This window comes from Candoia aspera, chromosome 3 (genome assembly GCF_035149785.1).
Source record: "Candoia aspera isolate rCanAsp1 chromosome 3, rCanAsp1.hap2, whole genome shotgun sequence".
Lineage (NCBI taxonomy): Eukaryota > Metazoa > Chordata > Lepidosauria > Squamata > Boidae > Candoia > Candoia aspera.
The window spans coordinates 172,282,137-172,341,121 of NC_086155.1; the positions used below are offsets into that span (position 1 = coordinate 172,282,137).

The window sequence follows — 58,985 nt, forward strand, 5'->3', positions numbered from 1 at the left end:
ATTAGTGTTTTGAGCAGGAAAAACAAATCATCCCCAATTTATATATTCTTTAACATGTAAGAGTGGGTAATAACTGCTAACCTTTGTCTCAGGCATTAAGTATTTTTGCTTTTCATAAAGATAGATAGATGATAGATGGATGGATGCTGAATTTCAGCTATTTAACTGACTTACATTACCATGCGATGTTTTTGAGTAAAAAGATATATTGGCAAATGTTTTTTTACTCTAAGTATATGTACTGTATGTGTAAAACTGTTTCCAAAGAGATGCGTATGCCTAACCCAGTTCATCAAAGATCTAAAATGTCATAACAAACAGGCCAAGTTCTGGAATGACCACCCTAGGGATCTGAAATACAATGATACATTGGAACAACAGTCCTGGGTTTTAAAGTGCAAGGCCAGAATAGGAAGTAGAATAATGGAAAGGCATGGAATGGGAAAGACAGATCAGGGACAGCAGTGCTGACCTGTGTAAGTAAGATAATCATAGGACTGGAATGACAGTCCCAGAAAGGCTAAATCGGAATTAAAATTCCTGTGAATAGGAAGTTCCATGCCTGCCCATTTTCAAGAGTTATCCCTCTGATCACATGCCAGGCCCATCTGGCCTTACGAAGCAGGTTTTTCTAGTGCTTGGTTGTTCTTCTATGATCTTCACTGTAATTCCAGTCCCAGGGATGATAATACCAGTTCCTCCTACTTCTGGGAACTGTCATTCCAGTGCCTGATCTTTCCTGCTCTTAGGAGCCATCTTTCTAGTCCTTGGCCTGATCTTCTATTCCCAGGATCCATCATTCCTGCCATTAACGTGTCCTACTTACAAGAGCTGTCATTCCAGTCTTGTACCTATCACTCTTTTTCTAGAGGAGTAGATTCCTGTTCCTACCCCAGTCGCCCTTGTAGTTCCTAGCATTTGTTTCTCATGTGAAGGCTTTTATTTCAGCCCTTTAACTGAAAATGTCTCTCATTTATCATTTTACTTGGTACAGTATACAAAGCAAAACAATCTGTCCCAAGTCAATTATTTCTATTGGCCCATCCCACTTCTTTTCATAATGCATTCCACGGGTCAGTTACAGCTCACTTGCAGTTTGTGCTGATTTCAACAGAGCGTAGTCACGTCAAGAGCCTTTCTCAGCTCCCATCATTTCCTATAGGCTCTCAGGAAGTTCCAATTATTTCTTATGGCCATTTGTGTCCTTCCTTTTCATGTGACCCAGATACAAGCCCTTTTCTTTTGACCCACCTAATAAGACCACCGAGATACTTTCCAACCCCGCCCCAAGCTATTAAGCCTCCGCCTGGCTGTCACTCCCAAGGCTCCTCCCCCTGTTAAAACGCGGAGGAGAGGCACCGGAGGCTTGAACACTTCCGGGTCGGCGAAGAGTGCTTCGTGACGTTGCTGAACCGTCTAGGAGCCTCGCGCCTGTTATTGTTCTTGCCCCCCTCCCCCTCGGTCGCTTCCATCTCGCGCCTCAGGACGTTTACGAGCCCCTTTGAAGACGTGGCAAAAAGAAGGGGAAAAGAAAGGAAGGGCGCGCTCGCCGGTATACACCCGAGGGGCCGACGTGCGAGATTGCTGGCGATCGCTTCAGGAGGGAAAGGGCGGTTGGAAGGCGAGCGGGGTCGCTAACGGCTTCGAATCTTCCGTAGCGCAAGCCCTGACACCGAGGGGCGGAGGGGGTGCCGCGTCACGTCACGCCACACCACAGAGAAGCGACAGTCTACGGAGAAGCCAGGAGGGGAAAAAGGCGGCGGGGATCGGAAGGACATGGCCTACGCGTATCTCTTCAAGTATATCATAATCGGAGACACAGGTGAGGAAGCAAAGGGGAAAGCCCCGCTGCGGAAATTGGGAAGCCTGTCCTGAGTGCCAAAGCCGCCTGCGCAACGCCCGCCTCAGCTGCTCCATTTCCGCAGTGTTGGCTGCGCCGACGTGGTAGTGACTGCTCAGGAGGGGGAGGTGCTCGACTTAGGGAACGCCCGCAGCCTGACGCCGGCCTGGTAAGGCCTACACGGATGGCAGCGTCTTTGCCGTGGCTTCCGTCAAACCGCTGGATGGAACCATCCTAATACTGTAATTTCGTTGGGAGTGGCAGTGGCATTACCGACCTGGTAGATAGTGAGGCATGAGGAGAGCGGATGGGGTGGTTATTGGTCTTTTTTGTAGGCCTGAAAGTGCTCTGTTGGCAAGGCTAATGCTTCAGTGAAGTAAAAAAAAAAAATGGTGACGGAGCCCGACAACGCCCTGGTAGTTTCCTATTCTAGGCCTCAAAACTGCCACACCTGAAAAAAGACGTTCTCAAAAGTTCCTATCTAGTCTCCCATTAAATATAGCGATGCTAAACACTTCTCTTGCTGAATAGACTTTAGTTGAAGGTGTTCCATCTAAAGTATCTTCATTGTTTCCTTGGAGGTTGATTAGTTAATGGACAAATACAAAGGTTTAGAATAGAGTTGCTTGGAAATTGAATTGTGAATGGACAGCCTTTTTTAAAATGTAGTTTCTGCCCTTTACTGATGATGATTTTAGGCAATCCACTTTCTTTTGGCTTCAGCATCTTAGCTGCAGCATGGAGAATATGCTGTCTCTGTTTTAGCATTTCACAGCTTGAATTGTTTCTTACTATTGTACCTACTTGCTCTGTTAGTTATTGTGCTCAAGATGAGATTAGTCTCAATTTGGTATAATTTCCTTTTGGAGTAATTAAATCTTTTAGATTCCATGTTTGTTCTTCCTAGGTAGCAGTGGTTGCCTATTAAAGTGGCTGTATTTGAAGGTGTATCTATCCACAAACAAGACATTATTCATTTTGTTAATATCACAAAGAGGTGTATGTAAGTCTTGCACTGTATTATCAAGTACATACAAAGGTAATTAAAATTAGCTAAAGCCAATGAGTACCTGCAAACTAAAAAAAAAATTCATATATAATGTGAATTGGGAGGCCTAAAATGATCTTGCCAGCTCTGTGTTCTAGATTCTTGTATTTTCCTGTGAAACTTAAGTTTTCATAGTGATTTATGAAATTAGCCAACTTTCCCCAAGCAGACCAGATCAGGAATTATAAGAGGTCCAACGTATTTAGGACATTGTAGCTGATAGAAGGCTGATATAACCCTGGTTCGTACATAATGAAGTATACTGTAGTATGTCTTTAAGTAAACATGATGCCCAAATATAACCATGTCACTTATATTCAGCAGCTATAGTTATTCATAAAAAATGAATTAAATCAAATTTGGCAACTTAAATAATTGCTGCAATTATGTAATCCTGCCTTCATTGGTCATTGAGAAACAATGTTCATTTTGATGCTTAGTTTTCATTCTTAGATTACTAAAAATGAATAATACTTCGTTTATACAAAGCATTTTTCCTTACTGTTCAGTTTAGAAAAGCTCTTAGAATGTTTATAAAAGTTCATAAACCCAAGGGCTCCCTTGTCACTAATATAAATTGTAACAAAAGACATTAAGATCGGAAGAAAGAAAAGAAAAAGCAAATAGGCACATATTTACATAGGTACAAACTTTGATTTAGAAGAAATCCTTTGGACTACATGTGAACACAACACATTTCTGCTGTTCATTAAACCAGCTATTTCATTACATGTTGCATTAACTTTAATGAGTCAACTCTTTCAAGGAGATACACACACACACTTACTCACTTCTGAGGCTCAAACAACAGCCATGCTCCCTTAATACTAGAGCAGTGCTATACACTTCTTCTGTATAATTTTTGAAGTGTGCACAGAATATTTTTATTTATGAATTTGAAATAATGAGCTGGAATAGAAAAAGATCAATATAAGTTAAAAACTGTTAGCCTTTCAACAGAACTAGTCAAGTTTTTTCTGTTTCTCTTCTTTCTTTTTCAGCTTAATGAAATTAATCCTAGTGACAGCTGATGGAGACATAAGCCTGAAGGAACCTTCTTTTTTAACCATTCCTCTTTTGCTTCATATAACAAATAAATTGGGCATAGATATAATCTCTCTACTAGATTGAGACTTAAAAGCTTTGTTCAGGTTCTTATTCTTGTTAGGAATCAAGTTAGACTTATTTAAATCAAGTCAATTAAATTACCAAGAGGGTTAAAAACTTCAGACAGTAATTCGGGTCAGATCTGCAGTTAACAGTTTTGGAGGAGAGTTTGCAGTGAGCAAGGAGATTATACAGTAGAAATGAAGTCACATTTATGTGTTTGGAGCTGGGATTTTCTGTTGGGTCTTTTTCAAAGCCTATTTTAGTGTTACAGTATATGACAATTTTTATGTGATTTCTGATTCAGAATAGTAGGAAATTGAAATTTGGGAGTGTGGTTGGATCAAATTTGTTGGTGGTAATTCATGTATTTTTTAAAGAATGGTGCAAAACTGACACAAAATATTAATTTACAGGTAGTCCTTACTCACCAACTGCATGTTCAGCGACCGTTTGAAGTTATGACGGTGCTGAAAAGAGATTTATGTGATTGAGATTTGGACACTTGGCAACTGGTGCACATTTACAATGGTTGCAGCATCCCACGATCACATGATTGTCATTTGCAACCTTCACAGCCAGCTTCCAGCAAGCAAAGTCAATGGGGAAGCCGGCAGAAAGTTGCAAGTCGCAGTCATGTGCCGTTGCTCTTAATGACTGCCGCTGGAACTGACGTCGCAAGTCAGGTGCGGTCACATGATTTTTCACTTTACAGCCATGTCACTTAGCAACAGAGTTGCCTGTCTTAATTGTGGTTGGTAAGTGAGGACTACCTGTACTTTCACTGTTACATTTTACAATAAAGTGTGTACCTGTTTTAGAAAATGAAATTAAAATAGGAAATAGAACCAGTATGGTGTAGTTGTTAAGATGCTGGACAAGGACTGAAGAAATCCAGGTTCAATCCCATAGTAGATGATCTTGGGAAACTCTTACTCAAATCCATCTGCCCCAGAGTGCTGGGAAAAAAATGAAGGAAAGGCAGGATATTTTTCACAGTTCTTTGAACCTGCCTCAGCAGGTACTGTATAACAGAGTAAAAAATACCAAATAAAAGCAAAAAGATATACAATCAATAGAAATCCTCCAAAACAGCTACCTAAAATATTCCACCATGCCCAAAAGCATGGTGGAATATTGTTTTTCTACCAGCTTTATGAAATGCCAGGAGGCAAGGGGCTGCTCGAATCTTTGGAGGTGAGTTCTAGAATGCATTATGCTGCCCTCACCGTTTGTAGACTGGTGACTCTAGGCAGGCCATGTGAAGTTTTACTAGATAGGCTGATTCAACATAAACAAGGTGGTACTTGATGTAACCTATTACTACACCGTATTGTGCTTTGTACGTCATCACCAGCATTTTGAATTTGGTCCAGAAGCTTACTGGTAACCAATGCCCTGACTTCAGTAGGGGTGTTACTCTAATATGAGGGGATTGGCCCATCAATAATTAGCTTCTGCATTTTGGACCAGCTGCAACTTCTGAGTCCTGTCCAAAAGCTGTTCCATATAGAGTGTGTTATAGTAATCCAGCGATAAGAGCATGAGTTAATGTCACAAGACATCATGGTTCAGGTAGGACAGTAACTGGCGTACCAGCCAAAACTGGGCAAAGGCCCTACTTGCCATGGCTTCACTTGCCTCTTAAGAGGTATCCCCAAGACAGGAAGTTGCCCAGATCAGAAAACAATTCCTTCAAGGGCAAGGAATTGTGCAACAACCCGCCCCCCCCTGCACAAGTTGTTATTGGGGCTAAAGTTCGTGGATGCTTATTAATAAAAAGCAACCTATCTAGGCTTATTTTACCCCATCCGGCCCCTAACAGCCTCCAGTCACCAGTTCAAGTTTTCCAGAGATTCTCAGCTTGACCTGTGGTTCTGGTGTATATTAGCTTACTGTTAAATTCTCATCCCAGACCAGTGGATGACCTCTCCCAGCTGCTTCATATAGATACTAAATAACATAAGGGAAAGTACTGAGCTGTGTGGCATCTTACATATGAGCAACCATGGATTTGAGCTCTACTCAACCTTGATTACAGACTCAAACTGCCCATTCAGGTAGGAGCAGTACCACTGAAACACAGTGGCCCCAATTCCCAGGCCATATACACAATCTTGGAAGATATTGTGGTTGATGGTATCATATGCTGCTGAAAGGTCTAATAAGACCAAGAGGGAGGCTTTCCCACCTATCAAGGTTCCGATGAAGGTCATCAGCCATGGTGACCAATGCAGCTTCTGTCTCATGATTGTGTTTGAATACTGACTGGCAAGAATCCAGATAATCTATTTCTTTTCAGAGCTTCAGTGGCTGAACTGCCACCAGTTCAATAACTTTCCCTAAAAAAGGAAGTTTAGAGAAAGGGTGAAATTTATCGTAACAGCTGGGTCAAGAAAAAAGTTTCTTGAAGAGAAGATGCACAAACAACTCCTTAAAAGTATATGGTGTTTTCCCTGATCCAGCCACTCACATTCCACCTAGCTGTCCAAAGGAGCCAGGAAGTGTATGGATCAAGCCCACAGGTGCTGGAAGTCATACCACAAAGGATGCTATCCACTTTCTTGGGCTTAATAAGTTTAGTGAACCCCAGATAGCAGTAGATCCTACTTTATTCATCACAGTGGATTTTTTCTAGCTGATGTCCAGCATAGAGTAGATATAAGCAACTTTATCTGCCAAGAATATTAGAAAATATTCCTTACCTGTAGTGCATTAGGAGTTATGAGGGCTAATTTAAACAACCAAAACAGGGCACATAAAACATGACTGTTTTTGTTTTAATGTTATTCAAATACTTGACATTTGCAGTTCAGGTAATCTTGTATGTTGTTCACGTGATTGTTGTCCTTAAAACTGTTTTCAAAATAACAGTTCACCTGTGTTTAAATAATGGTTTGTCTAAAAAGTTGTAGTTCATTCATGATGCTGTATCAGAAGTCTTGGATTATAAATACAAGGGCTAAGTTCATATACTATACAAAGCCAAAATCAAACAGACATGGTAGTATATCATAATATGTGAACTAGTTGTCTTGAGGCTACATCATAGCAAAAGGTGCGGAATGTATTTGTATTTACTAGAGGAGTTGTAGCTGCCTTAACTGATAGTTCTGTAGATACCAATCCACCAGAAGAAAGGTTTCTTGATACAGCTTTCTGTTACCAAATGTGTCCTAGAATTTGAGGGACCTTACCAAGCAGATTAGAGATGAATAGGTGGTAGAGCAGTGGGAAGATTCATTTCTTAAGCAGAAGTGTACTTGCCTAATGCTTATTGAATCTTAACATACACACTGAAAAACTCTCCAGATTTGTGAAAGTTGCATTTGTGAGATGGGCAACCATATAACTCAGTTTAAATAAATAATTTTCAATAGTATGTCATAATATATTGCTCTGTAGTAAAACATCACTATACACCTGTGTCTTTCCCTGTTCTATACATTTCTTTGTGATTTTTTTGAAGTCATGTCAACTTCAAAAACGATGACATATTCATATTATTGTGTTAGTAGGATTTATTATCTTTGTAGACTAACATTGGAAATCTGAGAGATTTCACATTAATCAAAGTTCTATTTTTTTAAATATGTGTGTATTGTTAGATTTCTTTTAAAAAGAGGAATATATTTTCTGCCTTTTACTTCCCCTTTAAAAAAAGGCATGAGATAATTGTCAAGTTGCTCCTAAAGTTGGAATTTATTCTCTGAAATGCACTTCAAAAAATGAGTTTTGATTCTGGCATTTATTTAGAATAACTGTTTTTGTTATATAAGCAAATTTAACATTTTTTATTATAAGATTACCAAAAATAGAGTGCCAGAATACAAAAGATAACCAATTTATCTTTTATAGCCTGAAATACTAAAAACAATTAATGTACAATAACAGCAACAAAATAAAAAATAAACCAAGACAAAAAGAAAAAGACTTAAAAACACAAACTTTTAAAGACCCTAACCAATGGATTGTTGGTACAGTTCTTGACACTGTCCTATAGTGTTTCGGGTTTTGTTTTTGGAATAAACTGAAAATAAAAAAACATTGGATTTATGGCAGATAACGACTTTTAACCAAAGATACCTTAATTTATAGCTCAGCTCCTTGCAAATGCTGTGTGGTAGTACATTCTCTTTTTCTTGTTAGTATGTTGATCAAAATTTGTAGAATACTCATCTTCATTTTGTCTTTATTCTACCTTATAGCAGATAGCTGTATTTAAACAAATTAACATTAATCATTGTTTCAGTAAAAGTGTATTACTTTGTTTTGAGAAGATAGGAAAGATTTCTGATGGGCTGTGGAAGAATGGAATGCCAGAGTTGAAGAGCAGCAGCTGGTGCTGCCTCTCTGTGATCTGTATGTTAACAGCATCTCATTTAAGATATTAATACGAAGAAGCAAAGCAAGTTCTCACAGGGGAAATCTGTTTTCTAGGATGCTCTTAACTTCTTCCAACTGTGAACAGATCAACAGTGGAATGATCAATACAGTCACTTGTATTGTGTGTCTCACGTGTGTCTCATGTTGATTAATTAGTTCATCAATTAAGTTTTACATTATATTAAATTAATATATACAATTATATTAATTGTAATTCTATTTCAGTTGGTTAATTCATCTGAAAATCATAATTAAAATATGCAGAATCTTTTTCTTAACAGTGAAAATGGATAAATCGCCAGGATTTTTTTGAGGTGGGGGAGATAACATCATAAAGCTTTAAGTAACTTTGAGAACTACGTATCAGGAAAGGGGGAAAACTCTTTTTTCCTTAAGCAATCCCTTAATTCCCATCCACATTGTTCAGGAGCCTCCCTCATTTTTAATGAATGGCTGTACAGGGGAAGAGCCTTCTGTTGCAGCACCTGCCATATGGAACATCATCCCCCATGAGATTCAGGTGGCCCTAACCCTGTTGCCATTTCAACAAGGATCTAAAATTTGGCTTTGGGCTGGGATGTTAGATGAGCACTACTAGATGGTGCATGCTGCATTATTTTAATATTATTGTGGCTTTTATTTGGATTTGGATTTTTATTGTGGCTTTTATTTTATTTGGCAAGTCTGGAAGGGATGCCAGGGCCAGCAAGCACAGGGTGGAAGGGCCACCATGGCCAGAAGGCTGGCAGGGCCAGTGGAGGGTGATCAAAAGTGTAGAGATGGGGGAAACAGATAGGTGGGTGGGAGGAGTTGAAGCACTTATAGTTGTAAGTGCCGGTGGGTTGCCAAGAACCTGAAATTTGATCATGTAACTGCAGGGGTGCTGCAGCGGCCATAACTTTGGGGAATAAGCGTAACTACCGTTCGTTCAGTGCCACTGTAACATCAAACGGTCACTGAACGAATGATTGTAACTTGAGGGCTATCTATATAAGCTATCAGTGAACATCTCTACTTGTGCTCACTGGCTTCTTCTAAACGGTGAACTTAGAAAACATCCCTGGTTCATTTGCAACTCACCTGCAGAGTACTTCCAAAAGGCATTAAGCAACAATCATTTCCATAACTTGTGTATTTAGTTGTGTATTTTACCTACTGCCTCAGTCCTAGTGCATCTAGCCATAGTTTACAGATATTAGAACACTGGAAGTTCTATAACATGTTTTTGTTTTAATGCATGGGTATATGTGTGTGTTATGTAGCTGTTCCATTTGATAGGAAGGAACCAGAGGGTAGAAATACAGTAGGCATGTTCACTAGAAACCATACAGTACTTACTGAGTTATTGACTATGTTTACTTAGCATTATTGAACAAGCACTAAACTTACGATATGTACAGCAGGCGATTGGTTTACTGTTCACCCACATTTTTTTCAATTAATGGCTTTTAAAAAAAATAAACGGCCTAGATTTTTCTGAGTTTTACCTGCATAGAAATTGCAGCTCTAACTTCAAGTTTCAGTACTCTGGAGGGAGAAGGGGAGATAAAGATGAAAATGTCCCATAGTTTGCACTGTTTGAAAAATAGTTCTAATAGAATAGAATTATTAAGTCCTGTTAATAGATGAGATTTTGGTTAAACAAACAACCTACAAAATACTGTAGAATCTTGGGTCTTGATTGAACACATTGAGACAACGTTCCCTGATTTTGTTGGAAAAAAATACATATGTAGCTTTAGATTTAGTAAGTGATGGAACCTCCTTTAGCAGCAGTGACTTCAACCAAACTTTTCCTATGCCTGCTGATTGTTTTTGCAAATCAGTTTAGAGGTATTTTGGCACATCCCTCTTTACACAACTGCTTCAACTCATCTTTGGAATGTTTTTGGGTTTCTGTTGAGTTAAGGTCAAGGTTTTGACTTGGCCATTTCAAATTTATTCTGCTTCAGCCATTCTGTTGTAGTTTTACTTGTGTGTTTTAAGATCATTGTAGTACTGCCTGACTCACATTTGCTTAAGCTTTATTTCACGACAGATACACTCTCTTGTAGAATTTGCTGATACAATCCAGAATCAATTGCTTTCTCAATGGTGGCAAGCTATCCAGGCCTACTCCCACTCCCATCTTATTCATGGTTTGGATGAAATTCTTTTGTTGCAATGTAGTCTTTCATTTTTTTCCAACAATGTTCCTCATTAATGCCAGAAAGTTCTACTTTTGTCTCATCTGTTCAAATAGCCTTCTAAATCATCCAAGTGAACTTTAGCAAACTTGAGACAGGGAGCAGTGTGTTTTCTGGAGGGCAGTGATTTCCTTTCTGATACCCTCCCATGTACACCATTCTTGTTCAGTGTTTTCCTAATGGGAGACACTGGCGTTAGACAGATCGGCCATCAGATCCTTCGTTGTTACCCTGGGGTTCTTTGCCACCTCCCAGAGTACAGTGTTATAAGACTTGTTCTTGGGGTGATTTTTGTTCACCATCACTCTTGGGAAGAATAACAGTAGTGTTGCATTTTCTCCATTTGTATGCAGTCTGCTTGACCATAGGTTGATAGAGACTGAAGTATTTTGTGATGGTTTTGTAGCCCTTTCCAGCCTCATAAGATTGACAACCCTTTTTCTGAAGACCACATATATTTTTTTGATCAGAGCATGATTCACTTCCAGAAACCTGTGTGTCATGAAGAGCAGTCTACAGTGATGATATTTTTATAGCAAAAGACCCCTCAGTTATGCCTGATTGTCATCTCATTTATTGGAACATCTGATACTGTATTCCAAGACAATTCCTTTTTAAGAAAGACATTACTTAATAGCTGATAATGATTGGTTGGATTCAAATATTGTGCAAAGTCATGGCTTGTTAAATATGCTATGTGATCTGGTTTACACAATACCAAGCCACAAAACAGGTTTGGGCATTTTTTTCCCCCTGTCAAGGGCAACATTCATTTGAAGGTACTTGTTTAGAGCTATATGCCAAATGAAAGCAATGTGGATGCAATAATGTTAAAGGGCCACCATTCTCTTTCTGATACCCTTTTTCTTCTCTCCAATCTTTTTTGATAGAAGGATTACCACATAATCACTGCCCATTCCTTATCTATGTGGGGACAAGAAACAAGGCTAGAAAAGAGTGAACACTTTTGATTACAAGTCCTGCATAGGAAGGTGACAAAGCTGGTTGTCCAAGTGATCTTTTGTTTTTCCTGACGATGGTCAAGGGACAGGAAGGGAACCAGTATGCTGGACATGAAAAACTGGCTAAGGAGATGTAAAAAAAAATTGTCAAGGATTGTATTAGAGACTCTCTGGCATAGATGAGCATAACGGAAAAATGTGTTTGACGAAAGCCTTGAAAATCAGGGTAGCCTTAAATTAAACCCAAAATTGAGAGGGAGACAAAGCTACATTCAGAGAACTGTTAGGTATTAGAAACATAACTGCCCATGATATTGGAGGAATCATAAAGCAGGAAAGAGTACTTTGTAGTAGGGACATCAATAAACAATGACACCCTCAAGTCTCCAGTGTTTGTACATCAGTATGCAGAGTATGGGCATGAAGCAGAAAGAACTAGAAATCCTCATGTAACAAAACAAATACGACCTCATAATATCACAGAAAACTGGTGGGATATGATTGACGGTTAAATGATATTCATGATTATTCAGGAGACAGACACAATAAAAGTGGAGGTGGAATGATTTTGTATGTAAAGAAGCCACATGTCTGAAAAATATGTCTCAGAATATGAAAGTTCTGTTGAAAGCTGCTGGGTAAGATTGAAAATCCTAAGAAGCAAAGTCATACCCATGTGGGAATTTACTACAGGCCATATAGTACTAAATTAAAAGGATTTGGACTTTAAATCAAGTCCTGAGTTTTCAAGACGACAGACTATAGTGATAATATTTGCTGAAAAACTAATAGAACTAGGAGTGGGAGGCCCAACAAATTTCTGATTTCTCTTCCTGACAATTTCATTTCTCAGAACTTGCAAGAAGAACAAAGGTTTCAGCTATCTTCGACCTAATCCTGACCAACAGAGAGGAATTAGTCAATGGACTGGAGGTGTGTGGTATCTCATGGGAAAGCAACCATGTCATATTGGAGTTCAAGATAACTAAGGAAAAGCTGAGCAAAGTCAGTCATGTACCTTGGACTTCAAGAAGGAGGATTTTAATGAACTCAGGCAAAAGGTGGGCATCATGCCATGACTTGAGATCTTAAAGGATAAACAAGTCGAAAAAGGATCGGAAATCTCCCAAAACAAGATACTGAAAGAATAGGCACAAACAATTTCTAAGACAATTTAAAATGGGAGAAACTTTTAAGAGGCCCACGTGGATGAATAGTGATTCCATTGGCAAACTGAGAAGCAAAAAGAAAATATACAGGAAATGGAAGTGGAGGGTAATAAGTAAGAAGGAGTAAAACTGGTATCTGAAGCTTGAATGGGTGGTATAGGAAAAATGAAGCTTTACACTGAGATGAGGCTGCCAAGGAATTCCAAGAATAATAGTAGTGTTGGCAGCTTGTCTAAATTTTAGAAGGGTTAGAGGCTGTTGGTCTGCTGCATAAGGAAGGTGGGGAAGTCATGATGGGAGTAAAGAGAAGGTTGAACTGCTTAACTTCCTCCTGAGATGTCTCGGAAGACAAAAAGAGCCCTTCCTAACATCAGGATAGAGAGAAAAAAATCTCAGGATTGTTCAGGTTATAGTAAGAATCCATCTTGCTATTTTAAACAAATTTAGATCTCCATGGCCAGAGAAATTACATACCAGGTTGTTAAAGGCCAAAGTAATTTCAGAACCACTGACTATAATTCCAGAATTTAAAAAGAGGAGGAAGAGATCCAGGAGATTACAAACCAGTTAGTTTAGCATCTGTACTAGAGAAGGTGCTAAAATGCATTTGTCCAGCAGCATGTCTTGAAGCACTAAGAAAAAAATGCTACCATTATCAGGAGGCAGCATGTTTTCTTAAGAACAAGTTGTGTCAGAATGGCCTTATCTATTTTTATGACTACTGTAGTTTGGTAGCCAAGAGAATGCTATGGAAATACTGTATCTTAATCTTAGTAAACTATTTTACAAGTCTTTCAAAAATAACCTTGCGAACAGTGTGAATAACTTTGGGCTAGAGCAGGGTTTCCCAAACTGTGAGGTGTACCTCCCTTGTGGAGGTGCAGACAGAGTCCAGGGAAGGCATTACAATAAATCCACCTTTCCCAAAGTTTCATTGTATTGTTTTCATTGTTCATTTGTGTTCATTTTGGTGTTTGGCTTTTTGGGGAGGTGTGTATATTAAGATTACACTAAAGGGAGGTGTGATAGCAAAACATTTAGGAACCCCTGAGTTACAGGGTTCTGTGGTTTGGTGGATTTGTAAATGGTTCTGCATTGACTTAAAGGGAAGTATTGAGTGGGATCAAATCTAACATGACAGTACTCAGCAGTAATAAAGTGCTGCATTTAGTTAGGGAAAAATCAGTTGTATAGATATACAACTGGGGAGTCTTAGCTTTGTGGCAATATTTGTAAGAATGGTCTAGTGGACCACCAGTTCAATGTGAGCAGACAGTGTGATGCTGCAATTAAAAAGGTCAGTACAGTCTTGGACTGCATTAACAAAAAAGTATTGTTTTGAGATCATGTGAAGTAATAGTTCTGTTGTACTCTGGGCTAATTAGAGTGTACTTGGAGTACTATGTCCACTTAAGGGTACTGTACTTTGAAAGGGACATGATGAAGCTAGAGTGAATTTTAGGCGGATTGTGGGATTGGAAATTAATTCTCATGAAGAATAGCTTAAAGCAGAGGTTCCCAAACTTTCTCATGGAACTGTTCTGTTTATTAAGTAGTAAAATATCTTGTGGCACCCTTGTGGGTTCACTGCAGCTCCACGGCACATTGTTTGGGAACCGTGGGCTTAAATAAGCTAGGCATGTTCAGCTTGCTAACAGAAGACTAAAAGGAGATAAAGTATTTGTTGAAATTAAAAGGAGATTCAGACTGAATAGCATGAGAAATTTCTTGGGTTAAACCGCTGAGCTGCTGAGCTTGCCGATCAGAAGGTCAGCGGTTCGAATCCGTGTGACGGGGTGAGCTCCCGTTGCTAGTCCCAGCTCCTGCCAAGCTAGCAGTTCGAAAACATGCAAATGTGAGTAGATTAATAGGTACCGCTTTGGCGGGTAGGTAACGGCGTTCCATTTAGTCATGCCGGCCACATGACCACGGAAGTGTCTACGGACAAACGCCGGCTCTTCGGCTTTGAAACGGAGATGAGCACCGCCCCCTAGAGTCGGACACAACTGGACTTAATGTCAAGGGAAACCTTTACCTTTACCTAAGAGCTGTTAACAGTCTGCCTCAAACAGTACTGTAGCGGATTCCTCCTGCTGGGGTTTTCAAACAGTGATGATATGGTCACCTGTTTGGGAATGGTTTACTGAATTCCTGTGCTAAGAAGCTAGACTATAGCACCTATAAGGTACTTCTAACTTATACTTTCTGGGTTTTTGTTGTTTCTTTGCCATACATTAATTTTAATAGATGAACTACTTCATTGCTGTTTGTTTTGTTGTATGCAACTTACCAAAATTATAAATTGAGACCTTTTTTGTAAGCACCTTTTTATCAGTCTCTTTTGGGATTATTTTAATATATTTTATAATTAATAATACATAAATATATCATGTGTCATGGGGTGGTCCAGTTGTTTGTATATAGTAGCACTTGATCATTCATTAAATAAGGTGGTGTACAGCTCTTCTAAGCTGTGTCCCACACTTGCCTTTTGAGTCATTCTGGAAGCCATGTTCTAAAAAATAATGTACAAAACCATGACAAAAACCTAAATTTCATTTCATTTCATTTAATTAAAATTATTTTTAATTATCATACTAGAACCAATGATAGGAAAGAATGTGCAGTGGATTTACTAACTCCTAAATATAATTGGACCACTTTGGAGAGTGTTATTATTTCAGGACACAGGGTTCATTCTGAAGCAACCAGGATCAAATATACCAACCTGAAATTCTGAAGTGAATCACCATTCTAGGGTGTTTGTGTATATGTGTAAAAAAATCTACTTTTTTTCCTAGTTTTTTTTTCCATTAAGGAAAACATCAGAGAGGCACAGTAGTTTAGTAACTGAAAAGTACACTTGGTAATTAGCATGACACTCCAGTGTTTTGGGCAGAGACATGAAATTTTACATTTTTCTTCAGTCTATTCTCTGCTGTTTGCTAGTTTTGAATGATTTAAGATGAATGAAGAAAAACTGCTTAAGCAGTGGGGAATAAAATTTCCTAGCCCTCAGACTTGCAGTCTCATGACAATCTGGTGAAGAATATGTTTGCTTTTAATAAATAATAAGTACGATAATAAATCTTAGCAAACAAGGAGAGAAGTATCTTTATATTAGTACATGATGCTTAGTTTGTGAACATTGGCTAACTCCTTCCAAATCTATTTCATTATGAGAGACAAATTGAGCTTGGAGAAGTATGGTCAACCTCTCCACAGTACTTGTAATCAATACCAAAATAGATCTCCAATAGTGTTGTATATCAGCTTGGCAAATATCACTCCTCCTGCCTCTGTTGTCATAGGCCCCATTTATTGTCACCCTTTTCTGTTATGCTTTCTGCAATGTTAGTGCCTGTATAGTAGAGAATATAAAAGCATTAAGTTACTTTTCAATAATCATACCTTAGAAATCCCAATAGTACATCAGGCATTGGAAGCTGCTTTTAATATAGAAGTCTGACCCAAACTCCTATCTGAGTGAGATGAATAATGTCATGGCTTCAAGTATCACTGGCTCCCTTTTTATTTTACAAGGTGCTTCAATCACCCAGCTCCTTCCCCTGTTACAAACATTATACCAGCTTGTGTAACCACTCCATGTTGAACACTTGTATCTTAGATGACCTGTCCCTTCTGCCTTCAGAGTTCAAGCCAGGATATTATTGACAAATGTGGCTCTAGAAATCTAGGAGTAATGCTTAGTGGAAACAATATCTTTACCTTCAACACACACACACACACACACACACACACACACACAAAATCAGTATTGGTGCCGACAAAAGCCACCTTTTAATATGGCAGGTTTTGTTGTTTTCATATTAAAATTAATAATAATTGTTTTAAAATTGAATCTCACTCCTATATCCATCTTTGAAATCTGGTAGAGTTTTTTTTTTTTTTTAAGTATGAATTCTCTCAAAAATATCACAGTGGATTGTTGATTTCCAATGATAGGCATCTCTGGCTCTTCAGATACTACTCAAATGCAGCTGTAAATAGAAAATACAGCTTCTGAGTTGTTAATATTTTCTGACATAGTATCTGTACTGAAACTTATAGTTGGTGCATAATGCTAGTGAAATTCACTAAATGCATGTTTGAAGCAACCTTATAATGTACAAGAAGTATTTTTAAAAGGAGAAAGAAATCTCCATTGTATAAATAATTTGTGGTTGGAACCTTGTGTAAAATAAGAAGGACCTTATCTAGAACATCATTAAACACAATCTGTTCTCTTCCTGAACAAGTGTAACAACTGTTTTTTCCTTTGCTTTGGTGAAAGTTTATTTCAGTAGATTTTGAGAACTAATTATTCTCACATGTCATAGTTTCTTGGACTAATAATTATTTGCACATCTCAGTCTAGGACTGAAGAAGCAATTACTTCATTTTTGGTAATGGCTATTTTGATCTTAGCCTATTTGAAGCTGTACCATAGTTTCAATCAAGAAATGTTCATTCATGTGCAACCCCATATATGTTTGTCCCTTGGTTCGGAAATGTCATCTAGCACATGTAGCAAAAGGGAAGCTATGCCTGAGATACGCCTTATAAATGTTAGAAGATTTTTAACTACAAAGGCTGTACAAAAACTGATAATAAAATGGGGAATTTTTCAAGCTTTTGAATGACCGAATCCTAGTAATTACACGAAATAGGTAAGGTTGGGATTTTATTTTTTAAAGTCAGAATATCACAACATGCAGTTTGGCCCAAATTTATTTATTTGGGAAATAGACTGATTTAATTTGCGGCAGATCAGCAGCTATCTGCTCCTACTTTGACCCAAATCCGAAATAAAACTAGAGAAATGAACCTATTCTGTTCTAACTGGTATAGGAAACCCAACAAACCCATCATAGACTTTTACATTTTAACAACAAGGAATAACATTTTCAGGTAAGGTAGATTCTTCTGAGAAGATGATGCCTGCTCAGAAGTTTTTTTTTAAGGAAATTATTATTTCTTTGATTTTTTGTACATAAATCAGTATCATTTATATCTATAAAACGTTGGGATAAAGTCTGCTTAATTTTAGATCAATAGGTGTAAATATAGAGTATTTTGCAAGGGGAGTATTTACAAATTGGAAACAGTGGTTTTGTTTGTTTTTGTTTTTCTTTGTTCCGTGATTACCTGGCTTTAACACTCAAAAAGTGGATAATAATCTTACCATATTATGGAAGGGTAACTGTAGGGTTCCTAAGGTTAGGTTATTCTAAAAAAAAAAATCTGCTAAACCCAAAGAAATGTGAATGGAGAACCCCTTTTGCACAATTACCAGTAAATAGAAAGTATACCCAGTAGTCCTTTTATTCCTCATCTAACCTGGAGAAGCAAGTTTGAAAGCAGTATTTTTTTTTTAAGCTTCTCTCTTTCTACAGATCTGAGAAATGTTTCATTGCTCATGAAACCTTATGACAATCCTGGTTTGAGTCTTTTGATAGGGATCTATACCATTACAAAGTGCTGTGGTTGACTCAAGATTCATCTGAATCAGGTGTATATACATGTAGATTGTAGCTATCACAGTGTCATGGGAAAAATGAGTTCTAAGTGACTTCTATATTTTTTGCTATGTGCACACATTAAAATAATTTGCTGGTATTTGGACTTAGCAATAGCCTTTTTAAACTTCAGAAACATGTTTTAATGAGTAAGTACCTTTAAATACTTCCATTTCTGCAAATATTGTACAGTTTGCAGATTCTTGAAATTCCTATTTTTCAGGTGTTGGAAAATCATGTTTATTGTTGCAGTTCACAGACAAAAGGTTTCAACCAGTTCATGACCTTACTATAGGTAAGTCCTTATTAGTAGATAAATGATGAAAGATTATGTAATTCTATGTGCCAAGATTTGAAATAGGTAAAAGTATATATACTGTACAATTTAACATTTGTACATAGATGGTTCCTAATCTGTTTGATAATACAGATATGTAACTTGGGTATACACTGAACAATTATCACTATTTCTACAATTATGATTATTTTTGTATATAATCACTGTTTTTCATAGAGATACCAGAAATCTGGAGAATCTTAGCTTCACTAACTAAGCTTCACTAATAGTGTAGAATCACTATTTCTACAATTATAATTATTTTTGTATATAATCACTATTTTTCATAGACATACCAGAAATCTGGAGAATCTTAGCTTGCTGTGGACAAACTGTTGATTCTTGTGATTCATCTGCTCTACTGTGTGGCTTTTGACCAGGCCAGGAAGCATGTGCTTAGCATATGGACTGGAAATCCTAGCTTGTCACTTTCTTTGCAATCCAGAAACAATGGTATGTGAGGAAGTAACAAACCAGGATATGCTTTCCAAATGAAGTAAATCTGGGGAACTTTTTTATTTCTTAATTAAAATGATCAGAAAAACATGGGGATGGCGACAGAATTGCTGTTCCCTTGGTGGAAACTTGTAATCACTCATTCAGAGAGTCTGTCTGTCTGTCTGTCTGTCTGTCTGTCTGTCTGTCTCTCTCTCTCTCTCTCTCTCTCTCTCTCTCTCTCTCTCACACACACACGCACGCACGCACGCACACATACACACACAGCAACAGTTAGGCTTGTAAACAACAAAAACTTTTTAAAAGCCTGATTAATGCATGGATGACTTTGGGGAGAAGGAAATAACCATTTTCCTCCTAATGACAACCCTATACTGAAAATACTACAAACGTATTCCTGTAACTCTGTCAAAGAAGTCTCCTAAACTTTCCTCAAAACCAGTCCTGCCTTCATGTCATGTGGTCCTATCATATAACTTAAGACCCTTCAAAAATGATTTTTGGTCTTGGCCATCAGATTTCCCACCTTTGGTTTTAGGAAAAGGGAAGAGACTTACAAAGAAAAGGTTAACCCCTCTTTGGCGCTTATATGCCAAATGAGGACCTATCAGGAAACACAAATTCCCTGTTCTTGTGATAAATAAATATTTGTGAGTGTGGTGGTTATGGTTTTTGTGCAGTCATGTTAATGGAAGGGGACACACAACACCAGCATGCTGCTTATTTTTTGATAAACCTAGCATTGCAGTCCTATTGTTTTCTATACAGTGATAATGCCAGTTTAAATTATGTAGGATGTAGCCAGTTTCTAAAACATTTTCCAAAAATAAACACCATTATAAGATTGTGTGAATTATATTTCTCTTAAACATCTAGATATAATACAGTGAACCTGTACCATTTCTTTTCTTGTGTACTTAATAGCAATGAGTTACTTCTAACTGAAAAGTTAAGTTAAGAAGAAAAAAAGGCACACAGTGTACCATTTCTTAAAGTCTGGATTGCTTATATATATATTTTCTATTTATTGTCTATTTTGGCAGAGAAAATCATATCTTAGGATTATTCTTATTTTTCCTACCTCGGTTCAAATGCAGGCAATCTTTTTATTTGTTTCTGGCATTTCCTCATGGCTGCATTAAAATATTTTCCTCTAGTCCTTAAACTGGCAGAAATGTATGCCAACATAAATTGTGCTATCATAGTAGGAACTATGGCCATGCATAAAATCTGACAAGAGTTTCAGAATGAGCTAGTCTGGCATTATGCAGAGAGATCCCTCTTTGGAAGCCAGGTATCTTTTCTGTCCTGTAGTCTAACCCCAAAATGTTATGGTAGGCAGTGCTCGCTCTCTGGAGGGGAGGGGGCATACGTGCTGCAGCTTCAAGCAGCAAATTGGAACTGGATAGATCCCAGCTCCTGACCATGTCATCACTAACATCATCAGTGAGACATCTTCAATCATTTGCATGGCAATCTAAAACATTTAACAATTTAAGTTTACTCTGCAGTAGGCTGCAGAGATAAAGGCAAGGTCATAAGGATATATCCTTTAGAAATGATTAGTAAGGCATCTTCATGCTACAGTAGTGGGATTGAGTATGAGCCATCTGAGTGCTAGAAACTATTATATACAATGTCTGGCATGAATGGAAACTTAATAAATCTGTAGCAAATAGTATAAGGGAGAGAAGCAACTAGAGAATATTATTGTGGTGTTTTTTGCAATTAGAAAGCCTGATGTAATTCCTAATTTCTTCTTTTATAATTTTATGTATTCTTTTTCTGCTTGTTTGTTTTTTATATATAGTTAATAAAAATTAGGAAATTACATTGATTTTATTTCATTACTCAGGTGTAGAATTTGGTGCTCGAATGATAACCATTGATGGGAAACAGATAAAACTTCAGATATGGGATACGGTAAGTAAAATAAAATTCTTCTGTGCAAGAATCAGATTGTTATAAAAAAAAATAGAAGCTACCAAAAATGATATAAAGAAAGAAAAGGGCACTGTGATCCTTCAGGTCAGCAAAACTCTATCAGTGGCTTATTATGTACCAGATACTAGCTTCATTTCATTATTTTGAGTTATTTATGAAATTATTGTTAACTTCCTACTTCTAGGCTCTGAAAAGAGTAGAGAGATAATTGTTCAGTTTTTCTCTTGTCTACTTCTACTCTGAACTTAGCATGTTTTATTTTAGGGACTCTAGTAACAAACATACTGGAATGAAGGGCTTTTAAGCAGCTACATTATAGAATTAGCTTATTCAATAGTATTACATCATTTACTTAAATGCAGTTGGCAAACAAGTGTGTCATTCACTTGAAAACAATGCTTTAAAAACTGCTTTGAATTTCTGCTCCATTCTGATTTTTTAAAAAATAAATACGTAATGGTCAACTGACAGCTCTTAGCCACAAAAAAGGAGCAGAAAAGGTGTTTGTGTGTGGTTTTCTGCTCCTAATATCAAGAAACTGGCAGTTTGCAGCAGGACATTGGGAGGAGCATGGGAGTCTTGTTGTTTCCTGTTTCCTCCAAATAACTCTGCTTAGAATTGCTGGAAGGGAAGACAGGACCAGGCTTTATGTTTCCCTTCAACTATTGAGGTTTGGAGTAGGCAAGGCAGTGATGTTGCAAAAGTGGACAAGGGACAGAATCTCCAACAATATTGGAAGACTATTTCCAATCAGAATCAAATTGTAGCTTTTGGAATACTATCTATGGATGGATGTGAGGGATGCATAAAAAAGATACAGTAACCAAGTAAAGGCTACAGGTTGTCCATTGCTATAGCAGCAATTTACTAAAACTATAATATATCACATTTATTAATGTATCATCTATATTAAGTAAATATTAGAATAGTAGTTCAGTTTTTGTTAGTTTCACAATATCAAGTAATATATAAGTAGGATTTAACTTTCTTTGTGTGTTTTCTGAATCATCTAGCATAGCTTGCTCTTGCATCAGATCCAATGGGTAGAGGGAAAGGGAAGATGACGATTTTTAACAGAACTAACATTTTGCCTTAAGTTAAATACTAAATTAATAGATTCACTATGGCCTGTTCAGGTATTATAAAGTCCTACACCTGGAGGGGAGACAAAATTATATTACTGATTTGATTTCTGGTTCCTTTAGATATTCCCTTTATCTTTCAAGTTTTCAAAATTATATATTTTTTCATATATTTAGGTTCTTCTATTTATCTAAATAAAAGGTCTTAAAATGTAGAGACTACTACTAATTAGGAATAAGGATGTGCATAGTGTTTTGTTTTGAGCCATTTTGTGTTGAGCCATTTTGTGTGCAGAACTTCATGTAACTCCATTTCAAGTCCGAAACTGGTGGTGTGGGTGCAAAATGGGCTACTATTAGTATCTTGAAAATGTTTCAAGCTTGAAACAAAGCTGTTCTGAGCTCAAAATACTCTGCTTTTGCTTGAAACATTTCCAAAGTGCTTGAAACAGGCCATTTTGTATTAACAAAAGAGTTTCATTAAAGGTTTACACTCAAAATGGTTTGAAATGAAACAATTTTCACAGCCCTAATTTGAGTACACCTCCTTTTACCTTCTGATGACAGGCATTTAGTCACAAGAGTTTATTTTCAAATGGAATTATCTTTTATCTTATTCAAATGAAAGCAGTTACTTCTATTCTGTTTTACAGTCTACAAAGTCAGCCTTATTTTTTTCCTTATTTGCTGATCGGTTAATGAGTATTTCTGTGCACTCCTCTTACCTAATCCATTTGCCTGCTTACTGATCTCGACCTTTTTTGGTTGTCCTATTCACTCCTATTTGACCCAGTTTTATATGTATCTTCAGTGGGAGTGTCTCTACTTTGCAGAATCAGTTAATTTGGGGTGATTATATGATTACAAATATATGGTGATGGTCCTATGAGGCCAGTCAAGATTACAGCATTACTCCTGTCCTAAGTCTTACAACTAGAACAGGAAGTCTTGCAACAGCAAGTCTTAAAACTAGAACAGCAAGACAGAGAAATGCAATAAACTGCAACATAGAGATGATCTAGACATTTTATTTATTTATTATTCACATTTCTATCACTGCCCATCTCCCCCTAAAATGAAATACGCTTTATATATGATCATTTGCTTCTGACTTTGCATATTTTATGTATGTAAATATCTTCATATCAGCATCTACTAGAGCTATATACAGACCTAATACAAGGTTTCCATAATATAGACCAGTTGCCTGAAATTACATAACAGAGCTTATGAAGTAACTGCCCTGCTCTTATTAGCCTGACATATCACAAGCTATGTAGACTTGGCATATTTAATACTGATTGCTAAATGGCCATATTTTATTTTCACTATAATTTGTCCAAACATGATAGCAAAGCTGTCAAATATGTTTTCTGCAGATGTTAGAAATATATTTTTTTCTGTATGTTGTTTACATCACCATATGATTTAGTATTGCTAACAGACAACAAGCAGTTTTCTGTTAGCTGCTTATTAAAACCATTGATATTTATGTGGATTCTGTTCATTTTTCATTTCTATATTTACAGTTTCTAAATTTCATATGGGGTAAACATCTACATATTTGGCATTGCTGTGTCCAAACTGTACTGATAATTAGTTTGTGTGAACTTCTGGATCATTTATTTGAAAGATCAATTTACGAGTTTGGGATTACCTCCTTAGAAAAGGGCACACCAGCCATTCTGTATGATTTCTCTGCTTGCCATTCTGTATCTTTTCTCTGCTTGCCATTCTAGCAGTAAAGACTTTTTTAATGTCTTCTCTGGATAAGCTTTGTTTCGGAAGTACAGGATATTGTTTAAATGATAACAGACTTGTGTAAAACCAAATGCAAAACTGTTGTTTTTCATAATAAAATGATGCGGGGAAAGGAACTCTATCTGAAGATCGTTGAAATCTGGCAGTTTATGACATAATGGATAAAATCTGCATCCTTGGCCTTCATACAACTTTTACTCCAGCAGATGGTGGGCGTAAAGATGTCATTCATCGTTTATTTACAATGGGCTTTATTTATTCTAGTGTCAACAGCTGCCCCAGGGAGGGAGTTGTTGAATTCAAATGTGAAGCACAGGGCTATTTGCTTCCTTTCAAATTTGTCTTCAGAGCTTAGTTGCTAGGAGTCCATCCTGTACTCTAATAATGCTTCATGTATTGTGAAGCAATTCAGTAAATTGGGTTGTCAGGGATTGCCAAAAAAGGTTTAGAGGTCTTGTTCTTGATTTTCCCCCCCAATGGTGCTGTAGATTTTTTTTAATATGTAAGTCTTCTTTATTAGAAATAGTGACTTTTCTTTTTGTTCCCAATCTTAGTGAAATAAATTCCATAGCCTAACTAAGCAATCTGTTATTTTTGCACATGAGGAATAAGAAAAAAAAACTGCTGCTCTTGTTTTACTACAGGCTGGGCAAGAGTCCTTCCGTTCCATCACAAGGTCATACTACAGAGGGGCAGCAGGTGCTTTACTAGTGTATGACATTACAAGGTGAGATTTTTGCAGATTAGTGTAATTTGACACTTGTAATAGTCTTTTATGATATATTGCAGTGTCTCAAAAATATCTAACATTAAAATACTAGTTAGAAGAGAAACTTAGGTCTATGGTTCTTTATCTATAGTTTGGTGTACAACACGTTTTTATTTGAGTATCATAAAGACTAAAGACAGAACCTGTATTTAAAAACTCCACAAGACCATTGATATAAAATGTACAGGTAGTCCTTGACTTACAACCACAATAGGGACAGGAAAATTTGTTGTTAAGCGGTGCAGTCGTTAAGCAAGGCATCAGATGACTGCATTGGATTTTACAACCTTTTTTTGCCACAGTCATTAAGCAAGTCATGAGTTTATTAAGTGAATCATGGAGTTCCCCATTGACTTTGCTTATTAGAAGCTGACTGGGAAGGTTACAAATAGCGATCATGTGACCTGGGATGCTGCAACCATTGTAAATATGTATAGGTTGCCAAGCACCCACATTTTGATTGTGTGACTATGGGGATGCTGTGATGGTTGTAAGTGTGAGGATCAGTCGTAAGTCACTTTTTTCAGCGCCATTGTAACTTTGAACAGCTGCTAAACAAAAGATCATAAGATGACTACCTGGATTGTTAGTCTCATACTAGTTCATGCTTTATTTAAATTTCATTAATATCAGTGGATCTATTTTAAGCTTTAATAAGCATGAATCCTATCTATTGTCAAAATACATTCAAGTAAGTAGGACTGAATGTGCATATTCATGTTGAGTTTTAGAGATAACATTTAATGTGGCTTCTAAGGTGAATCCTTAATTATGTAGTATATCTTTTGTGCAACTGATGAAGCTCATAATTTGAAACCAGTTTTCACAGTGTTATGCTACTGCATTCTTAAGTATTCAGACTTTTCTATAGAGGGACTACATTGTTTCCTCAACCAGATAAGCACTGTGTATTTGCTGGTTAAAGATTACATAAACTATATATGGCTTTATATGTTTAAATTACATAGTGGATTACTTTTCCATCTGGATTAGTTTAGGTTTTAACATCAAATTCTGCTGAGAGATTTTATGTTGTTCAGATTATAGAGCATCAGAACAAAAAGAATTTAAAATACTGATTCCTGTTCCTTTACCACATCAGAATATCAGTCAAAGCAAGAATGAATTCTAAATAGGTGTGTGCTGATTCCACTTCATTATTTGGTTGCATATTGCATAAATTCAAAGTGTAAGGCCTTTTAAAGAAGGGTGAATGGTGTTTGGTTTTTCCCAAGTTGTTTTATTAATTAGTTTTGGTTTGTAAGTCTATTAGAATTGATAACAGTTATGTGGAATATAAACTCTATTAAAAAGTAACTTTTTGAGGTATTTTGTTAGGTGTATTGGCTCTCATTTACATTTTGGTTTCTTTTCAGGAGGGATACTTTCAACCATTTGACAACATGGTTAGAAGATGCTCGCCAGCATTCTAATTCCAATATGGTTATTATGCTAATTGGAAATAAAAGGTATTTTTTTCCCAAAATGGCATAGATTAGGATAGCTGCAATTCCATAGCCAGATGTGTAAGTTGCAAAAAGTGCAGAACAAATGCAGTGATAAAATTAAAAACCTACTCTCATGTTGGAGGCCATTAAAAGTAGTTTAATTAAAATATTTTACACTCTATAGAAAATATTAAATGCCCTTTATTGTATAATTAGCTAGTCTCTTGCCTCAACAATTCTGCAGCTAAATATAATTATATTCCTGATCCTCTTCCTTATGCCAGTTGGTTTGCTATTTGGAATACATGATTTTCCTGTTGCTGGTGGTTCAATGGGCTGGATTTGTTAGCATAATTTTCTCTGGCTTCGTATGTCATTCTTCATTGTTTTGTTTTAAAATATTGTTTTGTAGCTTTAGCAATTGCCAAAAATCTGGCTGTTGTCCTCTAGACTAAAAAACTAAGCAAAGTTGGGCTTTAGGATGCTGCTTGGGTGGGAGATTACCAGGAAATGCCAGGGTTGTAGGCCAGACTGGGGAATCAGAAAACATCCCAGAAGAAAGTAATAGCAGACTTCTATACTATTGGCCAAATTCTATGCATGTGTTCATGAAGCTATCAGGAAGCTTCAGTTTTATTACTTCTAATGTTACTTTCCTTGGGGAACAAGATAATTAATGAGGTTTTTAGAGCAATGTAGAACAGTTTTTCTTCTGATAGAAACACGTCTACTGATGGAGTGAGCTGGTGCTGATCCTACCTCTTCCATGTAGCCTGCTAATCTGTCAAAATGTAGACTGTTAGAGAGATCACAGACCCTGGAGTGTGTCCATGATTTATAATAGTTAATGGTTAATAAGCCAGGATGAAAGTAGCATAGGATTGCCTTTGTACCATATCCTAGAAATACTGAGGAAACAATGAATGGAAGCTGTGCCACTCTGACTGCTTTAAGGAGGAGTCACAGTACTTGGGTGGGGCAATAGTAAGGAACATCTATAATTTTGTGATTAAGCATGACACTTGAAGTTTGAACCTACTAGTTTAAGGATAGCCATTAATAATGTAAGTGGCACAATATGACAGGGAGCAGAGGTTTCCATAATGGTGATTTTAATCTTATTTCAAATATTAGGTAAGCAAAGTTATTTCAACTAAAGCGGTTTCTTAAGCTTTGCTGATGTGGAAAATTCTACACAGTAAACCTAACATAAACTTGAAGAGCCAAACTGTGAAAAGTGAGTGAGGCTAAGATAAAAACTAAATTTGATTTAATTTCACTTACATTTAACTCAGCTAAATATACCTGTGCCAAATGTGTATTTAATAATTTTTCATTAAAATTAGAGTTTGGTAACCACCTCTGAAGGATATAGAAGACTCACTTAAAGCTTTGAGCCACATGTGGCTTTTAAATTGAACACCTCTGTCATTATCATGAGTCATTATATACATTAGTAGGCAATTATACACAGGATTTGTTTTTATTGTTGCTACCTGTATCTCATAGCAAAGACAACTGTTTGGAAATAGTTAGCTAGGATAATGAACAGCCATTAGTTTGTTTGAAGAGGCATGAAGAGGCATTACCGGGGAATGCCAGAGTTGTAGGTTGAACTGGGGTATCAAAAAACATTCCAGAAGAAAATAATAGCAAACTTCTTCTATACTGTTGTGAAATCCTATGCACATGTTCATGAAGTTGCTGGCAATTCCTTAGGCAGAAATGTTTTAAACTTTCCAATTTGGAGTTTTTAATCAATAGTAGTGAATGTGTTGCAATTTAGTAAGTCTGGACTTCAGAAAAAGTAATACTACCTGGGATAAAACAATCTGGCATAATTGTGATCTTACCTAAATAAATATATATAACTAAGCAATCCTGACCTTTTTTAGTAATTAATTATTTGTTTTTCTTAGTGATTTAGAGTCTAGAAGAGAAGTGAAAAAAGAAGAAGGTGAAGCATTTGCAAGAGAGCATGGCCTTATCTTTATGGAGACATCTGCCAAAACTGCTTCCAATGTAGAAGAGGTAATTTAGAGTATTTCTTGATACATATAATTACCTGATAGTGATTTTTAGGTGAGAATTCTAAGTATATATCTTTGAAATAAAGATAAAATACTTTTCCTGAAGTACTGAACATATCATGATCCCATTAAAGGCCAGAGGATGGAATGAAGCATTCTATCCAGATTGTAAGGATGTGCAGCTGTTGGCCACATGTCCCAACCCTTTCACTGGTACCTTAATGCCTAGTTAACCCAAATGTGTATTTTCCTAGGACCACATAGCTAATTTGTGAACATACAGAAAAAAAAATTGTTTCTTTAAGGAGCCATTGACAAGTATAGTGAGCATGACCATGCCAAATTCGTAGCACCTTTCCAACTTTGGACCTGAATACCTATATATCTCTAATAGAATGGTATCTGTTAGTAGAATAGATCTCTGCTACCATTTCAGCTCTTAACGCTGTCAAGTACTCCAGAGGTAGGGAAAAGGTCTGTCAGCTGAAAAGCCCTGCCCTTTCTATTGTACCTTAGAAAAATTGCCAAATGAGAGTGACTTTTTATTGCACTTAGTCTGTCATGGAACACCATCAAGTTCTCACAGAACCCTAGGGTTCCTCAGAACAGTTTGAAAAACCCTGCCTTCAGTTATTTCTTCTTTGAGTGTAGAGGTTGTTCCTTTGCCTCTCAAAGAGGCCTTGGTTCACCCCCTTCTCAAAAAGCCATCGTGAGACCCCGCTATACGGGACAATTTTTGTCTAGTATGTAACTTCCCCTTTTTGGGAAAGGTGGTTGAGAAGGTAGTTGTGCAACAGCTTCAGAGGGATGGAGCAGATTATCTGGATCCTTTTCAATCAGGATTCACACCCGGGTATGGGATGGAAATGGCATTGGTTGCACTTTTGAATGATCTCTGGCGTGGATGGGATGGGGGTTGTGCATCCATCTTTGACCTCTTAGCAGCTTTCAATACCTTCAACTATGGTATTCTTCTGGATTGGCTCAGAAGATTGGGGGTAGGCGGCACGGTGTTGTGCTGGTTCACCTCCTTTGGGGTCACTTCCAGTTGGTGGTGATTGGGGAGGAGAGGTCCCAACCTCAGCCACTATAATGTGGAGTGCCACAGAGTTCGGTGCTCTCTTCTCTCCTCTTTAACATCTATATGAGGCCGCTGGGTGAGCTCATCCCTTGCTATGGGGTGAGGTGTCATCAGTATGCTGATAATACCCAATTATACATCTCTGCCCCTGGCAAATTGTGATGCCATTAATGTCTTATCGCAGTGCCTGGAGGCTGTAAGGAACTGGATGGGGAACAACAGGCTTCAGCTGAACCCTGGCAAAACTGAGTGGCTCTGGGTTTTTGGGTCTACTTGTTCTAGGACCATGCCATCTTCGGTGCTGGATGGGATTGCACTGCCCCAGACAGACCTAGTATGCAGTCTGGGGGTCCTCCTAGACTCACGACTCCTGCTGAAAGAGCAGGTGGCAGTCATAGCTAGGAGGGCCTTTGCACAGCTTCGGGTTGTGTGCCAGTTGTGCCCATTCCTGGATCTGGAGGTTCTGCTCACAGTCACTCATGTGCTAGTCACCTCCAGATTGCACTACTGCAATATGGTCTACATGGGGATGCCCTTGAAGAGTATCTGGAAGGTTCAGCTGGTACAGAATGCTGTGGTGTGAGCAGTTTGTGTGCTCTTAGGACAGCACATATTACACCGCTGCTCCGCAGGCTGCATTGGTTGCCAGTTTGCTTCTGGGTCCAATTCAAGTTGCTGGTTTTAACCTTTAAAGCCCTTCATTACATGAGACTGGGTTATTTGAGGGACCGCATGTCCCCGATTACATCAACCTGCCCCATTAGATCTGGCAGAGAAGGCATGCTGCGGATACCATCTGCCAGGGACTTACATTTGGTGGGTCCCAGGTGGTGGGCCTTCTTGGCTGTGGTACCTGCCTTGTGGAACATTCTCCCCCTGAAATTAGATTAGCTCCATCCCTCTTGATGTTCCGGAAGTCCCTCAAGACTTCCACGGGGTCCCAGGGAACCAAAGACTTGTTTAGATGGCTCTACTATTGAGGTGGATATACTTATTCTCTCTCTGCCTAGTGTTTGTATACTTTTAATAACTTCTAATTTTTTATGTTGATTTTTTAATATTTTTAAATGCTTGTTTTAGCTGAACGGCTAATAATGCGGCCCCCCGAAATCATAAACTTTTAACATTATTTTGCTTTTTTTTTTTTTTTTTTTTTGAACCGGTGGTGCCTATTGTTGGAATTGCTGCTCCCGTCACCACTGCTTGGGAGTGAGAGCCAAGCCTGGCCCTGAAGTGGGAGAAAAAAAGAAAAGGAGGGGAAAAAGAGGGAAGGAAAAAGGGGCAGAAAGCGAAAACGAGGCACAGAGAGCAGAGCGCAGAGGAAGCTGCTTCTCAGCAGGAGCAAGGGAGGGAAAGAAAGGAGGGCAGTGGGTGGCTGAGCATCCTCCCTCCAGCAGGGACCTGCTGCTCCTCCACGCACAAGGTGCCACTGAGTGAGCAGAGGAGGGAAGAGGAAGGCGGGCACGTAGGCAGGCTGGCCCAGGCGTGGGGCAGGTGGAACATGCACCCTCCCTCCTTCCCTCCCTGGCTGCCAGGAGGGAGTACATGCAGCTGTGGCGACAGCCCCTCGAGCCTGTGCCCGCTGCGCTGCACCACCTTCCCCCCCGTGCACGTCCTGGGAGAGAGGCGGCCTTCGCCCACTGTGTGGCTTGAGGGGCACACGGGGGGCTGCATCTGGACAGTGGGAGCTGTGGTCCCACACATCAGGAGTCAGGGACTCAAGTGTTTTTTGGGGATGCTGCTGAGTTTGGCAGGGGAGGGGGGTAGGAGAGGGTGGGGGGGTCTTGGTGGATTAAAAGGCACGGTCCAGCTTATATTTCAAAACTGAAAGGCAAAAGGCAAAACTGAAGTACTCTGGCCACATAATGAGAAGACAGGATACCCTGGAGAGGATGCTGATGCTAGGGAAAGTGGAAGGCAAAAGGAAGAGGGGGCCGACCAAGGGCAAGATGGATGGATGATATTCTAGACTCGACGTTGGGGGAGCTGTGGGTGGCGACGACCGACAGGAAGCTCTGGCGTGGGCTGGTCCATGAAGTCACGAAGAGTCGGAAGCGACTAGATGAATAAACAACAAACCCAAACCCAGCTTATATATTATATGTGCGGCCCAAGACAATTCCTCTTCATTCCATGCCACCCAGGGAAGCCAAAAGGTTGGACACCCATGATCAATATGCTGTTTTTTACTTGATTATTGTATGCCGCCCAGAGTCACTTTTTGTGAGATGGGCGGCAGTATAAATTTGATAAAGAAATAAAGTAGAATAAATACTGGTGATTAAAAAAGAGGTATATTCAAATGAATGGAAAAGCCAGCAATCAAACTACAAAAGCTATTTTTTTCCTTAATTAGATGGCAGATTGAATCAAACTTTTATTGAGTCGTATTTCACCAAGGAATGGAGGAATTATTTCCCATAGAGTCTCCAATGTAATCACAAGTTGCATTAAGAGTCCATTGATTATAAAAGACTTCGGTCAAAACTGGATGACAGAGGCAGTGGACAGACATTGAGATTTGTACAGTATTCAGGTCAACTGCAAATAATCATTTGTAAATAAAGAAACCACTGTATACCACTTAATCTTATTTTAAATACCAGAGAAGGGAGAAAAATGGATGTCACTTTTTTCGGAGGTATTGGCAAATCAGCATGCCTCATTAGCATGTGGATGAGTTTGCTCTAGGATGCAAACTCTCTATGTGCTTCCAGAGGAAGCTGTTTGTTGTCCCTCCCACATTCCTTTGTCCTCACTTCCTCTTCCTTCTTCACCATTGGAAGGGAAGCAAGCAGCATGCGGCTGTGTGCTGCTCCATCTCTTGGGCCATGCGGTTGGCCTCATGAAAGAAGGATTTTTCCCCTATCTGCATGCAGCTCTCAGCAGCAATGAGGGATGAGGGTAAATTAAGTTTAGGGAGCAGAAGGAAGAAAGAAACATACCTTTTTGCAATGGAAATGTAACTGGACCAAGAATAAAATCAATAATTTTTATTTACTTTTTGTAAATAATTATTTACAAAAAGTAAATTTTTATTTACTTTTTGAACCTACTTTGCTTAAGTGTGTAATTCTTTATGCTTGGGTGGGCTAAGTGTGTAAGATTAATAACCTATATTTCTCTGACGTCCTCATTAAAGCTATTTTAGATAATATTCTTTTTCTGTGCACGGCTTCTCCACTGCATTAAGCTCTAACCCATTCAGTGATCCTAGCTGTCCACTAATGGCTTCAACTCTGCATTCTCATATGCAATCCATTTTTTTCCTCCCATAAGACATAGTTAAAGCAGTCTTGGCCCAAACATTTTTGTGGGGAGGGAGAGAATAGATGGTGCTAGGAAGATGCATGAACTGACTGGTGGGACATTCCACACTGGGAACTACAATGTGAGGAAAGGAGTGTCATGCTGATCTTGCTGTACTCATCTGTCTGAATTTTGTTTCATTGAAAGCTGGCTGGGTGACCTTGGACCAGTCACACACACACAGCCCAACTCACCTCACAGTTGTGAGGAAAATAGGGAGTAATAGGTATGTTCCCCGCCTTGAGTTATTTATAAAAATAAGGCGGGATAGAAAATAAATAAGCAAATACATAAAACGGGAATAACCAAAGACTTTCACATTTAGGTTTTGCTGAGTGGTGGCTGATACAAAACAGTTTGGCAGACTCTGAAACAAAATGGTTCTCATTTTGAAACAAAGCATTTTTTCTGTTTCATACATATCCCTATCAACTGTTGCAACAGAAACCTTTACTAAAGTTTTCTGGTATTGTAATGTCATCTTTGTTTTAAGTTCTCTTATTTTCCATTATTATAGGCTTTCAGTCGTTGTGAAATTAACTGATTCTTCAAAGACACTGTAGTACTCAAAAATTGTTTTAATATGATTGTCATATATTTTAAGTACTTTAAAGTAGATGATGGTATGAACAAATTATTTGTGCAAGTGAAAGTACCTCAAAAATATTTTGAACTATCCATTCAAGACCTGCAATCTAGCAGAAGTGATTCCTTAAATATAAAAATTCTGTATGTATAAGATGTATCTACAACTGGGTTTGTTTTAGAGAATTAGAACTGGCTATCCTGCCTATTTTGCTTTGTACCCAGGAAAATCTGCCCACAGTTTGATTTAAAATGTTGGTTGAAATTTTTGGGTTTTGATGCAAACTAGTGCTTGTACACTTTTTTCTTCTAAAAATCTCTTAAGTTTTTTTGTTACTTATAATTGATTTGGTACTATAAAACTCATCAGCAACATGCTGCCACCTGATGGCAGCATGTTATATAAAGAGAAACTTGAGGAATCTGAATGTTTCAGTATCATGCAGAGGGATTTTTAAAAACTTTATTGTATCCTAAATTACATCTCTGTTCATTTCCCCAAGTTTGCAAGTTTATTGCTTTATTGGTTCTAAGCTGTCCAGAATTTTTTTTAAGATGGGCAGCTATGTAAATTTTTAGATAAATAAACTACAGCAGGCATTGTCTTTAAAAATGAGACAAATATTATTCTCACATTAGAATCAGTAAAGTTCACGTATTTTGAATTATTGATCAAGTACTGCAATTTCCAAGTTGTTTGAACTAAGATACACTGAATCAGTATATAATTCTGCCTTGTACTAAAAGAGTTCTTTAGTCCATGTTGATAGTATTAATCTTACTGTCAAGGAATCAAATTCTTTCTTAGCCTGTGTGCTGCGATCTTTACAATTGGGAGATGCTGAGATTGAATGCATGCAAACCATTTATTGTTATCATGAACCTATTATTTGTTCATGAGATCCTGACATTATTTCTTGTTAGAATACTTTGTGGTCAAATGCCTCAAATAGTACTGGAATTAAGCATGAAATACATAAATCCTTCAGATTAAAAAGCAGTTAGATATCAAAACCCATGTTGATATGGCCTAATCAAATAAAAACTATATTCCTTGTCTGAGCACTTGCAATTATAGCTTCCTTCATAAACTTGATAACATTTACCCTACATTTGTTGCTGAGGTAATTTAGAAAAGCTAACAATTTCTTTACCATGCATATCAATTATGACTTGCATGATAAACCTATTTAAAGGAAAAGATATTTGAAGGAACATAACTATTTAATCAGACTATTTCTCACTAAATTGACTAAAGCATATACTTAACTTAAATAAAATAAACATATAGTATATTCCGATGTTTTGATTCAGAGCTCTGAAGATTCAGGGGTCTCAAAGTTGATTCTCTGAAAACAAGGATCAGTATCTAACACACCCTCCCTGTTGTGTAGGCCAGTTCCTCTTTCTCCATGCAACTTACATTTCACATGTTCTAGGAGGTCCTCTGTAATGATTGCCTACTCTAATAGACTCAGACTCACAAGCAGGAACTTAATGATATCTGATTTATTAAAGAATAGTATGCAAATACAGAGAAAGCTGAGAATGAGTAAAAGCGCGCCAAATACAAACTAAAAACCCTCGGCTCAAACGTAATCCCTCCCCTCACCCTGTCGTTGCAAACTCCTCCCCCCCCCCAAGGTGCTGGTAACCGTTACTGCTGATGTCCTGGGAAAGGAACCTTGAACACACGAGATAACCCAAACACATTCCAGTCCAGCTGCTAACATATAACAATCCCACAAGATGGAATCCTCCTCCCCTCCCAGACGAAACATGCATCAGCCAAATGACATGCGAAACGTTACGATGTACCAGCAACATTGGAATGGTGAACATGACATACCGCCCCCCCCAAAATATTAAGGAGCAGGTTTCATAGGATAAGCTAGATGAAAGCGTCTAACTAAAACAGGAGATTGAACATCATGGGCAGACACCCACCGAATGAGGTACTGCAGGGAGCCACGAAGTCGGCGAGAACCAAGGACCTCCTTCACCTCAAAATGTTGCTGTCCGTCAATCATGATCGGAGCAGGAGGTGGGGGTTGCGGATGCCAATGATCGGAGTGGTTGACAGGCTTGAGCAAGCTGCAATGAAAAACAGGATGTAAATGTTTCAGATTGTGTGGCAAATCCAGTTTAAACGTGACAGGGTTCACAACTCCCACAATGGGAAAAGGACCGACAAACTTAGGAGCCAACTTCTTTGAGGGCTGAGGGGACTTAATGAACTTAGTGGAAAGGTAGACCTTATCACCAACTTTAAAAGCAGGTTGAAGGGCTCGTCGCTTATCGGCGTGCAGTTTATAGGCAGATTGGGCATCAGCCAATGCCTGTTGAATCACTGGCCACGAATCAGCCAGGTGAGCAGCCCAATCAGAAGCGGAGGAGGGCTGTGTGGAGGGCTGAGGCAAGTCAGGAATGGGAACAAACTCCCGGCCAAACACAGTACGGAAAGGGGTGTGCCCCGTGCTCTGATGGACGGCGTTATTATAAGCCACCTCAGCAAAAGGCACCTCAGCAAAATTGTCCTGCTGATAGTTGACAAATGCCTGCAAAAATTGCTCCAGGGTCGAATTAAGAGCCTCCATAGATCCGTCAGTCTCCAGATGCGACGCAGTGGACAACGCCTGCTTGATGCCCACCAGCTTCAAAAATGCCCTCCAAAATTGGGAAGTAAACTGTGTTCCTTGGTCCGTGATCAAGTGGGAGGGGCTCCCGTGAATCCGGTAGATGTAGACTAGAAAAAGGCGGGCCAATTGCTGCGCAGACGGAATGGAAGCACATGGAATAAAATGGGCTTGCTTAGAAAAGTAGTCCTTCACCACCCAAATCACAGTCTTTCTCTGACTAGGAGGCAAATCCACATTGAAATCCATGGAAACCTCCTCCCAAGGACGGGAGGGGCTGGCCACCAGCTGCAGTAGCCCTTGTGGTTTGCCCCCCTTCCGTTTAGACATGGCACAGACAGGACAAGAAGCAACATAACTTTTTACATCACGTCTCAATGTGGGCCACCAGAATTGGCGGCGCATGAGGTGTAAGGTTTTGACAAACCCAGAATGACCGGCCACTTTATCATCATGAGACCTAATCAAAATTTCCCTTCCCAAACTGTCAGGGACATAGAGGCGAATGCTTCCAAGCGAAGCCTCTGTCAAATGTAACATTGTCTCTCTTCGCTTGCAACCAAGTGTCAGATTTCAGCTCTAGCAGAAACTGTTGTTGCAATGGTACACACCATACCCATAACGTCAGGTGCCTGGACCGAATCCTGGGGCAGGCGGGAAAGCGCATCAGCCAGGAAGTTTTTCTTGCCCGGAATGAACTTCAACTTAAAGTCAAAGCGACTGAAAAATTGAGCCCAGCGGATCTGCTTAGGACTGAGCTTACGGGACGTGCTGAGCGCTTCCAAATTTTTATGGTCAGTCCAAACCTCAAAAGGACATTTAGCCCCCTCTAAGAGGTGGCGCCATGCCTCCAAAGCAGCCTTGACTGCAAAAGCTTCTTTTTCCCAAACATGCCATTGTCTTTCCATTTCGGAAAATTTCCGGGACAGATACACCCAGGGCTTCAGGCGGCCAGCAGCATCCGCTTGCAGCAAGAGTGCTCCAATTGAGAAATCGGAAGCATCCACTTGAACCACAAAGGGTTTAGTGGGATCAGGGTGTTGAAGAATGGGTTCAGCAGTGAACAGGCTTTTGAGTTTGTCGAAAGCCAACTGGCATTCAGGTATCCAATTGAGCAATGCCCCCGGGTTCTTCATCTTGCGTGTGTCCCCCAACCCCTTCGTACGTAACAAATCAGTGAGAGGCAATGCAATTTCTGCAAACCCCTGGATGAATTGGTAATAGTTGGAAAATCCAAGAAAACTTTGGAGCTGCCTGCGGGTACGTGGGCGCTCCCACCCCAAAATAGCTTGAATCTTCACAGGATCCATTTCATTGCCTTTGTCAGAGATCCTGTACCCCAGGTAGTCAAGCTGAGTCTGATGAAATTCACACTTAGAAAGTTTAGTATAAAGCTCAGCCTTTCTCAGTTTGCTAAGCACCTGTTTCACCAAGTGCTCATGTTCCTCCGTTTCAGTATAAATTAAAACATCAAATAGACCAGTACACCCTTGAACAAATGTTCATGTAACACTTCATTGATCAATTGCATGAACACCCCTGGTGCCCCCGCCAACCCAAAAGGCAAAACCTTGTACTGAAAAGAACCCAGAGGACAATTGAAAGCAGTCTTCCACTCATCCCCCTCCCGTATGCGGATACGGAAATAGGCTTCCCTCAAATCCAGCTTAGAGAAGATTTTCCCCTTAGCCAGATGTGCTAACATGTCTTTTATTATTGGCAGAGGATATTTGTTTAATATTGAGACTGCATTTAATCCGCGGTAATCTGTACAAAGAATGTCCCATCCTTCTTCGCTCGAAACAAGACAAGGGCGCCCACTGGCGAATTTGCTGGTTCAATAAAACCCCTGGCCAAGTTTTTGTCCACAAACTCCCACAACGCCGCCAGTTCCTTTTGCGTCATGGCATAGATTTTTGGTTTGGGCAGTTGTGCGTCGGGGACCAACTCTATCGCACAGTCAGTTTTTCGATGAGGTGGAAGTTGGTCCGCTTCCTTCTCACCAAACACATCCGCAAAGCTTTGGTATTGCTCCGGCAAGCCCTCCAGTGGGGTGACAGCGAAATGCGGGGTTGCTGCCGCCGCCCTCCCCACTGCAGTCTGCGGAGCGTCGTCCTCCCCAGGGGCTTGATAGAAACCATCCCCAAAAGTCAAAGTCCTGTGCACCCAATTTATATATGGGTTTTGTTGGACCAACCAAGGAATCCCCAGAATGACTAAGGGACCCCCCACAGGCGCCACTACAAATGGCAGCCCCTCACGGTGGCTGCCCATTTGCAACGCCACCATGCCCGTGGAATGGGTGACTGGCTTCCCCCCCCCCCCCCCGCCATAGAACCATCCAGCTGCGTAAAAATCATGGGACGTTTTAGTGGAAAGCTGGGTAACTCCAAAGCAACCACCACGTCAGGGTGCATCAAGCAATGCGAACACCCTGAATCGATCAATGCCCAAACTTCAACGGTTCTTGTGTGGGAGCCTAGCTTCACTTTCACTGTCAGTGTGGGATAGTTGCCACTCACCGAAATATGGTCGCGCCCCTCCTCCACCACCTGCCCAGAGGCGCTCTTTAAAGCAGGTGGCTGGCATTTCCCACCGGTTGGAGTAGATCGGGCTCCCCCTCGTCCCCGAAGTAAGGAATCTCCTCCACTTCAGTTTCAGCCATGGCTGCCTTCATTTTCCTGGGTAAAGAGGGAGATTTCCCCGATGACTTTACCGGATGATCATCGGTCTTTCCATTCGGGCACGCCGCCGCTCGGTGACCTTCCTTCCCACATCGGAGGCATTGTCCTTTCGCATAGTGGCGCGCTCTCTCCTCTTCCCAGGCACGTTGACTGGACTTTCCAGTGGGTGCAGCAGTGTGGGGACCCTTGCTGAGCCCAGCATATCTCATCACCTTCCGGTGAGCAAAAGTCTCATGGGCATGCTCAGCCTTCCCTGCCAGCTGTATCCATTCATACAGGGTATCTGGGTCGTCCCTGCCAAGCGACCACCTCAGGACCTCCGTATTCAGACTGTCCTTAAAAAGTTCTATTAATGTGGATTGGGACCAATCCTCAACCTTCCCAGCCAGAGCCTTAAATTCCAGAGCGTAGTCTGCCACCGATCGTGGCCCCTGGCACAGCTCCCTCAATGCCCGTTTTGCCCTTTCTTTAGCTAATGGGTCTTCAAAGTGTAGTTTCAACGCCCACAGGAATTCTTCGAACTCCTCCAGCTCAGGGGCATCCAACTGACATAACTGCACATACCAATCGGCAGCCCGCCCCTTGAGTTTAGTGGCAGTGGCATTAATCTTGGCTCTTTCTGAGCAGAAACACTGTTCCCATTCGTCCATATAACTCCTTGCATTGGTAAGGAAGAACGATAGCTTAGTTGGATCTCCATCAAATTTAACGGTAAAGTCCTTAATCCCCACTCCGGGCGGTCCCTTCGCCACAGCTGGTCGGTCAGGCTTCCTCTTAGCTCCCAGGGAGCTCCACTCACGAGGAGGGGACCTTGAAATTCTCACCCTCAGCGCTCTTACTTCCTCTCTGTGCCGGGTCCTACTCCTTTCCCCCGGGGAAGGTGGGGGCAAAGAAGGAGTCGAATGCCTAGTACTAGACTCCTCGTCCTCTCCCGGGGACCCCAGTCCATGGACATTTTCCGGAACATAAATTCTAGTGACTCCAACTTGGTCTCCACCAGTTTTATACGATCAGGGGTTTGGGAATCCTCCTTTCCCTCCTGCCTCACCACAGTTGGGGACATCGGGTATCTCTGCTTCCAAGACCTTTTGGACGTCCCTGGTAGGGATTCCTGTGTTTCATCCCAGGTGATCAGCTCGCCTGGTGACTCACCGGTCGGTTCAGGGGCTCTTTTACCTCCAACCTCCTCTTCTGCTAGGCTGGAGCTCGACCCCTCTCGAACTTCTGAGGGCTCTCAAGGAGGGACTCTCTCCGTTCTTATCACTGTGGAGTCGGGTTCCCCCTCGCTCGATTCCTCGCTTTCCGTGGTTTGGGGATTTGGTTTGCTCATCACTAGCACTTCTCCCTCACAAAATAAATCTGGAAAGGGGCTAACGGAAAAAAATTTTGGATTCTCAGCTTTATGTAATGATTGCCTACTCTAATAGACTCAGACTCACAAGCAGGAACTTAATGATATCTGATTTATTAAAGAATAGTATGCAAATACAGAGAAAGCTGAGAATGAGTAAAAGCGCGCCAAATACAAACTAAAAATCCTCGGCTCAAACGTAATCCCTCCCCTCACCCTGTCGTTGCAAACTCCCCCCCCAGGTGCTGGTAACCGTTACTGCTGATGTCCTGGGAAAGGAACCTTGAACACAGGAGATAACCCAAACACATTCCAATCCAGCTGCTAACATATAACAATCCCACAAGATGGAATCCTCCTCCCCTCCCAGACGAAACACGCATCAGCCAAATGACATGCGAAACGTTACGATGTACCAGCAACATTAGAACGGTGAACATGACATCCTCAGAACAGAAGGGAGAGGGGAATCTCAGGATCATCCAATTCATAGATATATATCCAACCAAATATTTATGCCGATTATTTTCCTGCTACAAAAGAATATAGGAAATCCTCATATTAGGTGAGCATTACCATGTATGATGCTAAATACCATGCTAGTTACTGGATCACTGATTCTTTGTCATCGGTGTATTTTTTTTTAATAGACATCTGATTAATGCTGTGTATGTGTGGTGTGCTTGGATATAAAGCCTCATTGAGTGAAATAAAACAATCTTGATGCTATAGAATGAGTTATTAAGATCAATTAAGGTTGAAGAATAATAAAAATAATTTGTGAAGTATTCATAACAGATATAGCCTTGAATGTAGTAAATATTAAGTATTCTTTGGTATGACATGCCATAACAGAACTTTAAGACCATAGGTGGTTCTGTTCTGTTTTAGAATATGGCAGATCTCTTAAGAGATTGCAGCTGTGAGAAAATCTAAAGTTTGGACTGTAGTTTTAAATTACTTGAACATTTATCCTCTCACAATAATTAATTTAACTATTGTAAAACTGCCACCTTTTTAATATTGAGAACATTCATTTCGGTAGACTACAGATCAGTTCGGAGTTTGCAGATAATTCATTTCTGAGCTCTAGTGCATGTCTGAAAACTCTCACTTCCTAAATGCCTTGTGAAGCTGCAGTGATTAATCTCATTATTTTGCTGCAAATTTTCATGACCCTCTGTAATGATTCAATCATCCACTTGCAGTTTATGCATATTCATATCTTCCTACTCATGGCTGCAATTATTTGAGTCTCCTTCACTGGCTGTAGAATGCACTTGGTGCAGTAATTGAGCTGCAGTAGATTGATTACTCTAGGGAGCTGTAAGGCCTTTAAAGGTGAAAACATATCAGTCCTGTTAATTAGGAAACAAAGCTCTGGTGGCAAGTTCAGCAGTCCAATGGTTCTAGTGCAGAAATTAGGAAAGGCATGATTTGTTCTCCTCCATGAACCCCGGTTACTTTTTAGTATTTAACTTAGATTTGCAATCAGGTATGGCAAACTTGATAGCAGAATTTAGTGTCTATAAAATGTTGGTAGGACAGGGCTTGATTTTACAATATTGGCTGCTACTGTTACTGTCTTGCTACTGTTACTGTCTGCTACTGTTAGTACAGTCTTATACATCATGTTGTAATAAGTTCTTACAGTGATACATACAGGAACTGAATTATTTTATGTGTCAAATATTGTCTTATATGTTAGAATATATAATAATTTGATACATTTTCTGAACAATATTAATATATTTTATGTACACTTTAAAACATAAGGTGTCAATATTCTCTCATATGAAAGATTATTAATTTATATTTGAATAATTTTCTTAAAGAGGGAAGAATAAGTACTTATATAGTGATATGAATATAGTGCTCTAAAAGAATAAATATAAGCAAAATGCCCCAACCAATTTCATATGAATTTATTTATATATTAAGTAACTAAAAATATTGGTTGTCTCTGTGCGCATGTATGTATGCATATTTGCCTACACACACACACAGACAACCAATATTTTTAGTATAGCCACCTGTTTGCCTCATACTGGTTTTCCAGATGAAGCATTCATATACTGGATCTGCATCAAAGAGCACACTCTTATTTATATTTTGGAAATGTGGTATTAAGGCAAGAAGGGAAAAATTGTCCCCCACCCCTCTTGCCCACAACTAGTCTGTCTGTCTCTGCTGTGCTACAAAAAAATAGGTAGTGACATGAAAGATCTCTGGTTGAGATCCTGCAGAGCTGCTGCCAAGTCATACCATAATAGGCTAGATGGTCAAAGGACCTGGTATAAGGTAGAGCAGCATTTTTTTAAACCCAACATTGTTCTAATAATCTGTCCATCTCCTCCTCATACGGATGTATTTATTTGGAGAATCTCTCCTCTTCCTCCATCCCTCCTTAAATGGTGTCTCAATATTATGCATTCTGGAAACTTAATAGTCCCTGTTTTGTAAATAAGTAGCATGGTTCATAAGAAAATTTTTGTTGTTTGAAAATAGTGCTTCATTCTCTGCTGGTTGGACAGATTAACATGTTTTGCCTTTCATTGCTGATCCTGCATTATCTGTAAATTAATCAGTTAAACATTTGAAAAGATCTTAAGGCTAGAACTAGATTTCAGTAATAACCTGGGAGTTACTAACTAGTCCATTGGAGCTAGCAATGTCGAAGTTTCTCAGGTTTCAGAGAACCCTCAAAGGAAGAGTTCCACTTTCATCAAAAGAAGAGAAGAAGCAATACAGTGATCAGGTCAGAGGTTTGTCCAGTCTAACTATACAGGTGGTCCTTGTTTAGTGACTACATTTGGGACCAGCAAGTCGGTCATTAAGTGAAGCGATTGCTAAGTGAAAAATCATGTGACCACAACTGTGCTTAGGATTTTACTTCAGCTTTCCTTTGCTTTACAGCGTCAGAAGGATACTGCCCCAAACAGCCGGGTGAGCCCAAACAGTGGGGAAGGTTTCCAGAACTAGACTCACGAGGAAGCTGGGCAAAGGGGCAAATCTTATAGCCCTTTTTCCCCCACTTCTCTGCCCTTTGAAATGCTCACCCTGGTGCTGGGATAATTAGCAAGAAGAGAATGTTTATATTTACATTCATTGGAGAGGAAGGGATTACGAGAGAGTAAGTAGGCACACAATGGGGAATACATATTGAAAGGAATGTGCTAGCACCAACTGTTTGCCTAGGGCTCTGGCAGCAAGCTGCTTAGGAGGCAAACAACAGCCTTTAGTGTGAAACTGATTAGGGTCTTGTCTGTTTCAGACAGCAGCTGCCACCCAGCCTGAGGATTCTAATCAACTAATTAAGGTCCTAGAGCTGAGGTTGTTAACATGCCTTAGTACTTTTTAGGGACTGGCTTCACTGCAAAGAAAAGCAGCTCAGGAGAAGATAGGTTGTTTAGGCAATCTCTCTGCAAGGGTGGGGTGGGGAATGGGTCAGGCACAGGACAACACATAGTAACTGATTGTAATGGTGAACCCATGACTGAGAAAGAGATGCTGCAAAGGTCATAAATGAGGGCATTGGTCACAAAGTTATTTTTTCATCACTGTCGTAACTGCAAATGGTTGCTGTCCAAGGCAGTCACTAAACAAGGACTACCTGTACTCATGGAGACTGATCAGATTTCTATCAGTCTGTTTAGCTAGCTAGCTAAAATTTGTGTGCTGCCTTTCAAAATTAGGTATTCCTAAAATATGAGTGCAGTACTATTTTTCCACTATGTTTCCCAGACTGATATTTAAAAAGTAGCTTACTTTGGATCCTGGAGTTAATATTTGGACGTCATGGCTAGTAGCCATTGAGTGCTTTATCTTGCAGTAATTTATTGATACCTTTTTTAAAAAATTAAAGGCCACATCCTTTGCTTGCCTTTTTTCTAAATTAAAAAGACCCAATGGTATCCCATGCTCTAGCAGTTTGATAAGATTAGATGTTTTTTCTACATTTTTCCCAAGTCTTATTAGCTGTGGTGATTAAAAGAATACAAATTATTCAAAGTGTGGTTATCAGATAAAGTTGTATAAATATTAGGGCTCTGAGGTGCTTCAGATTTAGTTCTAGAAAGCACAGAGGGTTGTGAACGTAGCACTTGTCTGATCCTCTTTAAAGCAGTCTCATCTTTTTCCAGGATTGTGCAACAGTGATATGTTAAGGAAGTGATGAATAATAGATTTTAAGTCTAAGTCTGAAGAAAATGTTATATTTTAGACTGCTTTGGTACGAGACATATCTGGTAATTGTTTCAGCCTGGAGTCTAATCTAATATCTAATACACAGTCAATGAATTCAAGCAGGATGGAATGGTAGCATTAGTGTAGAATTCATAAAGAAGGATGAGCAATCTGATATTCTGTATTTGGGGAATGGTGCTCTGAATATAGATGCTGGTTTTGGCAAATACATAATAAGCCATTGAAGAAGTACATGAAACAGTTGGATTAATGCTGCATCCATGTTTTATATTTATCTCAAACTTCTCGATTTACTTTTTCAGGCATTTATTAACACAGCAAAGGAAATCTATGAAAAAATACAGGAAGGAGTCTTTGACATTAATAATGAGGTACGTTTTCCAAATATTAGCATGCAGCCTGTGAGTATAAAATACATTTAGGAAAAATAGAGGTGCAAGAGAGAAAAAATAATAATATGTATTTCTTAGATTAAGACATATCTTACTCTGAGCCGAGTACAACCAATGGAAAATACACTAAAAGTTCTTAGTTTTTAAAGCTGTACTTTTATGTAGTTGTCATGCCTATCTTGAAGGAATTCTTCTCTGGAAAAAAAGCAGAAAAACAGGTCCAGAAAGCATCCGCAGACTTTAGATTTCAATAGAACAGCCAAGTGTCAAGCCAAGCAGTGTTGCATAGAATATTGTAGCTGATCTTGATGGACAGAATGAATTCTCTAGATTTCATAGATGTCTCCTGAGATGAAAGCTTAGAAATGCAGCATCCCCTTGCAACAGGAGTCACAGGACCAGGGACACTTTCACAGATTAATAAACACAAAGAGCTATGACAACATGGGAATTTCCAAGGCTCATCATTTGGAAAGATTGCCTTTCCAGCTAATCTATACTGCAGGCAGCTATAGTATAGGTCCAATACTAAGCTTTGGACCTTTTCTTCAGCCTTCCTTCCTTGCATTGATCTGAATTGTCCTACTGTGATTTTGGATTCCTCCAGATGTCTGCTTGTATAATCTCTGTGGATTCATTTTTGTTTTCCTAATCTGACCCCATTAGTCTGAAAATGTCTCTCTTCCTGTGGTTCTAAGACCCTGAATTCTGTTTGGTTAAACAATTCCAACAACTTCATGGAGGTTTCCAGACAGGAAAATGAATTTTTTTAGGCTCAGCTGCCACAGTTACATGCCCCTTAAAATTTACTGATTGATGATACTTAATTGACTTAGATGGAAGGTCTCCCCATATTTCAGGCCCATTAAGTTGTTCCTGTCAGTAATAGACAAAGGGTAGCACCCTTCAGAGGGATTTCTAACATCAGTTATTGCCCTGCAGAACTAGAACATTTGGGCTTCCTGCCTTTAGCTAAAAGAGTTGAAAAGACCAGTACATGATAGACCATAGAGGAAAAGTCCTCTTGTTCTGCCATTTGCCATACAGATCTCTAGAAGGGCTTCTGTAAAAACAAAAGCCATGATCGATTTAGAGACTGCTGGTAAAATGGATACCCCTTTTGCTAAGGTCCATCATATCTCTACAGGTGTCACAGGAAATGTGTTACAGGAAGAGACTACAGATGTTTGACTACTAGTTTCTGATTCTACTGTTCAGGAAACTAGGCCTCGACTCCCAGCTATAGGGAAAAGATTCAGTTATATCTACCTGTGATGCCCACTTTCTCCATGATCATAGTTGGAACTCCATGACCCCTGTTTTGTATCATCTGCTGGTCAGGTGGTTTTCCATTCCTCCCATTATCAGCAACCAGTCAAGAGGGGCATACTGTTGAATACTCAGGTTGAAGGGTTCTAAAGTTATTAGCTTGCCAAAAAATGCAGGATTTTCCACAGCATATCTGAAAAGCAAGGAGATGGCTACTTCCTACCTCATCATCCTTATGACTACCATGTTTCTTGTTCCTGGGAAATTTTTCTGGTAGGACAAATTTACTTCTTGTGTGAGCTCAATTTGGTGGTGTTAAAATGCTTCCTCAACAAAAATCTGAACAGAGGCTTTATCTACTGCCTTACCTCCTACTCCCAGATACTTCGGTTGATAGAACCCTCAGTAGAATTATTATTCAGAAATAGTATCTGTTGCTCTTGATGTAATTTTTTTTAAAGTTCAAGGGTCAAAGCTTTTTACTAAGATGAGCCTCTGAGAAATATCTTGATTTATTTTTCTTATCAAGAGTATAAGCAGTTTGATCAGGTATTTCTATAGTGTTTTAGAAAACATTGTTTGCCAAACTTGAGAAATATGAACTAGACCTGCTGTTAGTTTCCTGGACATTGCATTTCATCATCTGAAATCTAGGACCCTACCAAAATAGAAGCTATTTTCATTTGGAAGGGATTTTGATGCAGTAAACTTGGGGAATGACTGTTAGGCTTTGCCAGTTATTATTGACATTTCAGTCTTGAATTCTCTGAGCTGGTAGTGTCAATCTCAGATGAAGTTGTCAATGGGTTGAAGTCATTACAAAGGGTTTCTAACACTTGAAACAGGCTTTTATGGGGGAGACTAATGCCACAGATCCCTACAGTCTTTTGGTGAGTGGCAAATGTTATACCCCAGTTCCTACAAATTGAAGAAGCTCGATTGCTCTGAGTAGAATTACATTATTTAATGAAATGAGCTCTTTGCCATCAAAAGAGCTTGTGAAACATGGTGACAACTTCTGAAGAGGAGATCAGCACCTGACCCATTGGAACTTAATGATCTACATCCCAGCCATCCACAGCAAACAGTCTGATGCCCAATCCTGAAAGCTTCAGATATGTAGAGTGCAAAGAAAATGGCATGTTTATTTAGATCCTGGACCTGGAGAATTTTGAAGCAACCTGAGATTCTGATGGATAGGAATGGTCTTTGCAACAATTAAATCCTTACGTTACAGGCAATCTGCAGAAACAAAATGGTACTAGGTAGCATTATTATCAACGATTCTGAGATGTTATGCCACTGGTCTTGACTACCTTTCACTGTGTTCCATTCAAGAGAAGGCACTGCAGTTTTGCAGGGATAGCTGCCCAGCAAAACGTTTTGGATTACTTAAAGCTTTTCACTTGGTGTTGAGGGAGTTCTGATGGCTTCAGGTGTGTTGTGGCTTTTGTTTCTTGATGAATTGCTACCTTTTTGTTACTTCCTAGAATTCACCATAGTCTTGTCACTCTGTATCTATGGAACATTAAAGACTTACTGCCATTGGGGATGGGCTCCATTTTAATTATGGACTGATTAACCAAAATAGCTCATTTAATGTCCTGTTCTGGATTCCATTTGGCAAAGAAACTACTTGACTTAGGTCTTCCTAGACTTCTAGAGCACCTAATTCAAATTGCTACTTAAAAATAATGGCCCATTTTTTGCAACTGCTACAATTGATACTATTCCCATTTTTTCAGTCTTGTCCTCATCTTCAATCCCTGAAGCTAATCTAGCTTTACAATAACTATTTATCATATTCTCAAAGACTAATCAGAACAAGCAATGAAGCCTATAAATGATTTGCAAAGCACTATCTTCAGGGGTCTTTGGGGAATGAGTTTTGGTTTCAGTTGAGTTCTTGTCCTCTCAGCAGCCACTAAGGAAACCTGATAGCCTGATATATCAGGTACTGAGATGAACCCAGTTGTGTTCCTGCTTTACATTCACAATGCTTATATCTGAATTTCCAGCTAATGTCAATGCCATCTTACCCTGCTGTTTGTAATACATGGGAATGAGGAATTCGAACTGGCATATATCTTGGAATCATCAAGCTGTTAAAGTGGAGTTCAGTATCTGATTCACTGGAAGGGGTATGTCCAGAATATTAGTTCTGAGATGATGCAGACCCATTGCAGACCCTGAAATTTGTCCATTTCCATTTTTCTTACTCACAGAATCCAACCCAGGTACACACCTGGATTGGATTCTGTGGGTCCCTGAGGAGTGGAGCTTATCATATCTTTCTTGGAGGATTCCTCCTCCTCTTGAGTGTCTCCTGATCTCAAAGAGATAATGCTTCTGAGGGTGCAGGTTCGGAGAATACAGGACAGTGCAGTAAAGTACCCCCTTGCTATAGAGGTTTGTAGGGCTAGGGACACTCAGATTCATAAACTGTTAGCACCCATGATAGCGTAGAAGTTGCCATTGCTCAGGGGATATAAATATTGGTTTTTTTTAAACTCATGAGAACTGAAAACAGTTGATATTTCAGCCCTGTTACCCAGCCCTCCTGTCTTACTGTGACCTTAGATTCTTGGATTTTCTGAAATTTCATACTTCAGTCTCAAACTGCTCTGGATATCTGCCTGTGTAATCTCTTTGGCTTTGTGGCCAGATTTCTTTTGCTTTCCTGGCTTCTTAACCTCTGGCTCTGAAAATGGCTCTCTTCTAAGAATTAATTTTGTTTAGCTATACAGCTCCTGAACAGTGTCTTTTGACAGCCTTGGGTGATAAAACAGGATGGTATTGTACTGTAATTGAAATGGATTATGAAGTGATTCTCCTTATCCATTAATCAACATTAATTCATCCAAAGAGAAACATTAAGTTGTAGTTACTTTTTCTTAAGGCAGAGATGTCTTTTAGAAATCATTTTTACTTGTCTGTATGGGCACTCAGCTGTAATTTGTTCAATGCTACTTGAGGTAAGATTTTAAACTGAAATCTTACCAGCGCTAGAAGTCATGATGAAACTTGATGGGATGTATTGCCAAATAAATATGGATAGGAATGCATTCTTAATATCTATATAAGATAATTATGTAAGTATATATATCAGCCTTGTCCAGATGCTTTAATGAATGAATGTTGTATTGATGCATGCTGTGTTCTCTAAAAGACATACCATAACACCTCATAATTTACTTCTATAATTGCAAATGACAGATTCCCATGGGCTGGATATGCCGTGGACAGTGGTGTTTCATGTATACCTCTGTGGTAAGATTGGACTTAGCTGATTGATTAGTTGCTGGAATTCAAAGAACAACACAATTAGTCTTAAACACCTAAGCTTTTGAACATAGATTTTGAGAACACAACTTGTCCCATACTGTAACTTTTGAAATGGAAAGTAGTTCAAAAAATAGCTTCTTGTATGATGTGAAAGGTTGCTACTTAAAGCAAAAAAAAAAAAAAGACAAAATCTGAATCTGCCTAAAGTATTTCTTCAGCAGTTTTAACTGCTTTTCTTTTAAAGTACAGTTTTTAAAATCCTTTTTTTATATCGTCAAGTACTAAGGATTTTGCCTTTAGGATGGAGGGTATGTCCTATTAGTTCTACTCATTAAATGAAATAATAAGTAAGATGGCACACTTTTCCTGTTTTCCTTTTATTGGATAAATGTTGTGAAACAGAATGTGAGACTTAATTGTTAAGGCAAAAACTTTAATAATACATCACTTTCACTTAGTCTGTTTCTTGTTGTTTATTCATTCAGTCACTTCTGACTCTTTGTGACTTCATGGACCAGCCCACACCAGAGTTTCCTGTTGGTTGTCGCCACCCCCAGGTCCCCCAAGGTCAAGTCTGTCACCTCTAGAACATCATCCATCCATCTTGCCCTTGGTCCGCCCCTCTTCCTTTTGCCTTCCATTTTCCCCAGCACCAGCATCTTTTCCAGGGTGTCCTGTCTTCTCATTATGTGGCCAAAGTATTTTAGTTTTGCCTTTAATATCATTCCCTCAAGTGAGCAGTCTGGCTTTATTTCCTGGAGGATGGACTGGTTGGATCTTCTTGCAGTCCAAGGCACTCTCAGAATTTTCCTCCAACACCACAGTTCCAAAGCATCTATCTTCCTTCGCTCAGCCTTCCTTATGGTCCAGCTCTCGCAGCCATATGTTACTACAGGGAACACCATTGCTTTAACTATGCGGACCTTTGTTGTCAGTGTGATGTCTCTGCTCTTAACTATTTTATCGAGATTTGTCATTGCTCTCCTCCCAAGAATTAAACGTGTTCTGATTTCCTGGCTGCAGTCAGCGTCTGCAGTAATCTTTGCACCTAGAAATACAAAGTCTGTCACTGCCTCTACGTTTTCTCCCTCTATTTGCCAGTTATCAATCAAGCTGGTTGCCATAATCTTGTTGTTGTTTTTTTGAGGTTTAGCTGCAAGCCAGCTTTTGCATTTTCTTCTTTCACCTTCATCATAAGGCTCCTCAGTTCCTCCTCGCTTTCATCCATCGAAGTGGTGTCATCTGCATATCTGAGACTGTTAATGTTTCTTCTAGCGATCTTAACCCCAGCCTTGGATTCATTCTAGCCAAGCACATTGCATGATGTGTTCTGCTTGCAAGTTGAATAAGTAGGGTGAGAGTATACAACCCTGCTGCACTCCTTTCCCAATCTTAAACCAGTCCATTGTTCTGTGGTATGTTCTTACTATTGCCACTTGGTCATTACACAGATTCCTCAGGAGGCAGACAAGATGACTTGGTATCCCCATACCACTAAGAACTTGCGACAATTTCTTATGGTTCACACAGTCAAAGGCTTTAGAATAGTCAGTAAAACAGAAATAGATGATTTTCTGAAACTCCCTTGCTTTTTCCATTATCCAGTGGATATTGGCAATTTGGTCCCTAGTTCCTCTGCCTTTTCTAAACCCAGCTTGTACATCTGGTAATTCTTGCTCCGTGAATTGCTGAAGTCTACCTTGCAGGATCTTGAGCATTACCTTACTGGGATGTGAAATAAGTGCCACTGTCCGATAGTTTGAACATTCTTTAGTGTTTCCCTTTTTTGGTATGGGGATATAAGTTGATTTTTTCCAATCTGATGGCCATTCTTGTGTTTTTCAAATTTGCTGGCATATGGCATGCATCACCTTGACAGCATCATCTTGCAAGATTTTGAACAGTTCAGCTGGGATTCCGTCGTCTCCTGCTGCCTTGTTATTAGCAATGCTTCTTAAGGCCCAGTCAACCTCGCTCTTCAAGATGTCTGGCTCTAACTCACTGACCACACCGTCAAAGCTATCCCCAATGTTATTATCCTTCCTGTACAGATCTTCTGTATATTCTTGCCACCTTCTCTTGATCTCTTTTTCTTCTGTTAGGTCCTTGCCATCTTTGTTTTTGATCATACCCATTTTGCCTGGAATTTACCTCCGATGTTTCTAATTTTCTGGAAGAGGTCTCTTGTCCTTCCTATTCTATTGTCTTCTTCCACTTCCGCACATTGCTTGTTTAAAAATAATTCCCTATCTTCTGGCTAACCTCTGGAATTTTGCATTTAATTGGGCATGTTTTGTTGTTTATTCGTTTAGTCGCTTCCGACTCTTCGTGACTTCATGGACCAGCCCACGCCAGAGCTTCCTGTCGGTCGTCAACACCCCCAGCTCCCCCAGGGACGAGTCCGTCACCTCTAGAATATCATCCATCCATCTTGCCCTTGGTCGGCCCCTCTTCCTTTTGCCTTCCACTCTCCCTAGCATCAGCATCTTCTCCAGGGTGTCCTGTCTTCTCATGATGTGGCCAAAGTATTTCAGTTTTGCCTTTAATATCATTCCCTCAAGTGAGCAGTCTGGCTTTATTTCCTGGAGGATGGACTGGTTGGATCTTCTGGCAGTCCAAGGCACTCTCAGAATTTTCCTCCAACACCACAGTTCAAAAGCATCGATCTTCCTTCGCTCAGCCTTCCTTATGGTCCAGCTCTCGCAGCCATATGTTACTACAGGGAACACCATTGCTTTAACTATGCGGGCCTTTGTTGTCAGTGTGATGTCTCTGCTCTTAACTATTTTATCGAGATTTGTCATTGCTCTTCTTCCAAGGATTAAGCGTCTTCTGATTTCCTGACTGCAGTCAGCATCTGCAGTAATCTTTGCACCTAGGAATACAAAGTCTTTCACTGCTTCTATGTTTTCTCCGTCTATTTGCCAGTTATCAATCAAGCTGGTTGCCATAATCTTGGTTTTTTTGAGGTTTAGCTGCAAGCCAGCTTTTGCACTTTCTTCTTTCACCTTCATCATAAGGCTCCTCAGTTCCTCTTCACTTTCAGCCATCAAAGTGGTATCATCTGCATATCTGAGATTGTTAATGTTTCTTCCAGAGATTTTAACTCCAGCCTTGGATTCCTCAAGGCCAGCTTGTCGCATGATGTGTTCTGCATACAAGTTGAATAGGTAGGGTGAGAGTATACAGCCCTGCCGTACTCCTTTCCCAATCTTAAACCAGTCTGTTGTTCCGTGGTCTGTTCTTACTGTTGCTGCTTGGTCGTTATACAGATTCTTCAGGAGGCATACAAGATGACTTGGTATCCCCATACCACTAAGAACTTGCCACAATTTGTTATGGTCCACACAGTCAAAGGCTTTAGAATAGTCAATAAAACAGAAATAGATGTTTTTCTGAAACTCCCTGGCTTTTTCCATTATCCAGCGGATATTGGCAATTTGGTCTCTAGTTCCTCTGCCTTTTCTAAACCCAGCTTGTACGTCTGGCAATTCTCGCTCCATGAACTGCTGAAGTCTACCTTGCAGGATCTTGAGCATTACCTTACTGGCATGTGAAATGAGTGCCACTGTTCGATAGTTTGAACATTCTTTAGTGTTCCCCTTTTTTGGTATGGGGATATAAGTTGATTTTTTCCAGTCTGATGGCCATTCTTGTGTTTTCCAAATTTGCTGGCATATAGCATGCATTACCTTGACAGCATCATCTTGCAAGATTTTGAACAGTTCAGCTGGGATGCCGTCGTCTCCTGTTGCCTTGTTATTAGCAATGCTTCTTAAGGCCCACTCAACCTCACTCTTCAGGATGTCTGGCTCTAGCTCACCGACCACACTGTCAAAGCTATCCCCAATGTTGTTATCCTTCCTATACAGGTTTTCTGTATATTCTTGCCACCTTTTCTTGATCTCTTCTTCTTCTGTTAGGTCCTTGCCATCTTTGTTTTTGATCATACCCATTTTTGCCTGGAATTTACCTCCAATGTTTCTAATTTTCTGGAAGAGGTCTCTTGTCCTTCCTATTCTATTGTCTTCTTCCACTTCCGCGCATTGCTTGTTTAAAAATAATTCCTTATCTCTTCTGGCTAACCTCTGGAATTTTGCATTTAATTGGGCATATCTCCCCCTATCACTGTTGCCTTTTGCTTTCCTTCTTTCTTGGGCTACTTCTAGTGTCTCAGCAGACAGCCATTTTGCCTTCTTGGTTTTCTCTTTCTTTGGGATGTATTTTGTTGCCGCCTCCTGAACAATGCTGCCAACTTCTGTCCAGAGTTCTTCCGGGACCCTATCTGCTAAGTCCAGTCCCTTAAATCTATTCTTCACCTCCACTGCATATTCCTTAGGAATATTAGTGAGCTCATATCTAGCTGATCTGTGGGTCTTCCCTAATCTCTTTAGTCTGATCCTAAATTGTGCAAGAAGAAGTTCGTGATCTGAACTACAGTCAGCTCCAGGCCTTGTTTTTACCGACTGTACAGATGTCCGCCACCTTTGGCTGCAAAGGATGTAATCAATCTGATTTCGGTGTTGTCCATCTGGTGAAGTCCATGTATAAAGCCGTCTCTTAGGTTGTTGGAAGAGAGTGTTTGTTATGCAGAGTGAATTGTCTTGGCAAAATTCTATCAGCCTGTGTCCTGCTTCGTTTTGTTCTCCCAGGCCATACTTACCTGTAATTCGAGGTGTCATTTGACTGCCCACCTTAGCATTCCAGTCTCCTGTGATAAAAATAACATCTCTTTTAGGCGTGTTGTCCAGTAGGTGCTGCAGATCCTCATAGAACTGCTCTACTTCAGCTTCTTCAGCATTTGTGGTTGGGGCATATATTTGGATCACTGTGATGTTAGATGGCTTGCCCTGAATTCGAATTGAGATCATTCTATCATTTTTTGGGTTGTATCCAAGCACTGCTTTAGCCACTTTACTATTAATTATGAAGGCTACTCCATTTCTTCTGTGGTCCTCTTGTCCACAGTAGTAGATCTGGTGGTCATTTGATGTGAAGTGGCCCATTCCAGTCCATTTCAGTTCACTGACGCCCAGAATGTCTATCTTTAATCTTGACATCTCACCAATAACCACATCCAATTTGCCCTGGCTCATAGATCTGACATTCCAGGTTCCAGTGGTGTGTTGATCCTTAGAACATCGGATTCGCCGTTCACCACCAGCACCGTCGGCCGCTAACCGTCCTTTCGGCTTTGAGCTAGCTGCGTCATCACGTCTGGGGCTAGTTGAGCTCATCCTCTGTTCCTCCCCAGTAGCATTTTGACCATCTTCCGACCTGGGGGTCTCATCTTCCGATGGTATACCAACATATCTCTGGTTGTACTGATCCATTTAGTTTTCACGGCAAGAATACTGAGGTGGGTTGCCATTACCTTCCCCAGGGATCGCATTTAGTCTGACCTCTCTGTCATGACCTTCCCGTCTTGGGTGGCCCTTCACGGTTTAGCTCATGGCATCATTGAGGTGCTCAAGCTCCAGCACCACGACAAGGTAACGATCCTTTGCTGAAGTTAATTGGGCATATCTCCCCCTATTACTGTTGCCTTTTGCTTTCCTTCTTTCTTGGGCTACTTCTAGTGTCTCAGCAGACAGCCATTTTGCCTTCTTGGTTTTCTTTATCTTTGGGATGTATTTTGTTGCCGCATCCTGAACAATGTTGCGAACTTCTGTCCAGAGTTCTTCCGGGACCCTATCTACTAAGTTCAATCCCTTAAATCTATTCTTCACCTCCACTGCATATTCCTTAGGAATATTAGTGAGCTCATATCTAACTGTTCTGTGGGTCTTCCCTAATCTCTTTAGTCTGATCCTAAATTGTGCAATAAGATGATCTCTTTTTGGCATATTGTCCAGTAGGTGCTGTAAATCGTCATAGAACTGATCTACTTCAGCTTCTTCAGCATCTGTGGTTGGGGCGTATATTTGTGTCACTGTGATGTGAAATGGCTTACCCTGAATTCAAATTGAGATCATTCTATCGTTTTTTGGATTGTATCCGAGCACTGCTTTAGCCACTTTACTATTAATTATGAAGGCTACTCCATTTCTTCTGTGGTCCTCTCATCCACAGTAGAAGATCTGGTGGTCATTTGGTGTGAAGTGGCCTATTCCAGTCCATTTCAGTTCACTGACGCCCAAAATGTCTACCTTTAATCTTGACATTTCACCAATAACCACATCCAATTTGCCCTGGCTCATAGATCTTACATTCCAGGTTCCAATGGTATGTTGATCCTTAGAACATCGGATTCACCGTTCACCACCAGCACCGTTGGCCACTAGCCGTCCTTTCGGCTTTGAGCTAGCTGTGTCATCACGTCTGGGGCTAGTTGAATGTATCCTCTATTCCTCCCCAGTAGCATTTTGACCATCTTCCAACCTAGGAGTCTTGTCTTCTGATGGTATACCAACATATCTCTGGTTGTACTGGTCCATTTAGTTTTAATGGCAAGAATACTGGGGTGGATTGCCATTACCTTCCCCAGGGATTGTATTTCGTCTGACCTCTCTGTCATGACCTTCCTGTCTTGGGTGGCCCTTAATGGTTTAGCTCATGTCTTCATTGAGGTGCTCAAGTTCCAGCACCATGACAAGGTAATGATCCTTTGCTGGAGACCTAGTCTATAGTTCTTTACAATTTTCATTCTTTATTTGTTGGATTTATATCCCACCTTTGGTTCAGGAACTCCAGATAGCATACATAGTGCTCCTTCCTCCTGTTTTTCTCCACATCATCTCTCTGAGTCAAATGCGGTGCGAGAGAGAGATGGGTCCAAAGTCACCAAGTGAGCTTTTGTGGTAGATGAACTGGAATCTGTGTCTCCCCACTGTCAGTCTAGCATCTATTGTACATCTTGTTAAAGTTTTGTGTTTTCACAAGGTAGCTTATCAGCTTTCCATGGTGACTTTTTCTTTGAATATACCCATACATTAAAAGAAAACTTACAAAATATGAAGCTAACAACAAAAGTAATAAATACTTGTAAAAGTATGTATTAATATCTGAAGCTTATAGCATATTTTGTCTATTAATATTGAACATTTTGTGGAGGATGGTGTGCAACCCATTTGGCACATGATAGAATCTCAGAAGAGTCCATCACAGTTGGACAGCTATAACAAATTTGAATGAATAAATAAAATAGGAGAACTGTGCCTGTTTATGAAGGCTTGAATGTATGTTAATTCAGTATGTTAATTCAACCATATCTGATTATCAGGAATGCCTGTGTGCCCAGTAAAAGTAAAGCTTCCTTGAGTACTTAACTAGAATGGTGGGTATAGCTCAAGTTGAATGAATAAATTAAAATGGAAAGGGAGATTTACAATATTCATTCTAGAGCATCTCTTTCTATTTATAAATTTTGTTTATTCATTCCCCAGATTTCCCTTAATATCTTTATACCAGATGTTCTTTAGCTTGTAGTTGATAGCATATATATTGGACAGCAATCATGCTTTTGAAAAAGTATGCTTGTTGTATCTGTCAAGTTCCATATAGCATCTGACTGCTTTACTATGCCTTACGAAGATTTGATTACAATATGCTGTCAGGAGCCAACAGTGCATGCTATTTGCTTGGCTCAGTGCCAGCTCTGGCTACTTGATTCCTCAAGAAGTTGCTACCAACCCGGAGGGGGCAAAACCAATGAGCCATAGGGCATGCTTTTTATTAAAGAGGAGTCAAAGAGCGAAAAGAAACCACATCAGCTGCTGTCAATACTAAGCTAGTGCCAGAAACCCCAAGGCTACTACTGTTGCAGAACAACTGCCAAGCACTATAAATCTGAGATTTACTGTGACGCAAAGTTTCCTTAAGAGCTTAATTTCTGAAGCTACTGTATTACTTTTCTTAAAGTGCTGTATTTTAGGTAAAATCCGCTTGTGGGAGTGAGGGTTAAGATATAAGTGTGAGTTTGATGAATGAAAGAACTACTCTCTGTGTGGTTCTTGGCAACTTGCCACGTCTTTGGGGATCATAGAAATTATTGATGACACAGAACACTTGTATGCCCTTAGCCTGTACAGCTGACTCAACATAGAAAGAAATGCAGTCAGAAGAAGGAGGCATTTTGCTGTGTGAGAGCAATGGAACTAGGAATTTTCTTTTGATGTGAACAAAACTTGCTAGAAATATTAAGGAATTCTGAGTACGAAAGAATTTGAAACTATTTTGTGTGTAAATGTGTATATTATATGATTTTATAATAGCAGTGGCAGACTGTTGTGTTTTGGTACTGAAATTATTAAAAAATGTAAGTAATGTAAGTAATTCTATATGTCATTCCCTTAATTACTATTGGTATTTTTGTGATTTTTTAACTACAGCTTGCTTAACATGAAAACAAGAGAACAATTTACTTGTTCATAAATCAGAAATAGATTGTTTACAAATGTTGTGCTGTGGCAATGTTTCAAATCAGTAAAGTGCATTCAACTTTTATTTCAGGCAAATGGCATTAAAATCGGCCCTCAGCATGCCGCTACTAATGCAACACTTGCAGGCAATCAAGGAGGACAACAAGCTGGTGGAGGCTGCTGTTGAACCTGTTTTTACTTCCTAGCTGCCTGATGGGGCCTACTAACTTTCATCCTCCCCTCTCTCCACTCAATTTCAACTATGACATGAAATTATTGTAAGATGGCATCATGTTGCAGAAGACTTTATTCTTCAAATCTTGTACAACTTTGAATAAATGGTTAATGTTCACTTAAAATACAGGTTTTGGAGATTGTATTCATATCTATATTTCCATTTGATTTTGAAGTCCATTGTTGTGATTATTTTTGTCAAATATTGTCTTGTGCCCTTGACTACGAACTGTATTAAACACTACAAAGTCATCTGAGTACTTTATTCAGTTTGTGTAGTTAGGTGGCCGAGCTACTGTGGTTACCTAATGTTTACTATTGTAGAACTGTCCTCAATTTTGTCCATTTTCAGCTCTGAAAAAAAAAGGGATTCTTAATTCTGTATTTATCATTTACTTTCTGTATATATAGTTTAACAACCTGCTTGGGTGTATTTGCCAAGCTATAATTCTTTAATGCATTTGCATAAATTCAATACATTTAGAGCTTGGAAGTGCAAAGCATTATTAGAAATTGCTTAGATATTGAATTTTAAACTTTATTGATATGTTAGCATGTTCGTTGTCCTGTCATCCTAGAGTCCCCACCCCACAAAAATGCTTTATGTATATTACTAGAAGCTACATATGTGTTACCTATTTTAATGCCAAATGTTTGCTATTTGCTCACCACTTCCATAACACCTCTTCAGAAATGGATTAGCTGTTTGCCTTAATTATGTAGATTAAACATATTATGAATGAAAATAGAGGAAACTCCAAATGGAACATTATGAAGACTTCGATCTTAAATTTATTTGCATCTTCATTTATAGGTAAATGTTTTCATCAAGGACAGTTTTTCAGCTTAGATGTACAGTAACTGTGTAAAGTTGGTTTTCTTTTGGTTTGGGGTTTTTATTTTATTTTATTTGGTGGCAACATGTAATCTTAATATGGTAAACATCTTGTCTATTGTGAAGGAGGTGTGACAATAAAATTGCCAGATTGCAAATACTTGATTGAAGACAAAACTGAAAATGCTTTAGTGCTGCACTCCCCATGGTGATTTTATTTTCATTTTCTCCATAGTTTTCATTTATTTTCCCCTCTGCAAAATAAATTTCTGATAATATGTTAAACAAGGGAATATTGATAGGACTTAAGTGTATTAAGTGAAACTGTCTTTTCTTGAACCAACATTGTTGCTAATTGTTTAAAAAAAATCACCAGCTAACATTTCCAATTTAAAATCCAGAGAGAAAATAAGACATGATTGATATATTCAAAAAGAAATTGAAATAATTTAATTCCTTAATTTTACTGTTACAACTTGATAGGCATACAGTAACTGAACAATACATTTAATTATTACATTTTATCATATCCCTTCTAAGACAAAGATAGAGCAAGTACTATTTGTGTCCAAAGGTTGCACATTTTTGATAGTCAAAAGTATAGGAGTTAGGACAGTAACAATGCTACTGGATGGGCCATAGTCCAGGCTATGTGAAGGGGTGTGTGTGGGTGTGTTTTAATTGGGTGGGTTTTTCTAAAAAGCTTTTCTACAC

General features: G+C 39.4%; 1 protein-coding gene across 1 annotated transcript; it reads left to right on the plus strand.

Annotated features, from left to right (window-relative positions):
- The first annotated feature begins 1,367 nt into the window (after positions 1-1,367).
- On the plus strand, positions 1,368-58,431 carry RAB2A (RAB2A, member RAS oncogene family). The gene is made up of 8 exons (XM_063299328.1): positions 1,368-1,822; positions 18,441-18,512; positions 20,866-20,933; positions 24,442-24,524; positions 25,943-26,035; positions 27,934-28,045; positions 44,199-44,267; positions 57,294-58,431. The coding sequence occupies exons 1-8, from the start codon at positions 1,777-1,779 to the stop codon at positions 57,387-57,389; spliced, it is 639 nt and encodes a 212-aa protein (XP_063155398.1). The 5' UTR covers positions 1,368-1,776; the 3' UTR covers positions 57,390-58,431.
- The last annotated feature ends 554 nt before the right edge of the window (positions 58,432-58,985 follow it).

Coding starts and splice junctions, on each gene's coding strand:
- RAB2A (XM_063299328.1), top strand. CDS start 1,777: ATGGCCTACGCGTATCTCTTCAAGTATATCATAATCGGAGACACAG. Junction 26,036..27,933: donor ATGCTAATTGGAAATAAAAG/GTATTTTTTTCC, acceptor TGTTTTTCTTAG/TGATTTAGAGTCTAGAAGAG. Junction 28,046..44,198: donor CTGCTTCCAATGTAGAAGAG/GTAATTTAGAGT, acceptor TTACTTTTTCAG/GCATTTATTAACACAGCAAA.